This window comes from Heteronotia binoei, chromosome 6 (genome assembly GCF_032191835.1).
Source record: "Heteronotia binoei isolate CCM8104 ecotype False Entrance Well chromosome 6, APGP_CSIRO_Hbin_v1, whole genome shotgun sequence".
NCBI lineage: Eukaryota > Metazoa > Chordata > Lepidosauria > Squamata > Gekkonidae > Heteronotia > Heteronotia binoei.
The window spans coordinates 40,899,692-40,971,780 of record NC_083228.1 but is presented as its reverse complement, the minus strand read 5'-3'; the positions used below and the strand labels follow the sequence as shown (position 1 = coordinate 40,971,780).

The window sequence follows — 72,089 nt, the reverse complement described above, 5'->3', positions numbered from 1 at the left end:
ATATGGAACTGTTTTATTTACTTAATGTACTTAAGTCTGTTCAGTAGTGACATTCAGAAACAATACAGACTACACAGTCAAAACTATTCAGTAACCATAAAATGGTAAAAAGAAAAAGGGCTTTCTTACTTTTTCAGATAGCAAATGAGTAACATTTTGCTGCTGTCTTTTCTGAAAGCACTCGTGAAGTGCAAGTAACCTGGCAGCCAACACATGCTCACGAGTAAACAGATAATGATGGCTGAAAATAATATTTGATATGTTGAGATTTAGTTGATAAATGTTGCTCAGGTCGCCAGAGTTAGTTATGATACAGCTTTCTACTTCAGGTTGCATTGCCTGTATTAGAAAGCGGGGAAAGGAAATACCCTGTCTTTAAAATACATAATCTTTATCCAAAGCAATAGAAAGACATCTTTATCTCTGTTGAACAGGCTCTGGGGCTTCTGCATGGTTTAAAAACCTTTGTTTGACTAGAGGCATCAGTGGAACAAAAGAATGAGAGAGTATGTATGTACATATATGTAAGACGCCCTGAGCCTGCTTCGGCGGGGAGGGCGGGATATAAATTAAAAATTATTATTATTATTATTACATATGTGAGTGAATATCATAGGAAATGATGTCACTCTCAAACTCCTTTCAGTTATTTTAAAAACCATTTAACATCAATATATGCAAAAAAACTGTAGCTGTTTTAAATCAAAGGTGGCCATTCCATTACCATTCTGACAGATATTACAGTACATAGCCCCTAAACACTGCTTCCTTTGACTCCATGTATGTGAAAGTCTTAACAAGTACATAAACTGTGGAATTCACTGTCAATGGATATAGTAATGGCCACTGAGCGTAGAGGGCTTCAAAAGAGGGTTAAATAGATGCATTGAGGAGAGGTCCATCATCAATTGCTACTAGCCATAGTGAAAAAAAGGAAGCTCTGTATGTAGAGGCATCAAACTAGCAACAGAAGGCAGGATCAGGCAAAGTTTCAGCCTCTGTGCCTTGTTTGTTTGGCGTTCTAGAGCACCAGATTGGCCATTGTGTGAAATAGGTCACTGAACTACGTGGTCTGATCCAACAGGCTCCTCTTATGTTCTTGTGAATTCCATACCAATTAAATTCTCAGAAATGTCCCAGACTTGGGAAAGAGTGGACTAGAATTCAGCAAAAATAAAAAATAAATATTAAATACATTTCTGCTGAAACACAACGAAAGGGCAAGAGTATTGGGTATGCTTTGGTGGTAGATTTAGAATGAAGCTTTAAAACAATGCATATGTTGCAATTTTTATGTACACAGAAAGAACACAAACAAAATAAAAAATACATTTTAAACATAAGCTATAATTCCTTACAAATTTACTTTGGGGTAACTTCAGCTGAAATAAGTGAGTCTCACAGCATTTATTTTAGATATTTATACCCCTGTATCCTCTCCAAAGTGGCTTATAGCATTCCACACCTTTCCTGCATTTTATCCTCTCAATAACCCTGTGAGATATACAATTTTCTACCTAACTTGATAAGCTGAAATATGTTGATTCTATTTTACTAGTACAGAGCACAGCTCCTAATGCAGCAGAGGCCTTTTTTCCCTCAACTTTCTTCATTAAGTCATTTTAAGAAGGAATAATGATTCCATTCAGAAATACTATGATTCATATTCCCCAGCACTGTGAGTACTCATTATTCAGCAGACTTCAAAGGGAGACCCCAGCATGAAATTATTGAATTAGAATTCTCAGGGAGTTTGATGCCATCTATTCAGGCCTCAAATGTAATGATGGTTTCCCCTCACACTTCTAGCTTAGCAACTGCACTTCTGAATCGTCACTGTGCTTATCATCTGAGGTCTCCACAGAAATGCATTCTATCTCCTTTTGACTACTGCCCCCCCCCCCGCCCATGCCCATCTATGAGTGCTGGCTGAGGATAAAACTTTATAGACATGTTAATGTTGGCTTTAGTTTATGAGAGCTCGTGCTGAAATAAATCTGTTCATTTCTCACAAACTTGTGTAGAATTTTGGAGGGGCAGGAATCTCAAGCAAAGATATAACCTAAGCCTAATTATCCTAATCTGCAGAGGAAAACCCTAAATAATTTGTTGATATGAGTAAAATTCAAGCAACCAACCATCCAACCACCCTGCATGTTCTCTTTAACTGTGATAATGGTAATGATGGTTTCTGCTCACAGTTCTTCTAGCTTAGCAACTGCAATTTTGAATTGTCACTGTGCTTATTATCCAAGCTGTCCACAGAAATGCATTTTATTTCCTTTCGACCACTTTTTAACAGGTCCATCATCAATGATGGATTCAAGAAAATCAAAACAAGACAGAGTCAAGCAAACCAAAACCAACCTTCCTGTATGTTGTCTTTAACTGTGCGTCAGTCTTAGCCGACAAAAACACTCTGCAACTATTCGATTGCTTGATTGGAGAAGGTAATGAAATTATTTCGCCGCTTTCTTCAAACCAGCTTTTCCCCTTGACAAAGTCATTCAGAAGCACAACAATGTTAAGAACATGGGAAGAACACTGCTGAATCGGACTAGCATTCTGTCCAATATTCTGTCTTACATAGTGGCCACAGTTCCTCTGGAGGACCAAAAACAGTGCTTAGAAGCTGAGACCTTCCCTTGATATCACCTCCTGCCTCTGGGATTCAGTGTTTTAGTGGATCCCAAACATAGAGGTTCTCCTCAGTCACCATGATTAGTAGCCACTGATAGACTATCTTCCATGAATCTACCTAATCCCCTTTTAAAGCTGTTTATATAGAGTTCCAAAAAGAATTTATTATAGGACACATCCACCAATTGTGGAAATATGTGGCACAGGAACCACAATTTTTAGAGCACAGCGGAGAAACTGTAGAAAAGATATGCGATAAGCATGCTGGTGGGATATGCCAGCATGCTAATGATTTAAATTCCTTTGGCAGCAAATCCTACATTTTAAAGTGCAATCCTCGGGGAGAGGGGCTGAAAACATTCAGGGAGCCAACTGACACATATGCCAGTATATCTCCAAGATAGGCTGGTGTAAGGGCCTGTTATGATGGTGCAGGCCCCCAGAGCCTCTCCATGGTTCTTGGGCACAAGCAGATGCCCTTGGAAGTTGCCTGTTGGCACCATGAAGTGAAAGTCCATGCACCAGTGTGGCTGTGGGCTGTTTCACGGTTGTGGTCAGAGATAGTTGGCTCCCTGAGTCCTTTCAACCTGGGAACACCCTCTGTCAGAGGCAGAAAGTTACACCAACAAAAAACACAGCATGGCCCATAGGCACCAACTGAACTGAAAAATCATATGCTCCATTGATGCAGACATGCCCATTGGGCCTAGAGAAGCTTAGGATGCCTACTACAGGCTCAACCAATCACCCCGCTCACCAGGGGTGGCTAAGCTCCCTCTTTAGCACCCAATCACAGCCCCCTCCACCCACAAAAACCTCAACCAGGACATCTTACAACTCAGGCCTCCATATCAGAGCTAGGCTTCCCAACCCTCCCACCCTGGCGGGGGACCCCAGGATTTCCAGCCTCTTCCCCCGCTCCCCAAAAAAACGGAAGCGGGGGGAGGGGAAAACGGCGCCAAGGAGTGTGGCGAGCCGCCCCATCTCGGAGGAGCAGCTAAGCTGAACCGGAGAAGAGGCGGTGGCAGCGCAGCGGCATCGCCCGCTCCGCTCCGCCTCTGAGGTAAAATCAGAGAAGGAGAGGGTGGAGGCAGGCCAGGAGCGTGGCGAGCCGTGAATCTGGGTCCTTCTAGGACGCAGACTCGTGGCTCGCCACGCTCCTGGCCTGCCTCCACCCTCCCCTTCTCTGATTTCACCTCAGAGGTGGAGCGGAGCGGGCGATGCTGCTGCGCTGCTGCCGTCTTTTCTCCGCTTCATCTTAGCTGCTCCTCCGAGATGGGCTCAGCCTGAGCCCATCTCAGAGGAGCAGCTATAGTGTAGTGGAGAAGAGCCCCCCCCCCACATGCACTTGGCAGGCACATCCACTCCCTCCCTGGGCTGCAGAAAGGCTGTTGTGCCAGACTTTGAATTCTGAGCTCCCTTTCCATTCTGCACGAGCCCAGGCATCTCCGCTGCCCTCCCCCCAACTCCTTAGCCTCCCTCTCCTTCCTCAAAAGGCACCCTTGGTCCTTCCTCTCTCTCTGCCCCATTCCACAGGTCTGCCCCTCCTTGCTGAATTCAGCAGCAGTAAAGAAACACAAGGCTTCCCCCTCCCACACCAGGTCCCACTCAAGAAATATCTGGGAACTTTGAGGGTGGAGCCAGGAGACTTTGGGGGTGAAGCCAGGAGCAAGGGTGTGGCAAGCACAAGAGTTCTGGCCATCACATTTAAAGGGGATCACACAGTAAAGCTGCAGTACTGCAGCTGGAGCCCTCTGCTCACAACCTGAGTTCGATCCCAGCAGAAGCTGGTTCAGGTAGCCGGTTCCAGGTTGACTCAGCCTTCCATCCTTCTGAGGTCCGTAAAATGTGTCCCCAGCTTGCTGGGCGGAAAGAAATCAGAGAAGAGGAGGGTGGAGGGAAGGGAGGCATTTAAAAAGTTGTGAGGTCCCTTTAATTGTGATGGACAGAACTCCCTTTGGAGTTCAATTGTGCTTGTCACACCCTTGCTCCTAGCTCCACCCCAGTGTCTCCTGGCTCCAACCCCAAAGTCTCCTGGCTCCACCCCCAAAGTCCCCAGATATTTCTGGAATTGGACTTGGCAACCCTAATCAGAGCTTTCTGTTGTGTGGACTTAGAGCAAGCAGCGAGGCACTTTGGTGGTGGGAAAAGCACAGAAAGGACACTTTGCACTACAATGTGAGCACCTTGTGCTAACACACAATGAAGAGAGTAAAATCCATACTCTACAACTAACCTCTCCTAATAGGTACCCCACCTTTGAAGGCTCATCCCAAAGGGGTAACCATGCACTGACAGGTAAGCAAGGGCAAGGGTCAAAAACCTGCTTTCCCATTTCCCTCACATGAAGCTGGGTGCTATGATGGTACCTCCCACACTTAAAACCAGCACTGCGTTCTTACGGGGGTGGCACAAGCCATGGTCTCCAACATGCCATGGGGGGGACCCCAGGAAAGTTTTCTGGGAGAACTATGGGGAGGGAATGTTTTCAGCCCAACTCCTAACTGTCAGCTCTGTCATTTGCCTGTTTTCCACCCATTTTTTTTCAAGTTCAAGCAAATTTTATTGAGAATATCACAAGAATACAAGTTTCAAAAATACAATGAATAAATGTTTCAAAAATAAAAAGGGGGAAAACAAAAATACAATGCCACTAACCTTATATAAGGTAAAGAAGTTGCACATTAATTATAGGGAATGAGATGGTGATAAAATTTAAATACAGTTGGGGTTGAGTAAGAACAATTTACAGAGAAAGAGTAAGGAAAGGAAGGAAGGAAGGGATACAAGTAAAAAATAAGAAGAGAGGAAAAGAGGGAGGGGGAAAGAGAGGAAAGAAGTAGGGGGAAGGGGAGAGAAAAGAAAGAGAAGGTTAATGAAGGGTGAGTAGAGAGAGACATTCTTTGACTGAGATTGAGGAGGGGTTGATAGAATTGTTGAACTTCCAGGCTAAGAAGGGTGACCAAGTGCGTGTAAACAAAGAGGGTGAGAAGTCAGGATTTGATTGCTTTCGTTTTGAGAAAGTGATCTTTTCCAAAAGGAAATATTCCCGAAGTTTGTGGGACCACATTTTGATAGAAGGAGGATCAGAGGATCTCCACTTGGAGGCGATTGCATACTTTGCTGCCATGAAAATAAAAGAAATGAGCATTCTATGGGGCTTGGCCAACATGCAGGCGACCGGTGTTGAAGCGCTAAGCATGGAATCCACTGTGTTTCGCTAACACCACTCGTAGCCATCTTCCCGCCAGGCTGGACTTCATTCCTTCATAGTGGGAATATCACGTACACACCCTGAGTCACTCCTAGCCCGCAAGCAACCCATTCGTCTCATGAATGGATTAACAGCTCAACTGTTAGTCCTAATGGCAGAGCAATACCCTCAACAATAACTCTTGCCCAGAAGATGATGAGAAAAGAGGAAGGACATCTCCTGTCACATCCAAGTCTTTTGTATACACCGGGGATACCTAGGTCAATATTTGATTCCCTATTGTCACCTTCACAGATAATCCCATCTCATCCCAAGCACCCAGCCATTTCCATACTGATACCATTGGAGCCGCCTCAGGCCCTGTCGCAACCTGGAAGTTTCCAGGATGCCCAGGACGAAGGTGAAGTTCATTGGTCAAAGCAAACACCCAATCAGGTGTCACCAAAGAACTCACCATTGGTTCTGATGATGTCCAGCCTTTGTGGTCATCACAGAACCTCCCCTCTCTCCTCCCCGTCGCCTCCCATCCCCTCGGGACTCAGGTGACTCTTTATAACCTGTGAACTAGCTACCCACAGGTGTGCTTCTATTCAGCAACCCACTCCCCGCTGTATAGATCCATCCCCGATTCCTGATCAGTTTCGGGTCCTCCCCCATTCCCTCAACTGTCGCCATCGGAGCCTTCCTTGGAGTCTGCGAGAGGTAATTATCGCCCTGTATGTCTACCCTTATATGTTCCCCTATCAATCTATCTATGTTTCTTAGACCTGTGTGAATGTGTGATTGTTTTGTATTTTTATCTTGTATGAAAGAACTATTATTCTGAATAAATTACAATTGGTTTTATTAAATTAGAGTCCATTTTATTGAGCATTTACTCTCTGGATGGTTGAGCCTGGTATACATTTGGTAAAAAGATTCCTAATAAGCCAGGTGCCACCCTAACTAATTCCCCAACCTCGTTTTGAGGGCATTTCAGCTTACAACCTCCAAAGCTGACAGAGCGGTGGGTTCCCTCCCTCATCTCGCAGACTGCTGTGTGAAAAGGGGAGGGGACAGAGAGCAGTCTGAGTGAATGGGCCAGCTTGGTGCAGTGGTTAAGAGTGTGTGACTAGATCTGGGACACCCAGATTCTGATCCCTACTTGCACTATGGAAGCTCAGTGGGTAGCCTTGGTCCAGCTGCACACTCTTAGGCTGATTCCGCACTCACCTTGGCCCGGGGCAGGCTTCTGTTTCTGCGCGAAATAAGCTGGCAATTTTGCACCAGTTGTGCCGTGCTGCCATTTTGCGTGGGGCAAACCTGTGATTTGCCCCACCACAGTGTAAACCTGAAAAAACAGGTTTACACTGTGGCGGGGCAAATTGTGGGTTTGCCCCGTGCAAAATGGAGGTGCAGAGCAACTGGTGCAAAATTGCCAGCTTGCTCTGCGCAGAAACGGAAGCCTGCCCTCGGCCAAGGTGAGTGCGGAATCAATCTCAGCCTAACCAACCTCAGAGTTGTTGCAAGCATGAACAGGAGGAGAGGAGAATGATGGAAGCCACCTGTGGTCCCCATGGGGGAGGAAGTTGGGAAATGAATAGTGTGAATGAATTAAGTTCTTAACTGTGTGTCCACTCTAGGAAGGGAAGGGCTTCTGTCACTCAGGGGAAGATAAAAGAATAAATGCACCTGTGCTTGCTGAAGAAGACGATTTTCCATTTTGTGGTACGTTTTCCTAGAAACAGAAGGCTTTCTTGGAACATAAAATCCTTCATCTTCTAAGAGTCGTGGCAACATGTTGATAGGTAGCTGCTGGCTCTGCACAACTGAGAATAATCATCATGTCACTAAAATTCATTTTAGTTTTATTTATGGTAATATTTAACACTTCATATAAAGAATTATGGATATGGCTGTTTCTATTATGTACATAGAATGATCTTGTGCAATTTTTAAAAGCATATCGTTGTGTGTATCGCTGTGCCTCCCTCCTTCTCCCTTTGGGAAAAAGGAGGGGGGAGAGGGCTGCTTTGCTGCTCTGGCTTATCCGGGAAGAAACACAAAATGGCCACCAAGAAAAGCAGGCAAGGGAGAATTAAGCAGACAACAGCCAGTTGCTGGAGGGCCTGATTGGAGCCATTTGAGGGCCTGATCTGGCCCGCGGGCCAGATGTTTAACACCCCTGTTCTAGGACCTTCTAAACAATACATGTGAATAAGGAAGATGCAGGTGTGAAAGTACTTTCATATATTAATGTGAGCAGCTGCAGGAAATGAACTGAATTGCCTCACATGCACATTCTCATGGAATTGTACTTAACAAATGGCTGCCTCTAAAAAAAAAAGCTTTGGATAAATGCACAAGGCCAAGAGAAGAAATTACAACATATAATACAAAATAAACATATCAATTGTGATTTTAACAAGAAAACTCTACCATGTCAAAACAATCTTTTAAGATCAACGTAAAAATCATCAATGTATTTCAAAACATTGTACCTGGGGAACTGCTTGGTACAAAAAGTGGCTCAGATTGCTTTTTCTTGCCTGAGTTATTTGATTCATATTCAGGAGGCTTTATTTCAAGCAATTCTGGCAGCAGTATTTCTTTCATTTGGTCAAGCAGCAGGGTTTGTTCATTCAAATCACAGAGGCTTTGAGGACTGTCTTCTGATGAATTCTATTGTTTGTTCATCAAGAAGAAAATCAGTGGGATATATATATAAAGTGTTTAAGAGAAGTCTGCAGAATAACTAAAAACATAATATGGTCTAGATTAAAAAAATACAGAACAGATATAAGCACTTCTTAGAGAAAAATATTTCACACAGATTTGCTAGTCTCACAGAATGTCATCATTTCTGGGCAGCCAACAAAACAAGGCCTAAAGTCGTACCAGTAGGCATTTTTACATGATAAGCACTTTTTAGGTTTGCTTTAACAATGTTATTTATTATTCATGTTTATGCTCTATTTGTTTCTATGTGGCTGACTGCAATGCCCTTTGGCCACATCCAGAAAATGCTACTATACTGTACTGTGATCATGATGCTTAGGAAATTTGTTTTCCTACCTTTCAAGTTTAGTGGCCATGCACCAGAGCAGAATCCTCCTATGAGACATTAAATGGGTCCTGGATACACCTTCCCTCTTCCTCTTTGAGAACAAATATCAACACTCACAGGATAATTTCCTTTGCAGGTTAGTTGACATTGATCTGATTTGCCTAAATTTACAATCCTATGTCCTTGTATGGGTGGGGCGGGAAGGGGGTAAGCCCACAAAAATCAGTGGCGCACATTTTCATAGGACTGTACATTTCAGCATGCAACTGCTGCTTCATAACTGCCAAAAAATGAACCACATAAGGAAAATTCTAATGCAGATGAAATATCACAAACATGATTGCTGTTCTCTGGACTGTGCATACATTTTGATGCACTATCCACTGCACACATGGGAAGAGGCCTAAGGTCTTGCTGCTTGTGGTCTCTCCCCTGCCCCACCATGACAACCATCTCTAACTTAGTTGCCGCCCTTTGGCAGCCTGTTTGTAAGAGTCTAGACCAAGACCAAGACTTCATAAAGCAAAAAAGAGCCATTTCAGGGAAGTTACGTACCCACCCCCCCACCCACCCAAAAATAGAACAGCTTTTACCAGGTGTTGCAACTAATTGCCTAAAAAACAAAATACTTTCCGGAAATAGTAAGTTTCAGCGAAATGTCTCCCTGAGCCCGTTTGGGGAGGGTGGGATATAAGTGCAATAAATAAATAAATAAACTGATAAGACCAAGGTTGTGGTAAGAAATGAAACAGAGTTTGTGAAATATACCCAAAAGTAAGAAAACGATAAGCCCTTTCTTCTGGAGTTGGTTAATTGCTATTGCAGTAGGAACAGAAAACAAGTCAAGGACACAGAGACTCTTTTCACCCAACCTAAGATACAGAAGTAAGCTGCCAAAACTTTGTAGTCGCAGTTAAAGACATCATGAGTCATGAATACCTCCAGCATCACCCCCCACCCCTACATTCTCCTTGAAAAGCAAAGGAGACTCCCAAGAATTCATAAATTATGTTGGCTTGAATGTTTCTAAACTTTCTGAACATATTAGATTGTCTAATCTTGTCTCATTTAAATGCCCCAATGAAAATGAATTATTGCTCTCTTATACCCTACCCTCCCACCAGCAACACTGTGCTTCCTCCTCTGGTGAAAAGAAATTCACAGCTTTGATCCTGCTGCTTTCCACAATGACTCCAAGTTGGATGCAAAATACTTTGGAAGAGATGGATTCCATCTCTGTAACTTCTCACATGTTCTCTATGAAAGCCAAGGCCAAATTAGAAGAGATGAAAGAGACACATGAACAATCTCTTAACATTTTTTTCCTGAACTGAAATGCAGGTGTGGAAAGCAATTTTGATCAAAACAGTGAAAACAAGACAACTGTTTGATATTACTATCAGAGTTAGGGTTGCCAACCTATGAGTGGGGACTCAAGATCCTACAGAATTACAATGGATCTCCAGACTACAGAGATCAGTTCCCCCAAAGAAAATGGCTGCTTTGGAGAATGGAATCTATGGCAGTTTAGCCTGATGTGCTCTCACCTTCCCCCACCTCCACAATCTCCAGGAATTTCTTAGTCTGGAGCTGGCGAACATAATTTGGTGTATACTTTCTCCTGATATAAAAGCTATGATTCAAAAAAGTATTTTAGATGCACTCACAAAAGCATAGTACACACCGCTAGAGTTTCTGTTAAATTTTTCACAGCAGCAGTTCCCCTCTCTCAGAGATGCCCATGCAATGTGTGTAGGGCTTTCCTACAGGATCATCACACTGCTCATTTTTATTTGTTCAAAATAGCATAGTAGTCATTTCTCTGAAGCAGAAAAGCCTTACATAGCACCATGGAAGGTCTTGCATCAAGGAGGATATAAATGTGTGGCAAATGACAGCCATAAACTAGATTAAAAATAATTATTTAATTTGGAAATATACAAGTGAGAAACCTGTTAAAATATGAAGAGGAGAGGCATTTACTTCCACCACCACTCCACTCTGTTTTCACTTTCCCTTGTTCCTCCTCCACCATTATCTTGCTGCTTGGCATCCATTTTGTCTCCAGCTCCTAAATTTCCCTACCACCTTTTCTGGCTTCTGCTTTCCTCTACCCACACCCCAGAGGGTCCCCATTCCTGTTACTGCAGCCTTGCCCTTCACCACCTCTACTCTCCCCATCACTTGTTTGGCTGCATTTTGGTTGCTTCAGCACACACACACACGCTGCTGTTGCTATTATACTTGAAAGTGGAGGCTGTCTCCTAATTTTATTTTTATTTGTGTGCTTTTCTGAAAACCTGGGTTTCCCCCCATGTTTATAGAAATATCTGCCATAACCCTGCCTGAACACCCCTTTAGGATTTGTAAAATGTGGGGAAAGGCATCCATGGCTATTATAATGTATGTGATAGTAATCATCGCAAATGGTTAATGCAAAAGCTGCCAAAAAAAGAAGTAAAGAACTTCCTAAAAAGTTCCAGTTGCACAAACAGTGCCTTTACACTTGTGTAAAATACTTATTTTGATTATAATAGAAGACACCATTAATCCAAGAACCTTATGAAAGGACTATGTTATTCTTATCCTTGGGTTCTTTTCTATTTTATAAATAAATTATGAGCCTCAGACAATAAGTTTTCAATATATATCATTTCATAGTTTTCTCTTAAATATAGCAGAAAGAGTGAATTAAATGTGCAGAACTGTTTGAACACCAGGACATCTAAGAACAGTTTTTATGAAGAGAAGAATAGTGATACCTTTTCACCCTCCTGACCTGTTTCTTTCAGCTTTGGACAGTCTTCAAACGATGCAGTGAAAAATTTAAAGCATTCATCTAAGGCAATTTCATTCTGAGGCTGAAAAAAGCCAAGAAATTATCAGCATTGCTAACATCCATCCTTCTCGACTTTCTTTTTCTTCATTCCTCATTTTTACTGACAGTGTCACCATCCATCTTGGCACTGAGGCTTGATTTGGTCTTCAATTTCTCCCTCTTCCCTGTCTCCTGTATTTAATGTTATACTGTGATAACACCGCCCCTTCTATGCTATAAAAATCCATGTCTTCCTCCCAAATAAAACTCAGCTTCGAGCTTGAGCCATATCCTACTGTAACTGTGGCAACCTATTCCTCTCAGACCTTTCCTTGTCATACTGAAGTTATTGCATCTCTATTGCAAACTCCATTGCCAAAGTCATATATCATTCAGGTCATGTAATGCATTTTCTCAGATCTCTGTATTCACTCTGCTTGCTTCTGCATTCACCACAAATTCCTCATACTGACCTTTGAAGCTGGTCATGGCCTTGCCCTCGCTACATCTTTTAACCCTAATAATATATTACTGTCTCATGACCTTCCATTTCCAACTCCAGCATCCACTGTAACAAGTTTCCTACTACCCATTTTGTTAAGTACAGGTGAGCACACACAATTGCATTTGCTTGTCTTTTTTTGCTGGCTTCTTTTACTCCACCCGTTTCTCTGTTGTTGTTTAAGTCTTTCCATTATCAAAATTTAGATTACCGTACTTACAAGTTCTGCAGAAGGAGGGGGATATGACTTATATATAACGTTATTCATACATTAGTAATAAAGGTCCAGACAATATTACATTTGCATGGTTAATTAAAATATATTTAAAACAACAGTCACATTTCAACCAATGTAGTATAGGGCATTTGAAATGTTTACATCTGTCAGAGTAAAGAGTTGGATCAGATGATGCACAAATGGAGTGAAGTTCACATAAAAGAACTTTTCCATTTCCTTCTTCCCATTGCAGTTCCCCAAGAAGGAGTTTATCTAACTCCCTCTTACCTTCAATAGAAGAGCTTACACAAGAATGTGTGTTTGAGAGAGAGAGACTTTTGCTGATTCCCACAGCAATCCACCCCCCGTGTGCTCACAACATTCCATACTGTCCACCACATATCTTCTAGGTAAGGTTGCTAGGTCCAAGTCAGGAAATATCTGGGGATTTTGGGGATGGAACTGGGAGACTTTCCCATTCCCTAAAAATAAATAAATAAAAATACAGCAGTGCAGTTCCCCTGAATACAGTCTTCATTTCTTCACCCCCTTTTTTGCATTCAAATGGTTCCGCAGCAATTGCACTTCCACTAAAATGAAAGTGAACACACACACACACAAAGCAGCCAAAATAAACAGTCTGCATGCCCACACTTTTGTGATCTCCCTGGAGCAATGGTATAGATAGCTTTACTCACTGGAGTTGCTGAATGTAACAACCTGCTGTATTTCAACCAACTTATGGAGAGAGTGGTCTGGGGGGTGGAGTTTTCATCTATCCCATAGCCAGGTTCTAGTTAATGCTTTACTATCCCTTTTACTATGCAAAGGGAATCTGAAAGTGTAGCAGGAAAAGTCCTGTGTTGTCCAGAGGGATTGGGTTCTCTAGCTTCCTCTCCCTCACACACACGTGGCTGTTCCTGTTTGCCTCCCACTTCAGTCTTGCTAGATTAAAGGCACACACACACACACACCTTCCAAAACAGAAGCCATTGCAAGCTTCTGAGCCTGCCTGAGATCTAAAGGTACATGGGAGGGACGGTGGCTCAGTGGTAGAGCATCTGCTTGGGAAGCAGAAGGTCCCAGGTTCAATCCCTAGCATCTCCAAAAAAGGGTCCAGGCAAATAGGTGTGAAAAACCGCAGCTTGAGACCCTGGAGAGCCGCTGCCAGTCTGAGAAGACAATACCGACTTTGATGGACCAAGGGTCTGATTCAGTATAAGGCAGCTTCATATGTTCATATGTACATCGTGGCTGTTGGGGAGGGAGATGCCTGCAAAACCAGGGGATCTCCTGCCCAGAACTGGGGACTGGCAAGCCTACTTCCAGAGCTGCAATGGGAAGCAGATCTTGCCACAGTTCCATTCTGTGATGTTTATCCCATTTGTGGTTCTTTGGATCCAAGCCTATGTAATCATAATTAAACATGCTCAAATTAAGCCTCAAAGTGAACACGGAGAAAAGCAATTTACTCACTCACTCTCAGCAGCCATTTTATAATTATTTATTTACCTCCTTTATAACTTCAAAGTTCTCGTCTTTAGTATCAAAGTGATGTTCCTCAGATGATATTTCTTCTTGTACAGTCTAAAACAAAACATATCTTAGGCCCTGTTCACACAGCATGTTGAGTCCATGTTAAACTGACCTGGTTCTGTTCATATCTTTGTTCCGGATATTATCGATCAGACTGCCATACTGCAATTCAAATCACTCCGCGGTGAAACCGTCTTCTGCCATCCACACAACGACACCGTGCAGTTCTTGTTTCCTCAATTATTATGTGCATGTGCACATTATGCGCATATGTGCAAGCACGCATGCACATAGGTAAAACATTATGTGGTTATGCGGTTATGCACATATCATTAAGTAGTAAAAAAAATGGCGACCATAAACCAGATGTCTGAGGCTCCTTTTACTCTGGGACAGCCTTCAGACATCCGGAAGTTGGTTAATATAGCAGAACTATCCAGACAGAGAAAACTACGAGGTGAAACTGGACAACTCAAAAAACACCGCATAGGAGCAGGTAACAAAATAATCCAGTTTTGAGAAGGATTGTGGGGGGCTACCACGAGTTAATACCGGGAGGCAGATGTTACTGTCTGATCAGCCACTTTAAATCCAGATGGAAACAGCAGCGACATCTGATTATATTGTGCGTCTGAACAGGGCCTTAGTGTACTTTTTCTCATCAAGAATAAAAAAGGAAGAAGCACAAAGTGCACTTACAGGCTTTCCATATTTTGCAGAGGATTTCTTTCTGAGTTGCTTCAGGCGTTGTGGGAAAGAAGATGAGCCTTCCAAATGGACTGAACTTTCCACCTTTCATGCACATAAATACAACATGTGTTACCTGAGCAGTAAAAGCTTTATCTTATTAATTACCAAATACCAGTGTTGATTATTATCAAAGATTTAAAAGTTAAAAATAATAGAGCTAGTACAAGCCTTAAAGACATCCAAACATCATATAAATGCCACATCAGGAAAAAATACAGATGTTTAAAAAGGCTCAAAAGCCAAGGAAAAGGTCAATAGAATCTCCATTTCCAAAAGCCATCTGAAAAAAAGTATATTGTAATCAGCAGAGTTTGGATTAAACAAATGGCCCCGGGAAGATTGTTCCATTATTCATAGCTGGAAAAGTTCTCTCAGGGCTTTTTTTGTAGCAGGAACTCCTTTGCATATTAGGCCACACACCCCTGATGTAGCCAATCCTCCAAAAGCTTAAAGGGCTCTTCTTACAGGGCCTACCATAAGCTCTTGGAGGATTGGCTACATCAGGGGTGTGTGACCTAATATGCAAAGAAGTTCCTGCTACAAAAAAAGCCCTGCCTCTCCTAATCTTGCTGCTAAATAAGTTGGCAACCAGATCAGGACCTCACCTACACATCTATACTGCTGGGAAAGTTCAAATGTCGGGGGAGGAGGAGCCTGCAAAACAAGGGGATCTCTTGCCCAGAACTGGGGACTGGCACGTCTACTTCCAGGGCTGCAATGGGAAGCGGCTCTTGCCACAGATTCATTCTACGATGTTTATCGCATTTGTGGTTCTTTGGCCCTCTTTCAGATACGCTGGACCCAGAGTGTTTAGGTCATTATAGTTCAAAACATGTATGGTAAAATACAGCTGAAAAAATACTGCCAGCCAGTACATTTACCACAATACATTTACATATCAAGATTTTGGATACATCTCCCTGATATCAATCTGACTGCAGCACTTTGCATCAGCTGCAGTTTCTGAAATATCTTTTTGAGAAGCCCCACTTAAAGCAAATAACAGTAACATCACATTCTATAATTACAAAAATAAATACTATTTTTTACCTTTAAACTCTTCAACTTTACTCTTACTCTGTCTCGCAGTGCTTCAGTTAAACGGCTTTGATTTTCTACATCGCCCACAGCTAGTATTTTTAAGAAACAGCAAAAATTTTTAGAACATGTTTTGCAACATACATATTTTCTTCTGTGTTCTGCAATCCATAGTTCATTTAGGTATTCATACATTTCAGTTAGACAGCCATTTTTTTTGCAATGCGTTCCAGACCAATTTTATTTTTGCACCAAGCCTCAAATAATAATTCACTGCCTAGCAAAAAGTGCTTAACTGTTGTTGGATTGTGCCCTTACTAAATAAATCTAACACAAAACTTCTATATTTACAATAGTTAATAAACCTTCATTCCAAATTAAATACAATTTTCAATATTTGGGAAGTATTTAGCTTGCATTAATTTATTAGTGTTCTTTATCTGAATTACATATTCCCATTTTAACTAGGATCTGGGAAACCCATCTTCAAATCTCTCCTCTGCCATGGAAGATTGCTGGGTGACCTTGGGCCAACGAGCTTCACATCTAAAATAATTTTAGGCCTTCTTGTGTTATTTTGTGCCACTAGTGAATTCCCACTAAAATAGAATGAAAAAAGAGGGAATGAATGGAGATCGGGCACTGTGGCCAGATTTAAGCACATGTAGGTAATTTCTACACTGATGATACTGGCTGCTCATTTTTCATAACTCTGCAACCGAAAGAACAGCTGTGTACTTTTAAAAAAATGAAGGCTGGGAATCTATATAATGTTAAATTAATATATCTATTATCTTTTGTGCCAGAAAAAAGCCCTCCAGTGGCAGGGTTAAAATGAAAGCCACAGAGGGTGGAGCTAAGGAAAGTTCTGTTTGGATGCTCCATTTCTACAGCCACAGATTAGGTCCACAGTAGCGAAGAAGAAGAACAGATTGAATGACTGAATTTATACCCCACTCTTTACTACCTGAAGGAGACTCAAAGAGGCTTACAATCTCCTTTCCCTTCCCCTCCCACAACAGACACCCTGTGAGGCAGGTGGAGCTGCAAAAGTTCTCCAAGAACTGCTCTTGAGCAGAACAGCTTTGAGAGAACTATGGCCAACCCAAAGTCACTCCAGCAGGTGTATGTGGAGGAGTGGGGAATCAAACCCAGTTCTCTCAGATAAGAATCCACGCACTTAATCCACTGTTATAGCATTGGAAAAAGTCCAGAAAAGGGCAACTAGAATGATTAAAAGGTTGGAACACTTTCCCTATGAAGAAAGGTTAAAATGCTTGGGGCTCTTTAGCTTGGAGAAACGTCGACTGCGGAGTGACATGATAGAGGTTTACAAGATTATGCATGGGATAGAGAAGGTAGAGAAGAAGTACTTTTCTCCCTTTCTCACAATACAAGAACTCCTGGGCATTCAATTAAATTGCTGAGCAGTCGGGTTAGAATGGATAAAAGGAAGTACTTCTTCACCCAAAGGGTGATTAACATGTGGAATTCACTGCCACAGGAGGTAGAGGTGGCTACAAGCATAGACAGCTTCAAGAGGAGAATGGATAAGCAGAGCTCCATCAGTGGCTATTAACCACAGCTTATTGTTGGAACTCTGTCTGGGGCAGTGATGCTGTATATTCTTGTGCTTGTGGGGAGCAGTGGAAGGGCTTCTAGCCCCACTTGTGGACCTCTTGATGGCACTTGGTTTTTTTGGCCACTGTGTGACTGTTGGACTGGATGGGCCATTAGCCTGATCCAACATGGCTTCTCTTAAGTTCTTATGTAATGACTAACTATTCATTTATGAGTGCTGTGAGAACAAGTAGTATTTAATTTTGCTATAAAAACAACATTGAAAGGACAAATGCAAAGGCATCAGGACCTTTACTGAACAAGACTGACTTCCCAATATACATATAATAGGATCTTATTGTGGGGAGAAGGTATTGCAATGTTTTAGAGGAAATACAGTGCTACAGCTTGGGGGAGGGACAGTGGCTCAGTGGTAGAGCATCTGCTTGGTAGAGCATCTGCCAGGTTCATTCCCCTGCATCTTCAATTAAAAAGAGTCCAGGCAAATAGGCATGAAAAACCTCAGCTTCAGCTGCTGCTAGTCTGAGTAGACAATACTGAGTTTGATGGACCAAGGGTCTGATTCAGTATAAGGCAGCTTGATATGTTCATATGTGAAACTTTATTTTTATTCCACTTTCAACTTGCAGCAGTGTAACAGGTTCATCATGTGGAACCATTGTTAAGTCTGATGTATGAAAATATCCTTTATCTTCAGCTTGGTAAGGAAGGAAAATACTGAATTACCTCCATGTGGATTTGGGTCTAAGACTTCACCTGTCTGTATTCTTTCACCATACATGTCATCTTGCACTTGCTATGCAAAGGGAAACAAATTGCAAGTTATTGGAATCAAAATAATTTTTCACATTTATAAATATAATGCTTAAACAACACAATTCCTCAACCTCTCAATCCCCTACTTTTGCTCCTGAAATTTCTAACATCTCAATAGGAAAGTGGAACCTTGGCTGTTTAGATAATGGGATTATGAATGTGGTCGCATTTTAATCTCAACTACATTATGAAAGTCACCTGATTTTCTTTTTTTAAAAAACCCCTTTAAACAAAAAGTGTGTTAAAAATGCATATGCTTCCCTTTAAAAATATACCTTCTAGGAGAAAGAGCATGGGAGAACAAAGGAGTCTTTGGGGAAAGAAAACTTGTTTCAAATTCTGTTTCAATAAATGTTATAAAATTCTCTAGAGTAATATGTATTAATGTACCTTTATTTTCGAGTTTCCTTTCCGTGCAGAGATTTTTTTCCCTGATATATGTTTGCGAACTTCTTTCTGGAAGTAAGGAAGAAAATGTTTCAAATTATCATACATAGAATACATAACTTTATAATATAAGGAAATCAACTTGTGAAACCACATATTTTTACGGACTACATATAGATATGTTATTTGAGATCTGAAGGCCACTAATTCATTTATCAGAACAAATGTACAAATTTGGAGAGGGACCATGGCACAGTGGTAGAGTATCCGCTTGGCATGCAGAAGGTCCCAGATTCAATCCCTGGCATCTCCACCTAACAAAAAAGGGGACCAGGCAGTAGGCAATGTGAAAGACTTCAGCCTGAGGTCCAGCAGAGATGCTGCCAGTCTGTGTAGACAATACTGACTCTGATGGACCAAGGGTCTGATTCAGTATAAGACAGCTTCATGTGTTAATGTAACCAATTTTTTATACTGCATTACATTAAACTTCCAAATCAATTCCAGCAGTTTAACAATCTTCAATAGCACATTCTATCATTAAATTTAGGCTCCCTATATTTATTTATGTAATTTACTTAATTCATTTATACCCCACCTTTCTCCCCAATAGGGATCCAAAGTGGCTTACATCTTTCTCTTGTCCTCCATTTTATCCTCATAAAAACTTGGTGAGTCAGGATAGACTGAGAGAGTATGACTGGCCCAAGGTCACCCAGCAAGCTTCCATGGCACAATTGGGGTTCAAAATTGGGTCTTCCTGATACCAGTTTGACACTCCTAAAAGTAGTCAACTATATATATATATATATATATATATATATATATATATATATATATATATATATATTACACCATTAGTTTAGCTTTTTTAAAAAAAACTCATGCTGCCAAATATCACATGAATTAATTTGATGCTACAGAAGAAGAGTATTGATACTCGGGCAGCCCAATCCAGACGTAAGTGGCGGCCGGCTGTGGCGTAGCTGCCACGCCGCTAGTAGACTTCCTGGGGACTTCGGCAAGCTGGAGTGTGGGGAGGGGAGAGGCGTAGCTTGCCGTGAGGGAGACGGTCGCCAAGGCAACACTGCTGGCATAGACACGCAAGGGAGGCAGAGGCAGCCGGAGGGGAGGGCCAGCCCACCCCCCCATTGACAGTCAGAGATGGGGAGAGACGGCCCCAGAGAGGCTAATAGCCATCCCCAATCCACCTCCAAACAGAGAACAGAGCCAATGATGGACAGACCATCAAAGGCAAAGGAGAGATGTCCCACCAACACAGGGAGGGAACAGGAGTGAGGCTGGACATGCATGTACGAGAAGCCTGGCTTGGTGGCGAGGCGGGGGTGGGGGCGAGACAGGCCCGCACGGGACCACGGAGAAGCTGTCAATCCCCTCACACCCTCCCACTGCCAGAGACTCTGCCATTGGCAGGCAGACAAGCAGGAAGTACCAAGTGCAGGAGTTCGTTGTCATAGACAGCGGCTGGAATGTGTGTCTGGGAGTGAGCAGCCCAGCAGCAGACACACCCCACCCAGAGACCCCCTGTGTTGCCCTGACGCCCCCTGCCATGTGCATGGAACACCTCCCCTGGGGGCCACAGAACTCAGAGTGCAAGTTCATCAGCCACAGAACTCTGAGTCCACTTCATCATCCACCCTCCTTAGTGCCCTGCGCACAACAGCCCTGTGGGGTCGGGTAGGCTGTCAGCCCACGCAGGCTGAGGGGCAGCACTCTCCTCCCCTGTCCAGCCTCATGGGGGGCAGCATGGAGGCTCATAGACCGTTCCCCCCTCAAAACCAAGTCTGCCCACGCTCCCAGGCATTCCCTCAGAGAGGCCACTGACAGAGGGGGGGGGGGGTTGCCCAGGGAACGTGCAGCAGATGCCAAGCAGGAGAGACAACAGGAGTAAGGGCACAGCTCAGACTTTATTTTTCCGGAACAGAGTGCAACAGTCTCCTTGGCGCGCATTGGGCAGTCTCACCGTGGGCGGGACTCCATTCAGAGCAGCGGGCAGAAACAGCTGAGGGAGTGGAGCGGCGGTGGAGCGACACACACGGAAGCCTCTTTTTTGGAGTCCCACATGCAAAACGGAGACAGAGAACAAGAGCACTGCAGGGGCGGTGGCTGGAAGAGCAGGCTGCGTTTCATCTGGGCGCTCTCTTAAAGGGACAGTCTCTGACTCACCTCCCCGCAACGGGCCAACTGCCCCCACACACACACACACTCCGTGCCCTGCCAGGGGGTTGGGAACGCAGCAGAGGGCAGACCAAGGGAAGGGAGCAGGTGGCAGTACAGGGGAGTGGGGTCAGCAAATGCCCCCTGCCGTAGGCCACTGCCTGGTTCAAGTGCCAGAGATGCTCGCACACCAAGTGGTCGAGAGCAAGGGGAGGCTGGGGGGGGGGGGGCGACAGTGGAACTTACCCAGCCATGGGCGACAGCCCTTGCATGCAGAGCCTCCGGGAGCCTGGAACCTGTGGAGACCTGGAACCAAGAGTTAGTCCCAGGGGAGAGACCTCTCTCTCCCCCTCGCAAGTCAAAGATACTGTCAAAGCAACCGTGCAGTGTAAAACCCGTCACCAACGTGCCTGCCTGTCCCTCACTCTAAGTCTGTATGGCTGGGAGTTCGGCGGCAGAACTTCCCGCCATGCGCTCCTCTTCCTAACAACTGAGTTGTGCGACGCCAGAGCGGAAGTATTTCTAGGAGGGGGGGAGACCGCGATTGGGTGCTGGGGAGGGGGCTCGTCGGCGCGAGGGGATTGGTGAGGCAATCACGCCGCTCCCTAAGGGGTTTGTGAGCTTCTGCAGCGGCAGAGGCGACCTTTGTTTTTGGTTTCAACGAGTGGCTATGGGACGTGCCGCTGTTTTTGCAGGCGTAACGTTGAGCCTCTCGGAGGGGGCGTGTCATGGGCCAAACTTCTCAGGAAGCTGCCTTAGCCTGGTTGCACCCCCTCCTCCGCCTGAATGCCACGCTGTGCCTCACTTCCACCCACGCTTGGGTGCAGCCCTCAGGCGCTGCTGCTCTTGGGCGGAGCAGCACTGGGGCGGCCCCTCGCCCACACAACTCCCCTCCACTGTGGTGGCGCCGGTCACACATCGGCGCAAATGCTTCTGGCACCCACGTAGCAGCAAGTCTGCTCCCAGAGCGCTTTCAGCCCCACCCCCCTCTGACTTGTGCTGTAATTCTAATGTGTTAGAACATTTGTTGTCTGGCAGAATTCCGATGCTTTAAAGAGCCATACAATATAGGTATCTGTATAGAGATATGGTGATATCCCAGGTCATGTAGCTACTAAAAGTTCAGGACCTCTGGTAGAAAAAATAATAAAGGAATTCTATACATCCTTGATTATTCTAAAGTTTCAACCATCTGCTAAAATTATTAAGTAATGCTGAAGATTCGGTACTGTGATTTCTCAGCCATTTCTTCAACATATTCTGAAAACATTAGTTTTAAATGGATATGAGATTCATGGAACCTGCTGGGTATCAAAATATTAATACATCCATTTTTCAATCCATTAACTTATTTTCAATCCATTAACAACTGGACCGAGGTGGCTCGGCAGTATTGCTGCTGTTAGACCTATCGGCTGCATTCGATATGGTCGATCATCGGCTGCTGACCCGCCGCCTCTCCGACGCAGGAATTCGGGGGCTAGCCTTGCAGTGGCTCTCCTCCTTCCTTGAAGGTCAGGGACAAAGGGTGGCAATTGGGGGGGAGCTGTCTCAGAGACACCCACTTCATTGCGGGGTGCCTCAGGGGGCAGTTCTCTCCCCGATGTTGTTTAACATCTACATGCGCCCTCTTGCCCAGATTGCACGGAGGTATGGGCTTGGTTGTCATCAGTATACTGATGATACCCAGCTCTATTTATTGATGGACGGCCAGACTGGCGATGTCCCTACAAATCTGGACCAGGCGTTACAAGCCGTGGCTGGCTGGCTCAGGCTGAGTGGGCTGAAGTTGAATCCGGCGAAGACTGAGGTCCTTTGCGTGGGCCGCGGCGGACCAGGAGGGGAGATCACCCTACTGGCTTTTGACGGTGCGCCACTGATACCAGTGCGCAGGGTCAAGAGCCTGGGGGTGCTACTGGAATCCTCCTTATCAATGGAGGCCCAGATAGCTGCCACTGCTAGATCCGCCTTCTTCCATCTCAGGAGGGCGAGGCAGTTGGCTCCCTTCTTGGAACTCACCGAACTAGCAACTGTGATCCACGCAATGGTCACCTCGAGACTAGACTACTGCAATGCCCTCTACATGGGGCTGCCCTCATGCCGAACACGGAAGCTTCAGGTAGTGCAGAACGCGGCGGCCAGGCTGTTGGTGGGACTACCCCGGTGGGAACACGTGCAGCCTGGGCTGCGGGACCTGCACTGGCTGCCGGTTGTGTACCGTGTTCGCTATAAGGTGCTGGTTATTACCTTTAAAGCCCTATATGGCCGAGGACCTGCCTACCTTAGGGACCGCCTCTCCCCATATGTTCCCCAGAGAGCACTGAGATCTAGCTCTCAAAATCTTTTAAAAATCCCTGGGCCAAGAGAGGCTAGACTGAAGACAACCAGGGAGCAAGCCTTTTCAGCAATGGCCCCTCGATGGTGGAATCAACTTCCAAAGACGGCACGAGCCCTGCGGGACCTGAATCAGTTCCGCAGGGCTTGCAAAACCATTCTCTTTCAGCTTGCTTTTAAGACAGAACCCGGCTAAACTGACCTGTAGCCACCTAGCCATCTTATGTATGATTGTGAACTATAGCACCTTAACCTAATTTTAATCCATAACAACTGTTTTATTTATCTTAATTAACCTATGTAATTGAATTGTATTTAAATTTGTTTTGTCTAGATTGTATTTTTAAATCATGGTATTCCATGTCTGTGAGCCGCCCTGAGTCCGCCTCTGGCAGGGGATGGCGGGATGTAAAAATAAATTTACTTTACTTACTTACTTACTTAATTGTCTGGAGCACATTCTTGGCCTTTTCAAACATAAACATGTCTGACTTCTGTAATGAGTGTTAAGTCTAATAATTAGTGAATTTTAAGTGGAAAAATATAATTTTAAAAAAATCATAGCTTGCCTTAGTTGGTGTATCTGTATCGGATGTCATTTCCTGCAGGAGTCAGAATTAAATCAGTCAACATGGAAACTAGGGAAGAATATAGAACAGGACAAAATATTTACATCTATAACTTGTTTCATTTCACTCGTTCAGTCAAAGAAACACCAAGAAATGGTGCCTTTTTTGTACCTCCGCTACTTGGCTGCAATCACACATACTAAATAATATGCATAATATAAATAATATGCATACTAAATAATGCACTTTCAATCCACTTTCAATGCACTTTCCAACTGGATTTTATTGTGTGAACTGGCAAAATCTAGTTAGAAAGTGCATTGAAAGTGGATTGAATGTGCATTATTTAGTATGTGTGATCGCAGCCTATGTGTGCGCAATCTAATTAGCATAAAATTTGTATGCTAGGTCTGCCCATTCATTGATAGCAGCTTGTGTTAATCTGGAAACTCTCTGTGTAGTGTGCACTACAGCAAGTCTGCACAATTATGACATCCCAAGTGAATCACAATCACTAGTTCACCTACCGAGCTAGTACTGTTAGAGCTACTTATTTTAAATGATGCTATTTATATCTTATTGTAGTTGATTGTAATGACCTTGGCTACATGCAATAAATCTCCTGGGCTTCCTGCCTTGGACTGTGGAAACAAGGGGACAATTATAAAGTCCCTGGCAGCCTTCATTATGTGGTTAGTGAACAACCCAACAGCCACCACATGTAGAAGGCAGCATAAGAGGAAGTCAAGCAGAGCAGTTTGAAGTATAAGCACCCAAGTCCTGCTGTATCATAAGTTGGTGCACTGCTACAAAGAAAACAGTCCTAATAATTTAACTGACCATTTTACTTTGGAACTAGCTAGGGCTGCCACAGTTTTGTTCTGAAAAGTCTCCTACATATTAAAAAGCATACTAATAAGATTACATTCCATTGGTTCAAGCTTTTCTTGACATAGAGATGCAATACTGGGGAAAGACATACCTTTTTAATGCAGCTATCTAGTGCACAAGAAAATTGTGCTAGGGAAAAAAATGTGATATAATGGGCCAGCTCCAGGTTGGGAAATTCCTGGAGATTTGGGAGTGAAGGATGGAGAGGGCAAGGGCCTCAGTGGGGTAAGGTCATTGAGTCCACCTTACAAAGCACCCATTTTCCTCAGGGGAACATATCCCTGTTGTTTGGAGAACAGCTGCACTTCTGGGGGACCTCCAGGCCCCACCTGGAGACTGGCAATCCTAGGCTGCTAACAACCTTGAGGATAACATGCCTTGGTCCCTTAATAAAAGCTAAAAGGGATGTCATTTACGAAGTTATGTTAGTTGCCTTCAGGCCATAAAAAGCTTCGCCTGCTCATTTCCACTCTTTCAGCCTGTGCTAAAGAGCAAGACACTTTTTATTTAGGTTGTTGGCACACAGTGTTGCCTCTACTGAACAAGTTCATGACAAAGTGGCCAAAACAAGAACACTTCGTTATGTTTGAATTCAGTAGCACCTTTAAAGACCAACAAAGTTTTATTCAAGAACCAACCTTCACAACAAAATTCTGCCACAAGCATCGCACACCGCCCCCTTTCCTTCACTTGAATTCTGCCCTCCTCTCCTGCGAAGCCCCGCTTGAGGTCCGTCTTTGCAAAGCCTGATTTCTTTTCCTCAAAATTCAATTCAGGCACTGGAGGAGAGCTCCTGAGTGCCAGAGATTAATCTCATGCTTTTGTCATGGGCATTGAAGCGGCGGGGGTTACAAACTGTATCGGTTGGGCTGCAGTGCTTATTGTGTCTGCGTCAAGGGAACTTGGAAGGTGGGCTAGCACTGGAGTGGTAGTAGGGTTGCCAAGTCCAATTTAAGAAATATCTGGGGACTTTGGGGGTGGAACCAGGAGACTTTGGGGGTAGAGCCAAGATTAAGGCTGTGACAAGCATAATTGAACTCCAAAGGGAGTTGTGGCCATCACATTTAAAGGGAAGGCACAGCTTTTCAATGCCTTCCTTCCATAGGAAATCATGAAGGATAGGGGCACCTTCTTTCAGGGTTCATAGAAATGGACCCCCTGGTCCAATCGTTTTGAAACTTGGGGGATATTTTGGGGAGAGGCACTAGATGCTGTACTGAAAATTTGGTGCCGCTACCTCAAAAAACAGCCCCCCCAGAGCCCCAGATACCCGTGGATCAATTCTCCATTATTTTCTATGGGAATAAATCTCCATAGGGAATAACAGAGTTCCCAGCAGACATTTCCCTCCCTTCCCCCCGCTTTCTGACGACCCTGAAGCGGGGGAAGAGCCTCCAAACCGGGGGATCCCCTGCCCCCAGCTGGGGATTGGCAACCCTAAGTGGTAGCGCGGAGGTTCTTTACCTTGTCATTGGTTCGCTTGAGGGTGGGGACATCTTTTGTAGTACTAAACGGAGGGCGTAATGAGCTCAACCTAGTGAATTCTTGCTAGTTGCATTTTTTTCTTCTGTATCACAAGTCCTTTATTTGTAGGTTGTTGCCAGGGTTGCCAGGTCTGTGCTGGAAAATACCTGGAGACTTTGGGGGTGGCCAGGAGAGGGGGGACCTCAGCATGGTACAATGCCATCGAGTCCATCCTTCAAAGCAGCCATTCTTTCCAGGGGATGTGATCGCCGCTAGCTGAAGATCAGCTATAAAAGTGGGAGATCTCCAGGCCTCACCTGGATGCTGGGAGCCTGAGTTGTGGTGGCCTTCATGGAGGGTTTTTTTCCCCCTCCAGAGATCAAAGCGAAGACTTTGTGTCCTAGACCAGTGAAACACATGAAAGCACCAGGACAGTCATATTGTATGAGCTCCTTCTCTCTTTATTACATTAGTTTTACTAAGAAAAGAGAGAACAGGTGGCCTCTGAAGCAGCAGCCCACCAGGATTTTGCCTGGTAAAGAAAATGGGCAACCCACCCCTGACTCTGCTGGCAGTCAGCACTGGCAAAAGTTTTAAGAACATAAGAGCCCTGCTGGATCAGACCAATTGTTCATCTAGTCCACCATCCTGTCCCACATAGTGGCCAGCTGTGGTGAGAGTTTTAAGAACATAAGAAGAGCCCTTCTGGATAAGACCAATAGTACATCTACAGTGCAATCCTAAGGAGAGTTATTCCAGTCTAAGCCTATTAATTTCAATGTACTTAGAATGCAGTAACTCTCCTTAGGATTGCACTGCTAGTCCACCATCCTGTCCCACATAGACTGCCAACAACAGGGCATAGAGGGTCAAGGCCTTTGATGTTGCCTCCTGCCTCTGGGATTCAGAGTAGTACCTATGAATGTGGAGGTTCCCCTCAGTCACCATGGCTAGTAGCCATAGATAGACTTATCCTCCATGAAAACTCCTGCTTTATCCTCCATGAATCTACCTAATCCCCAACAGCAGATTCCACATTTTAATCATTCTGTATAAAGTAGCATTACCTTTTGTCCATCCTGAACCTACTGCCCGTCAGCTTAATTCAACACCCTCTGGTTCTAATATTTTAGAAGTGCAAAAATTATCTGTCAACTCTCTCCACTCCAGGCATAATTTTATAAACTTCTATTATGCCCCCCCTCATATTTCCTCATAAGGAAGGCACTCCAACTCCTTAATCCTTTGGTTGCCTTCCTCTGCACTTTTTCCAGCTCTGCAATGTGCTTATTGAGATATAGGACCAGAATTGTACACAGAATTCCACTCTTCACTGAGCTGTTGCCATTTCCATTATGATTGCAAGTAGTAGTGGAAGTGTGTCACATTGTAGGAAGATAAAAGGACACTAGTATATTAGTATATTCCAACACTAAAATATTCCAAACCTTACTATTCCCTGGAAGGTCAGATGCTGAAGCTGAAGCTCAAATACTTTGGCCACCAAATGAGAAGGGAGCACTCACTGGAGAAGATCCTGATGCTGGGAAAGACAGAAGGCAAAAGAAGAAGAGGATGGCCAAAGATGAGATGGCTGGACAGTGTTACTGGTGTAACTAACATGAATCTGATCAGACTTCGAAAGATGGTGGAAGACTGAAGATCCTGGCGTAACATGGTCCATGGGGTCGCAAAGAGTCGGACTCGACTGTATGACTGAACAAAAACTAAAGTATATATTTTTGTTGTTCAGTCACACAGTTGAGTCCGACTCTTTGCGACCCCATGGACCAAGTCACGCCAGGCCCTCCTGTCTTCCACCATCCTCCGAAGTCTGCTCAAATTCGTGTTTGCTACATCAGTAACACTGCCCAGCCATCTTATCTTTTGCCGTCCCCTTCTTCTTTTGCCTTCTGTCTTTTCCTAGCATCACGATCTTCTCCAGGGAGTGCTCCCTTCTCATTTGGTGGCCAAAGTATTTGAGCTTCAGCAACTGACCTTCCAGTGAACAGTCTGGGTTGATTTCCCTTAGGACTGACTGATTTGATCTTCTTGCAGTCCAAGGGACTCTCAAGATTTTTCTCCAGCACCACATCTCAAAAGCATCTATTCTTCTGCACTCGGCCTTCCTTATGGTCCAGCTCACAGCCATACATTACTACTGGGAATACCATTGCTTTGACCATACGGACTTTTGTTGGCAGGGTGATGTCTCTACTTTTTATTATACTGCCCAGGGTTGCCATAGCTGTCCTCCCAAGGAACAAACGTCTTTTAATTTCATGGTTACAGTCACCATCTGCAGTGATCTTGGATCCCAGAAATGTGAAGTCTGGGATCCAAGATCACTGCAGATGGTGACTGTAGTATATTACAGTATATTAAAGTATATTATAGACATTTATTTCCAATCGTCAGCTTTCTTGAGTCACAGTTCAAGTAACACCTGGAAGATCATTTCCCCCCGAGTAAACCAGAGAGGCATAAACAGATACTATCTATTACTTTATAGTACACATTTAGGACCTTTCCGTGTTCTTGAAAAGAGCTCGAGGTACGAAAATGTAGGAAAGCACTACAGGAAGAAGCCACTTAACCCCCTTCCTCTTGCCTACAATTCCCAGTTGCCCAGCTCAGTTTGCCTTTGGGGGAAATGAGCATGCGCGCTGGTTTACGCCATGCTGCCGACAGCGCCGACGCTTGTCCAGCACGTCAAATTCTTTCTAGGGGGCCTGCGCAGAAACAGCGCCGTTATGTCCCTAGCGCACTCGTGCATTAGCCAAAACAACCTCTTGAGCATGCGCGTTAGCGGTGCCGCTTAACATCTCACGGACCGGTTGCAGAGCATGCGTAGTACAAGGGCTTTCGGGGAACCTGTGTGTTGTTGCGTCTTTTCGCTTTCCTCTCGGAAGAAGATTTTATTAGAGGGTACGAGCGGCCTACGGTCTTCACGCAAAGGGTGATCCTACCGAGGCTGGCTTTAGTACTTCCTCAAGATATCGCTTAGTAGTTTACTAGGTTGAGTTAAGAGGGGAGGGGGGGAATAGCCTGTTTCACGCGCCCCTTGCCTGAGGCGGATGGCCGCCATCATCCGCGGTTGTCAGGTCCCTTACAGCGCAGTGTCTTCCGTAGGAGAGTTTCATCAAGTCCATTGCGTCCTTTTTTTTCTTCTTGCTTCTAACATTAAGGGTTGTTGGCCTTCATGGGATCAATGCCTCAGGTGAACGGGTTGGAGGGGCAACTCCAGGCTGCCGTTGTCCCCCTCCACCTCCATTCATTTCGTCACTAAGGTGAAAAACGGGGCAGTTCCTTTTCCTTGCTCCTCTTTTAGCTGCACTTCGCAATAGCTAATGAAAGGTCACTGGCAACAGTTAAGTCTGTTGTAATTTACCTGCGATGTATGCCGGCGCGTTTCCCCTTTCTCCCGGCTCTTTGAACGTAAGGCCAAGCTAGAGAGGAATCTGACAGACTTCTTTGTTGGGTTATTTAAACCTGAATATGCTTCAGTCTATTAGTTTCTGAGTTGTATAGAAAAAGTCTTGTTGAGGTGCTGAATCCCTGCCGTGTATTCCCCAGGTGCTTTTCTCCTCAGCTGGATCCTGGTATTAGGAATGAGCTTGATTTGGAGCCAGGCTATGGGGACATTCAGCTCGCCTCATGCCATTCTGCTTCAAAAATTGCTTCCCAGCCTGCAGTTTATACTTAGTTGGTCATACTTGTCCAAAAAGAGACACTGACTGTAACAGCTAGTTTGGCCCTTAGGGTGGCCCTGTGATAACTGGAGGAAGAGATTGACACCAGTTAATTGCACGGTTCTCTCTCATTTGCTGCAGCGCTGCCAATTTTTGCTGCTGCCTCCTGCTCTTGTCTGCTCCTGCTTTCAGCATGGTAAGGAAGAATACTATCCCTGATGGGTAAGTATCCTGTTGAGAGAGACAGGGAGGGGGCTGACAGCCCCACCTATTATCTCATACTTCTGCAACTTAGCTGCCTACAGTAAGGCAAGGTAAGTATTTGCAACAGCACAGAGAAGATGTGACATGCTGTCCCCCAGGTGAGTATTTTATCCCCTTCTGTTTACAAATTATCAGATGGATATGGTCCCTCTTCCTCTTTTCATTTATGTGCAAAATAGGAAGAGTTTGAGAAGACCAGTCAATTCAGTGACCAGATAGTTGACATAGTGGTTATCTCAGAAACTCGGTTGCAAAGATTGCCTTAAGAAGTTATGCAGTAGGTAAACACGTTTGCTGCTTGATTAAACATGGGATAATTTTTTCATAATTTTGTAGATCTAATCAGGTGAGTAATGTTAGTCTGAAGCAGTAAAACAGTCAAATAGTACCTTATGTCAAATATGAGTCAAATAGTACCTTAAAAGACAACAGAATTTTCTAGGGTATAAGCTTTTGTGAGATTTCTGAAGTGAGTTTATACTCACAAACTTCTGTAGGTCTTTTAAGGTTCTACTAGACTGAAATTTTGTAGGTATGAGTTCAGGGTTGTAGCCTAAACTTTAGGATTCCTTCACATAGTAGGGAATACAATCTTACGGGCTTCTCCCTGGGAATAAGCTCTGTTGACTAACATAGGACTTACTGTGTTAGTCTTGATGTTTGGGAAGCTTAATCAGGACATAATATTACGTAAAAGAATATAGAAATACTGTTGTAAGTAGTAATTTAATTTCTGCTGGTAGTGAAACAATTCCAGGAATTAAATGAGGAACTATTTTTGAAAACGTTTCTAAAGGGAATAATTCTGCTAGAGTAATTACAAAGCAAAGTTTGGTTGTGCGGACAAGCAGCATTTGGATTTTTTCCACTTTTCTATCTCATCTGTAGCCTGGTATTAAATTAACTCGAAATCTTTGCTTTCATATCTTTTTTTTTTAAGTGATGGTTTAGTTAATAGTAATAAATTCAGGGAATCTTTCAAATATTTGTGTTGTCTGGATGACTTGCCTTATGTATAAGGTATCAAAAGTTTTATTTAACATTGATAGCTGAAATTCATGAATTTTAAGAAATAAACTAAGTGGTATAATGGAAACGCTGAACTGGAATTTTAGAGTTGACAGCAATAACATGGAAAGGAATTTAGGTCCCAGTGAATGTGTAGAGGCATTTTAAATAAAGTTAAATAGGGTGATCAGCAGACTGGAAGAGACACCACTGGGAGTCTCATGTAAAAACTTGATGTTTGCATAGGGAATAAAGAAACGGGGGACTTCCTGTCCATTAATTTTTTAAAAGACAGAGATTGAGATTATTTAGAAGATTAGTATGAAATGAAGTTTACCTTTATTTGTACTATTTTAAATGCAAGATGGGTGTTGAGGTGAAGTACATACAGTGGATGAAGATCTGTAATTTACGTACACAAGTTCTGTAGCAGTTCATAACTGTTGTATATAAATCTAGTGTATTAAAACTTAGCTGCTTTTCACTCCCTTGTTGACAACTGCACACTGAGATCAAGCAACACAGCTTGTTTAATTTATTTTTCTCATAGTCTTGACTTTTTGCTATGAGCTGTGTTGCATGATCTCAGTGTGCAGTTGTCAAGCAAAAGCTTGTGTTGAATTTCAGTTTGGCAGGGAGGAATGCGTGTATGTCCACCACTGTACATTGAACTCAGCATGAGTAAATGTTTTGTGTGGAAATAACTGAACATATGTTTTGTGCTAAAAGCCTTTCCATAATGAGCTCAGTGTGTTCTTGTGGCAATTACATGTGTTCCCTTGGTGCATACTACTAATCAGGAACTTCAGACGGGCTATATTTCTGGCAACAGCTGTGCATTAAGGATGTCCTGTGACTTGGCCTCTTCTTGGCCTTAGAGGAAAAATAAAAACAAATACCAATTTGTTGGTATTCGTTCATTTGTTTTCCATTCCTTCCCACTACACATGCAAATAGAAAGTAAATAAGTCATAAACTCTTCATGGCAGCCCAGAAAGTTTCTTTGCCCACATACAAAATCAGAAGTTGATGTAAATATTTTGGTTTGGAATTTGAAGAAACAGGCTTGCATGGATGGTGTTGTTAATAATCTCCAAACAAAATTGAGAGGAATACAGAGTAAACCTATTTATAATGTATTCTGTTTCCCATAATAAAACATGCAAGTGAGGTCTGATCACCAGTTGAACCAAAACAGCTGAAGTAAATATATCTGAACTAGATAATATGGGGCTGTGTCTTTTGGCATTGTATTAAAACAAAACAAATAGAGAAAAAATAAATTGGTTGTGATGCTTTTTAAAAAGAAGCAAATGTTAAAGAATGGTGAGATATTCATGTTAGTGTAAATTACAAACAAGAGGAAAGATTAGGCATAAAATCACATTCTGTTCAGACTAGGAGATGCAGCAGTTCTGGCATTTCATAGAAGAACAACTTTCACAATAAGCTATAGTAGGGGTGTCGAACTCATGAGGGCCAGATCTGACATAAATGGGACTTTGATGGGCCGGGCCATATGTATACCTATTTAAGATTAGGTAGCAGAGATATAAACTTTATAAAGGACACAGACAAACAAATGCTTAAAATAGGACTTTGTCTTAAAGGTGTTTTCTTTGTATTTCTCCCATGAGATCCAGGGAACTGGGCAAAGGAAGCTTTAGCTCTTTTCTTCCTTTCTCAGGGGACCAAGAGAAGGAGGAACCTCAACCAATAGAAGGAAGAGAGGCTTGACTCGGTAGATCTGCTGTGCAATTGAAAGAGCCTGGTAAAGCAAGCTCTGCCTCCCCCCCTTCCTACCCAAGGGAGGAGCCTCAGCCAGTGGAGAAAATAGAGGCTGTGCTCTGTAGCTCCTGTGTAATTTAACGAGCCTAGCAAGTCAAGCTGTGATGTAGAAGGAAGCAAGAGAGAGGGAGAAGGAAGCAGACAACAGCCAGTTGTTTGGGGGCCTGATTCGGCCACCAGGCCACCTGGGCTAGAGATTCAGTGTTTTTTAGGACCTCTCTTGACTTGAATTTTTGTTGCTTCAGGTTTATAAAATAGCTAATAACTGATAGTGTTCTATCAGTTTCTGTTGATTGTTTTGTGGAGAAATTATGACAAATACTATAAGAGCTCACAATAGTGATTTGCTGCAATTACATTCTTTACATTCAGTTCTAATGGAAGGATAGTTAGAATAATTCCTTACTTTTGTAAGGTTGCCACACAATTTGAAGTGTAATTTAAATAGGAATTCAAAGGAGAGAGATCAGCAAATGTCATATTGAGGTTCCATCGACTCCATGGGGGGGCACTTTATTCCTGCAGCCTTAGAATTATATAAAGTCAAAACCCTGGCACAATTGCTCTATGGAACTTTTCTAGGTCCTACTACTACTTGTTTTGTACTACAGGAGTACAGATCTAAGTACAAGAGTACAATCTATGTTTCTAAGAGCAGTTTTACAAGTTTCTAGATGTGTGTCCAACACATGGATAAGTCTGGAGACAGGTGTAATTAAGGTTGAAGCAAGAGCATGTGTTCTCTCCATCTGCATGTGGCTAAAAGGTCACTACAACCCCCAAGGTCTGCTCCCTCTGATGTTTAAAGACAATTTTCAGTCTAGCGCCTGAGATACTTTTATCCTGTGGAATTGACCATGCAAAACAACTAGTTAAACAGAAAGTGGAGGATATTGAACGCCAATCTGACATCTCCCAAGTATCCAAATCTGGCTTGTTTTAAATGACAAATATACTATTGAGCCAGCAACGTACTTGGCTGCTTTGGAAGTAAATTACTTTAGAAGGGCGTTCTCTTTGGCAAGAAGTCTTACACTTCCTTCTGCAATTCTTGAAGGCAGGTATGGGAAAAACCCCTACTTGGAAAGGCTGTGCTCATGTTCTTTAAAGGAGGTGGAGTCTCAAGCACATGTTTTTCACTTGCACATTTTATAACGTGCCATGGTCAGAGATTATTACTCCCTTGTTGGACAAGATCCCTGACTTCACAAGTAAGGCCAGGCTAGGCTACCTCCTATCTGACTTAAACCCTAAAATTGCCTATCAAGTTGCCAGGTTTTGTGTGTTGATCATGAGGCTGCAAAAGATGTACATTAACCAGGTTTGAATAGTGGACTTGAATAATTGGTATATTTCATATCTCTCGTCTCTGCTTGTAGATAAGAATGCATACTTTTCAACTTTTAATTTTTAACTTTTGTTTTATTTTTTCTTCTGTACCTGGATGGTCTCATGACTGTAATAAATATGATTGACTGACTAATTTTGTTTCTGTTACTATAACTAAACCTGAATTGTCTTGCTAATTCTTTTTCCTGTTGTGATAAAATATATTTTCCATATCTGGATTCAGCACAGCATTCCAGGGTGCCTTACAATTTCTAGGGGAATGTTAACTTGAATCCAAAGAAGGCACACCTGACGTTGAAGGCTGTATGTGTCTCTCTCTCATATGCGCACACACAAATATGTCCATGCATACACACACCATAGCCCTGAAACCTGGCTTTGGAAGTTTTTTTAGTAGACTTAGGTTGGGGTAGGGATGAAATTATGATGGAATAACTATGCGTGTACTGCGCAAGCAGAAATATTTCTATCCAGTTCACTGAAAAGTTGCAGTGATTTCTAAAGAGCATAATGTTAATTCACAAGCAACATGTATGTTATCATCATTACCATAGATTTGCACAAATCCAAATACACCTGTGCAGATTAATATAGATTAGGGATGGACACAAACTGGGGAAATGGTGGTTCATGGTTTGTATGATTGTCAGAACTGGTTTGTTTGGTTCAGGAGGTATAAAAGTCATTGGAAGTCTTCAGTAGGCCCTCGTCCACCCACCCGAAGATTGGATTTGGATTGTCTGAGTTATTGCCCCCCTAAGCAGGTGCTCCCAGGAAAGCTCAGCTTCAGCTCTCACAACTAACTTGTCTCTCTTCCTGCTGCAAAGTGGAAACAGCTTATTCAGGGTGTTTGCTCCCATAGAGCAGAATGGGAGCTCCATGATTGGCTCCCAGAGCTGCCAATCAAGTTATGGACTGCTGCTATAGGTGTCTCTAGGGCTCACAGAAATCCACCCCCAGCATTACCTATGAATTGATTGAATCAGCACCAGGCTGTCAGGAAAAACAAACTGCAAAAATGAACCAAACGAATTACCAAGGCCTGAACCAGTTCAAAACAAACCACGAATTGGCCTGATTCATGTACAAATCACAATTCGTGGATTAGTTTGTGCCCATCCCTAATATAGACTTCTGCTCCTTAATATAATTTCCATAAAACAAATGGGGTCAGTTCTCCCGATCTACAAAAGGAGATCCATGCATGCAATAAATACAGAACTAAAGAAGTAATTGTGTCATAATTTTTATGTGGGCTCTACTGATCCCGCAGGATGCATCTCTTGATAAACGTGGGACTGCGTACATCTGTCCTGGGCCAGCAGTTCATTTAGTAATTTTATGGATAAACTGATACAAACCTGAATGCAAGTTTTATCATTTTAAATGTGGCTGGGAACAAAAGGTCCATTCAGAATGCATTCATGTTTGGTGCGTTCACACTACACTAAATAATGTGTTTTACATGTGGATTTTTACCTTGTAAGAATAGCAAGTATGAATGCACCAGTTGACTTCACCTTTCTGATGGCCTTGCATTTTTTCAGTAGGATTTCTGAGACATTGTCTGAACTATTCAACTACATGAGTGAACATCAGTTGTAGACAGATAGTAACCAAGATTGGAAAGTTCAAGAAATTTCATGTTGATCTTTTAATACAGGTTTTAGCTTTCCTCATGCAAGCAGAAGAAAAGCAAGAGAACTACTAAATCCCAGAGCCTTTTCCTCCTTCCACATTTTCAACTTTGGTTGCTTTTTCTCCACTCCCCTGGTTTGGATCAGAGAGGCAGTTACTATTCATGGCAGAGCCACTTTAATGCTTGATTACTGACCTATTTAATGCTCAAGGTAACCAGAGATCTCAAGTTCAGTTCTAGCTGAAGAGTAGGCGTTGGGCTACTTTTCTCAAAACATTTTTCTAGTAGTTTGGCTCACTGTAACATAGGTATAAACCAAAGTAAAAATCTTGTGATAAGGAAGGGAATTCTATGGAAGGAGAATAAAAGGGGAGAGTTGATTAACTTATTCTCTGTGGGATAGTGTGAAAGGTGTAGAACTTATTAAAGAGGCAGTGGCATTATTTTAGGTTGCATATCAAAACAACAAAAGAGAAATTTGAAACTCCTGCATGGCTCAGTTAAGGTCACTCTGATTCCACTTGACTTGGTCCACTAAGGAAGACAGATGCATGACATGAAGAGTGGGATAAACATCTGCGTTGCAAAGCTAATATAAACGCAGTGGAACCATCAGGATGCATCCTTTGACATGCTTGGGGATTTGAAGGCCAACAATTGTTACATGTGACTACCGTATTTTTTGCACCATAAGGCGCTCCGGAGGATAGGACGCACCTTCCTCCTGGGGGGCGATCCGCTGCCTCTGCCTCCGATCCGGCGCTTCCCCCGCGCCTGCCTGCCTGGCTCCATCTTCTTCAGGCAAGTGCTGGGATCGCTCCACGTGGCCCCACCGCAAACCCAGCGCTTCGCAAGCACCGGCTGCGGAGGGAGCAGCGTGCTTCCTCCTTGCCTGTGTGCCTAGCTTCAGCTGTGATGTTTAAAGCAAGCGCTGGGATCGCTCCCTCTGCCCTCCGATCCCAGCGCTTGCTTTAAACATCACAGCTCAAGCCAGGCACACAGGCAAGGAGGAAGCACCCGCCCCCTCCGCAAACCCAGCGCTTTGCGAGCGCCGGCTGTGGAGAGGGCAGCGTGCTTCCTCCTTGCCTGTGTGCCTGGCTTCAGCTGTGATGTTTAAAGCAAGCGCTGGGATTGGAGGGCGGAGGGAGCGATCCCAGCGCTTGCTTTAAACATCACAGCTGAAGCTAGGCACACAGGCAAGGAGGAAGCACGCTGCCCCCTCCGCAGCCGGCGCTTGCGAAGCGCTGGGTTTGCGGTGGGGCCACGTGGAGCAATCCTAGCGCTTGCCTGAAGAAGATGGAGCCAGGCAGGCGTGGGAGAAGCGCCGGATCGGAGCAAGAGGCAGCAGATCCCCCCCCCCCCCCCGAAGGTACGTACCTTGGAGCGGAAACAGAGCTTTTGACCTCTGAATACAAGCCAGAGTTTACTTTCTCATCACTGGAATTATTTGCACTGTTGTTCCCCCCCCCCCTAGAAAACATTATTTGATATGCTAAGTAGGTTCCATCTTTGGCAAGGTGTTACATTGTCACACTTCTATTTTGACAACTTCAGTTATTTATGCATCTGTTTTGTGAAGTTGGAATTTTAAAAAATGAAGACCAACTATACTGTGTTATTGTCTCCATTTAATGTAGAAGGGTGTTGACTTAGTGTACCTCCATTATATGGGCAAGAATTACTGGCGTATACAAAAATGGGCTTAGTTCTAAGCAGGCTTCATGCTAAACCATGGTTAAGGAATTTTAAGTGTGACTTTGCGTATCGTTTAAATTGGCAAACTAGAATCAAAATGATAGTTCTGAAGTAGTTCCAAATGGTAGTTTGCCATAAAGTCTTAATTTGGAAACATTAATTGTGGCCATAGCTCTGTCTCCAGAGGCTGATGTATTATGAACATGAGAATAAGCTTAAGCACAGTGCTGAGAAGAAAGCTGCCAAGCAATTCTGAACTACGAGTTTCCTGTTGTATATCAGGAGGCTTAGATGATAGTTTAGGCAAGTATTATGGTTTAGTTCAAGCTATGATGTTTCAATTTAAAACCTTATTATGAATTTTAGTTTTTAGAATGATTTCCTCTTTATTATTTAGCCCAGTCTATCTTTAATAGATTAAGAGCCCCGTGGTGCAGAGAGGTAGAGCTGCAGTACTGTAGTTGGAACCCTCTGCACTTGACCTGAGTTTGATCCCTCAAGAAGCTGGCTTCAGGTAGCCAACTCCAGGTTGACTCAGCCTACCATCCTTCTGAGGTCAGTAAAATGAGTACCCAGCTTGCTTGGGGGGAAAGTGTAGATGATTGGGGAAGGCAATGGCAAACCACCCGATAAAAAGTCTGCCGTGAAAACGTCGTGAAAGTAAAGTCACCCCAGAGTCGAAAACGACTGGTGCTTGCACAGGGGACTACCTTTACCTTTTTATCTTTAATAGATAATTCCTAGTCCAGTTTTAATAGATAATCCAACATGCTTTATCAGAATGAGAGTCTCAATGCTTTTTGCTTTTAAAAATACCTTTAAAAGTATGAGCTGTTAGCTCCAATATTATAACATGAAAAAATCTTTACAATATAATATTTAAATAGTATCACATTACATTGTGGAGATCGGCTAGTTCTTGCATAGTTTTTGTTTTTTAAAAAAGAAACTTTGCATTAAAATGCCTTTTACACTTTGAAAAAAATCAAACGGTTGCAGTGTTACTTCACATATTATAAAAGTATGTTACTTAGCATCAGTGATGCCATGGACTCATTAGCTGCCAGCTGTAGCCATACATAATCTGTTAAATCTGCCTTTATCTCCCTTCTGAGAAGAGGAATTTGATTTCTCCTCCATTCAGCTTGAAGAGTGCCAAAAACCTGTGAAACCAATTTCTATTGCAAGAAATGTGGCAGACTGCCCCCAGTACTCTGAAAATATTTGTCGTATTTAGATTTGATATAAATAGTATGATTCCAAAAGGCACATAAATTTGAATCCATTTTTTAAAAGTAAGCCTTTATGTTCAACTTTCTAATGTAGTGGACAAAACTTGATTTTTCACACCCACATTCAGAAATGTAGTAAGACTGAAGAATCTTGTGGATCATTACATTACTAGTATAATTTTGGATTATCTGCTCCATATATTGCTACTGTTATGTTTTTTTTTAACTTCCAGGGGTGGGGGGCATGGAGGTGATCTTCATTTCTGCTTAGTATTATAGATTTCTCCAGTTTTCCAGTTCTGGCCTTCAGCTTTTTTTGTGCTTATTACAATTTGTTCTGTAATGTAAGTGTTGACAACTTCCTGATATACTACTTCATTTTTAGTCTTTATTTCACTGAGAATGTTGGTATCTTGCTGATCCCACAATTTGCAGTGAATTTCTAATTACAGTGTGACTACAAACAAAACTTGTATTTGTATCTTGAAATAAGATTCAACAAACCCTTTGTATAGCATGAAGAATTTACCTACTAATTGCTTAATTTGTATTCTCACAAATTCACCCAATAAAATATGATTTATGACTCTTTTCTGTGTCTCATTTCACAATGCAATTATACCAATCTCCTGTTTCTTTATTACTTTTTTTGCAAGTTGATGTTGAAGATGAAGGCTTAAAGCTCACCTACTTGAAAGAGATTTATATCCAAATGGCATCCTGGACCCAAATGACCAAAACATGGAATGGCCAACAGCTAATACTCCATTCTTGGCCAAGGCACTTGAGTGGGTCGTAGCAACACAGCTTCGGGCAGTCTTGGAGGAGACAGATTATAGCCACATTTCAATCTGGATTCAGGCTTGGTTTTGGAATGGAAATGGCCTTAGTTGCCCTGAGCGACGTCCTTCACAGGAGAGTGATGGGAAGTGCATCCCTATTAATTCTCCTGGACTTCTTAGTGGCTTTCAGTGCCATTTACTATGGCATCCTTCTAGAGAGACTGAATGGGAGTATGGGGCACTCTAGTTTGGTGGTTCAGCTCTTACTCGACCGTCCGATTCCAGAAGGTGTTGGAAGACTACTGCTTGGCCCTGTGGCATTTATCCTTACAGGGTCCAGCAGATTTCCATCTTATCCCACACACTATTTAACATGTACATGAAACAGCTGGGAGAGATCATTTGGGGTGGGATGCCACCACTGTGTAAATGCAATCCAGCTCTGTTTCTGCTAAGCCAGGAGCTTTCGTCGTGAACAAGTGCCTGGAGTAGGTAATGTGATGGATGAGGGCCGATGGACTGAAACTTAGTCCAGACAAGACTGAGGTGCTGTTGGTCAATGTAGAAACTGCTTGGTGATTGCAGAGCCAGCCTTTCCTAAAGGAACAGGTTTGTAACTTGAAGGTTCTACTGGATCCTGGCCTATAGTTGGAGGCTCAGGTGTCTTCTGTGGCAGTCCCAGCTGGCTTAGCAGCCATTCCTCCAAAAATGTGATTGACTACAGTAGTCCATTCTCTGATCACATCCAAATTAAATTATTGTAATGTTCTGTACGTGGGGCTGCCTTTGACAATGGTGCAGAAAATTCAATTGGTCCCAGATGCAGAGGTCAGCTTGGCTGCAGTCTAACACACTTTCAGTGCACTTTCCAGCTGGATTTTGCCATTTCACACAGTAAAATCCCAAGTGCATTATTTAGTGTGATAGATTGTAGCCTCTGTCTGGGGTTGGTTACAGGGATCATATCACACCCATGCTAAAAGGTCTGCACTGATTACCTATCTGGTTTCAGGATTAATTCAAGGTGTCTTTAAGGCCCTAACTGGATTGGGGCCATGGTACCTGAAGGACTATCTGCTCCCATATTCTTCAGCCCACCAGTTAAGATCTGCCTCTCAAGCCCTACTTTTTGTGCCCCCACTTTCAGAGGTAAGGTGGGACCAGAGGCAGGGTATTTTCTGTGGTGGCACTTTGCATTTGGAATGCCCTCCCTCTTGAGACTCACTTGGAACCTACTTTACTTTAAGGCACCAGGCTAAAACACATCCTTTTACCCAGGCTCTTAATTGGGGGTTTCAAAAATTTATTAGTGTTGGTTTTTCTCAAATATTGGAATTCTTTAGTTATTAATGTTGAGATTCACATCTCAGCATCAAAGGCAAAACTTGCTACTGTTTGATACCGTTGTATTTTGTTTTTTGTTTCTGACTACAATAAAGATTGGTTTGATGTAATGCACTTGTCTTCTCTTTAAATTACCAGCATCTGTTTCCAAGTAACTGAGTTCTGTGTAGTGAGGGCCACTAGCAAGCATCTTTCAGGTCACAGAAACATTTTGCTAAAGAAAACGGCAGAGAGAAATGGGATGTGTTTTATATGTCAGGTATTTGTAAGGGTGATATTTGTCAGGATGTTGAATTCTGTGACCTGTATAGAAGCCAGTGCATGGTGCTGTTATACAATAATGGTCTTCATTTCTTTTTAGAAAATGGAATAGAATGAAGCTCTGTCAGATAACACTGGTGTTTCCCTGTTCTATATAGTGAACCCCATCAACGCAACAAGCAATTAGTGTGACATGGCCAAAGTGAATGTTTTTGTATTTTTGCCATTTACCAATTGTCCCTCTTTTCTTGCCCTGATGGTTTCTCTCAGTGATAAGCACCACTGTTATATAAACATACAAATATGCTGAGAGGCAACATTTTCAGACAGTTTGAAGTCCCAGTAGAAAAAAAATAAGGGCAAGTTAAAATGTAAGCATTACTTCATTTCCTGTTGAACCTTTAAAAAGTACTACTGATTTAACTACATAAATTGCATCATATATAATTTAGCATATAAAATTACACTATTCATCATATTTATGGAATATAAAGTTGTGTATTATTTCAACAAACAACTCAAGTAATTTCTATAGGGGCAAAAGTTTGTGTAGTTTCCCCATTGCTGGTGTGCTGCTGATACAGTGCAACAGGAGTGAGGTTTCCACATAGAAGGTTTCCCTGCTTTGGTCCTGGTAGCAGTCGTCCTGTACATTTCTACAGCATACATAGGAATTGCTATTGTCTAATACTGTAGGCTTTCTTACATTAAAAGTTTCATAATACATGTTTGAAGTAAAACACTTCACGCCATAGCTACAGTGGGGCCCCAGGGGGATAGGCCATTCCATTTAAACCCCCCTTCCATCAGAGGGCCTTCGGTCTGCCCTTGGCTCACTGCCACTCTGAACAAGTGCAGCATTGCTACAGTAGCAATGCTGCCAGACTCCTTTCTGCCGCGTCACAAAAAAAGCAGCAGCCGCTGCCACCATTGCTCTGACTGAGCAGCATTTTCTTTCTGGCTTGTGTACCAGGCATGCCCCAACTGGGACCCTGCAGCTGCTGCAGTAGCTGGACCTCTCCAGTGCTCATGCATGCCCCAGGGACAGGACTCACTCCTGGGATCACCTCACCATGCTGGCATAGAAGAGCACTGGGCAAGAGAGAGACCCTCCAAGTACTGGGGTGCAGAGGGAGGAAGCCTTCCTTGGAACAGAAACAAGCTCCTGCTAACAGGATCCTTGGTAGTCAGACTGGGTGGCCCTGGGCCCCCTAAACAAAAAATGCTGGTGTGCCCCCCCCCCCCCCAACATGAAATCCTGGCTACGGCCCTGAAACAGTTTTCATTTCACTCAGTTCTAAAAGGGGTAAAAAGCATCAGCATTTTTCAGTTCTCCTCCAAACATTACTACTGGAAAAACTGAAGATGTTGTTACATTATTTTATGTTGCACATTTTGAATGAGAAAAAAACTTGCCTGAAGAAGCATTTCACTTATTCTAAAAGCAAAAATTTAGGAGGTTTTTCAGCACTCGCCAATCAATCAGGCGATGTTTATTCCCTGAAATAATAGAATGCAAGGTGTGGTAGTATAGAGTGTAGTTCCTTAAATACTCATCTGTTCATTCAGATTTGAAGCCAATAGACTGGCTATTCTGTGATAGTGCAGTGATACAGAAAGATGGTGTAGCAATACAGAAGTGTGGATGTGGATTTTTCCTTTAGCTTCACATGCACTTAACGTGGCCTGCTGCCTTCTCTAGGCTTTCTGAATCCACACCAGCACTCTGAGGCTATGGCCTGAATAGCCATAGCTTGGTCTCTGGCCTTTTCAAGGTTCTGCAAAGTTCTCACTCCTTTGAACTCTCTCAGTAAACATGACTCTATAATAGTTACATGTAAATCATTTCTGAGAGTAATAAGACCATAGAGAAAATTAACTCAATAACATTTCATATGCTTCTACTTATTTTGATATTTCTTCAGTTGCTTATCCTCTATACAACCCTTCATATATAGTTACTTAATTGTGCTGCCTACCGCATTAATTAGAAGGGGATAACTGTAAAAGGATATTTTTAAAACATGTAGTCAAAGTTGTAATCTAGTAATAGAACATACTGCAATTTGCTAGCACCCATTTAGGCACAGTAATCTGTAATATAATTTTGTGAGTATAATCTTGAAAAACATGGCTCATTAAAATCCAAATGTATGTCCTGAAGACCAGACAAGTATGAAGCATGTACTGGACGTAATCCAGGTGGTATAGTGTTAAACTATCAACTCAGTATTCCTGTTAAAATATAGTTGATATTTGCAAAATGTCAGCGTTCTTTCTAGTGGTAGAGGTAATCTAGAGATAGAGGTAATCCAGGTGGTATAGTGTTGCAACTATTAACGCAGTATTCCTGTTAAAATATGTCAATGTTCTTTCTAGTGCCATCGCACTTATCAGTGATAAGATAAATATAGGTCAGAATGAGATTGCATAATTTAATTTTTGGATCTATATCCCACCCTATCCCGCAAGTGGGCTCAGGGTGGTTTACAGCAGCAACTTTCAAAACACATTACAGATTAAAAATTTACAGCATAAAAACAGATAATATAAAATCAAGACAATACTATCAGACACAGGCAGCAGATATGATATGATACAAATTATCTTTTTCAGTTTCTGTCTTGTTTCCAAGACAGTTTTCAGACAGATTGCCAGGTTATGATGGTCTATATGCCACAAAATGGAAGGTGGAAAGCAGTTGTTGATTCTCTGAACTGCTTGGAAGATCTTTGTACTGTTCTATCCTCCTGTACCAGTTGTTTGAGCTGGGAATTGAGTTGTGGAATATTTCCTATACTGAAATCTCCCAATGAAAATAATATAAAATTAGCTACTTGGGAATAACCAAGTTAATTGTTGAAGTGCCTAGACATTTACAACAACAATAATGTATTAAGTATCAAAACTACAATCTCAGTTCCTGCACTTCCTGAAAGCTGGCAGTTTATAAATGTGACAGAATTATGTACAGCAGCCCAAATTAGAACCCATGTTGCATAAATAGTCTTTTTGCCCCTTCCATCCTACAGTCCTGTTCCTGAGCTCTCTAACTGAAAGTATGAAATCAGGGCAGGGGGTCACGAATACATAGATTATGAGTTACTGGTATCTCCATAGGTTGCATAGAGTGGTTAACAGTGTTCCCTCTAAGCTGAGTTAGTGTGAGCTAGCTCACAGATTTTTAGCCTCCAGCTCACACATTGTCGTCTTAGCTCAGGAAGGATGAACCCAGAGCACAATAATTTATGCAGTAGCCCACAACTTTAATGCCAGTAGCTCACAAAGTAGAATTTTTGCTCACAGGACTCTGCAGCTTAGAGGGAACATTGGTTAATGCAGCTCGTGAAGCATAATGTAACAAGAGAATGCTGTTCTGAATCTTGAAGACTTGGGAAAGCATAATCGACTCACCTGCCCTGACTCATGTATGTTTTAGGAGCTCAGGATAGTTTTCATTATTCAGAAATACCTGTCATTAAAGCAAATATTGGAGACAACTCAGTTTGGGATGTTGGAGTGACATCTTTTGGGAGGGTATTAATTTTGTTTATTTAGTTCCCAAGTTTCAGTCACATCCCTAAAACTCTTGTCCCATGAAAACCTTGGCTTTGAAGAAGTACTTCTGCTATTTTTTAAATGGATGATATATTCCATTTACCCTTGACTGGCACATATAAAATTAATATTTTGGATCAGCTTGTTGTGGCCACTCCTTCAATTTGACATGACCATTTTGGTATTATGTATCAACTTCAGTATCCTAAGGAAAAATCTCATTGTAGTAAGTCAGCATCTGAATTTACCAAAATGCACCCTCTAGTTTTATGTTAAAGAAAATTAGGAAAGAGCATTGGGAAATATTCTTAGTATAGAGAAAAGGCGTTGGACCTGGAGTCTTCCACAGCACTGGGGCTTTCCCAGATTGTATTAGGTCCAACCAATCAAGTAGGCCATACACTGGATTGGGTCTTTGGTATGGAGATAGATATATATCTGATTTCTACCGATGCAGTGCCATGGTCAGATTATTTTCCCCTGAAAGTCCACTTGGGTACCCCAGCCCTCTCCTGTCTAGGCAATGAACAGATTTATGCTCACACAGAGAGACTAATGGATCCAGTTGGGTTCCAGAAATCTCTGCAGGATCCAGTGCCACCCACCAGTTCATTAGATAAGCTGATAGAGGACTGGAATACCCATTTCTCTGATGCCGTCAATGAAATTGCTCCCTGACATCTTTGCTCCCATCCCAAACTAACTCCATGGTACACCATGGAATTTAGAGGGATGAAGCAGGAGCCTGCTATGGCAGGGAGGGCGGGATATAAATAAAATATTATTATTATTATTAACTTAGATGACTAGACCGAGTTTGGCAACAGTCTCATGAAGCTGCAAGAACATCCTATGAGATGGTGGTAAAAACAGCAAAAAGAATTTTATGTTGCCTCCATCATATCCGCTAGCTCTCACCCGGCATAATTGTTTAGGATAATTAGGTCTCTTACCTCTCTTGAAAACACTAAAAGCCGTGAGGCTTTTGTAGGTTTTTTTGCTTATAAAGTTTTATCGCTCTGCCGTGACCTGCCTGTCAATATTGCTACAATATGTGATCTAGAGGCCGCTTGGCAGTCTGGATTTGGTATTTGACACCTTCAGGCAGCTTTCTTGGACCATTGTTGACAGGATACTGGGTGCTGCTATGCCTTCTACCTGCCTCTTAAATCCGTGTCCATTGTGTCTGGTAAAAGTCAGTGGTGATGGAATATAATATCTCCTGGTAGACATAATCAATCTGTCCCTTACTTTGGGGGTCTTCCCAGGGGAATTCTCCTTCCAATTACAGTATAATTTTGAACGTGGATATGCTTATGACCATGGTTCTCCAAGAGTGTATGTACCCCTACCTGTGCAGTAGATAATTTTATAAATTGTGTATGTGGTACCATGGTTTTCTGCATCAGGGGCAATTTCATTTCATTTATTGGATTTGTATCCCACCCTCCCCGCAAGCAGGCTTGGTGTTGTAAAACTACAAACACTGTTTTGATATTTTAATATCTTTCTTTGTATATTTTACTGAGAGCCATTTTTGTAGTTTGCCTTACAAATAACTTGACATTTTGACTCCTGTGACCTGGTGTGGCAAAGGAGCATGTTGGAAACCATGTACACAAGCATATTTTCACATATGGGCTTCTGAAGTTCAGTAATGTTGGGTTGAAAACTTCCTGCACAGAGCCCAACCAATTATTTCCAATTCCAAAAACCTTTAATGGCATAGCTCAATTATTTCACTATGAGGTTTTGACAGTCCACCATCTGTTGGTAGGACAGAATCCCCCCCTGCAAGAACCTGGATTCAGTCTCCATCCACAGGTGATTGATGTTGACATCTACAGGAGTCTTGTTGCTGTATTTATATTTCTTTGGAATAGGACCTTATGGTTTTCTGCAAAATAATATAATCATAAGGCTCTGATAATTTTAACACATACAGAATTAAATGCAACTTTAAAATGTTTTTATAACAGATGGCGGAATGTATCTGCAGTTGGACAGCCTATACCTGGAACTCGATTCATTGCTTTCAAAGTACCTTTGAAAGGGGTATGTATAAAAATTTATTCACCTTCATTTCTCTTAATCACAAAACATAGACTTCATTTGATAGATTCACTATTAACTTGTCCTATATTGGGCAAAACCATTCGAACCAGTTTACACCTACACCACAACACTAAATAGGCAAAGAAGACAGGAAAAGACAGGATGTGTCTCTTTTCTCTGTACTAAAGCTAATTCAAGTCTGAGGAACAGGGGTGATCAAGAAAATTGCACAGGAGAAGGAGTTAACCCCAGCCCTGGGGTGGCTGTATGTTAGGATCACAATCATATAGGAGATCCCTTAAAGGATTTCCATAATGTGTAGTTTGAACCTGAGCAGAACAGACTGAAGACAGTTACTATTCAAAAGATGTTAAAGGCAAGAAGTAGGTTTACTTGTCCTACAGGTATACTTTGCTGTACTGTACTCTCAGTGAACAGTTTTCCAGTTTAAATAGCAATTCAGGAGGTTTATTCAGGTTTATTTAGACCAGGGATGTCAAACATGCGGCCCGGAGGCCAGATCAGGCTCCTGGAGGGCTCCAATCATGCCTCCAAGCAACTGGCTGTTGTCTGCTTCCTTCTCCATCTCTCTTGCTACCTTCTGCTTTGCCAGGCTTACTCAATTGCACAGGAGTTAGAGAGGAAAGCCTCTGTTTTCTCCATTGGCTGAGGCTCCTCCCTTGGGAAGGAAGGGGGGAGGGAGAGCTTGCTTTGCCAGGCTCTCTCAATCACACAGCAGAGCTACTGGGCCAGGCCTCTCTTCCTTCTGTTGGCTGAGGCCCCTCCCCCTCCTGGTCCCCTGGGGAAGGAAAGAAAGAGCCAGAATGTCCTTTGCCCAATTCCCTGGACCCCATGGAAAAGATACAAAGAAAGCACCTTTAAGATAAACGAGTGCTAATGTTTTAAACATTTTTTTTAAAAAAAAAACACCTTTAATTGTGTTTGTCTGTGTCCTTTATGAAGTCTATATCTCTGCTACCTGGCATTGCATTTTATGACACATATGGCCCACCCAACAAAGTCTCGTTTATGCCAGATCCGGACCTTATAACAAATGAGTTTGACACCCCTGATTTAGACTGCAATTTTTGTCTTTTTTATGTGTTCCTTAGAGCTGAGAAGGAAGGGGATAATGTGCATGCTAAATCTAAGGTGGCAAAAGAAGATAAATTTGTTCCAGTGCTGCATCTTAACGTGCCTGCTCTAGGTGGAGTCATTCACAAGTTCAAGAACAGGCAGTTCAGCTTGTTGTTTACTATCTGATAAAGGGTAGTCTTGCTCAAAAATATGCTAAGTTGTATGCTATGAGATTCTCTAAGGGGTGAAATGGTATAGATAAGAGATGTTTACTCCATGAATATCTACTCCACCTGTGCTCTATAATCAGTTTCTCTTTACTGAAACAGGTCCTAGTAACTTCAGTTATTCAAACTTGTAGTAAAAGTTTGGCTTTGGGCAAAATTGCCTTTTTCATTTCATTTATTCATTTTGGGATGAATTAATTTGACATTTAATTTGCAACTGTACAATTACTCCTACAGCTGCTAAATTGAAAAAAACCTTCCTTAAATGTTCATGGGTTAGTATTTATGTATTCTATATATTTTTGCGAAACAGGGAAAGAATTAAGTCATACCATAAGTCTTCTGTAGAATAAAATGGTTGTTCATGTTCATTCTTCTGCGCAGGCTCACACTAGGAACTGCATGAGCAGGCTAAGAACAGAGAGGTTTCTTTCCAGCTTAAAAACTCACCAAGGGGGCACTCCTCCACCTTGGAGCTGCTGCAAGGCCGTTTCCTGCTTAAGGTCCTGTGCTCCAAGGGAGCAGTGCCCTCATCCCATCAGTTCTGTCTTCACCATTGTCTTCACCACTGATGGAGTTGTGTTCTTTCTTCACTGTTCTTTCTTCATTTTTGTGTTCTTTCTTCACTGTTCTTATTTGCCTTTTCTGGATAGTTCTTCATTTTATAACCTTTCTGAGGTATTCTTCTTGTACCCTTATTGATCTTTGTTTTTTAAAAAAGAGACGGAAAGTATTGAAAGGCCTTTCAAGTCAGGGTACTGAGGGAATTGGATCTTCAATCCACTATATACCCCTTTCTTCTTGCCTTTTGTTTCAAGCTTTCACCCTATAATGTGGATCAGATAACGCTGTTTAAAAAGTGTATGACAAACACAACCTCTGCCTGTTGTGTTTAGGCAAGGACCACAGTGTCAGTGCCTGTAGAGCATAACAACAGTTCACACCAAAGATGAGGAGTGACAGAGCCTCAAGCCTCAAGGCCATGTTATGGAAGGAAGCTCTTTCTTCAGCAGACAAGTGAAGACAAACCAACTGTCTCAGTCAAGCATCTATGAAGGCCGCTGTTTCTGACTTTTGGTTCCATCTAGATGAGTAGCCATGTTAGTCTGTCTGTGGCAGTAGAAAATAGCAAGAATCTAGTAGCACCTTAAAGGCTAACAACATTTGTGGCAAGGTATGGGCTTTTGTGAGTCACTGCTCATTTCTTCACATCTGCATTCCATTCTGCACCTCAGTGATGACATTCTTGTTCTCCCTCTCCATCAGTTCCAAGGAGTACCTCAGAACTGCCAGCAAAGAAGGTGAATGCCAATACTTAACATAGGGACAAAACTAAATCAGACCCCAGACATCATTGGGTTCAGACCCTGCACTGAGCACCCAAGGTTGAGGAAGTGTTAGTAGAACCACCAAAGACTTTTCCTACTCGTTCAGCTTCTCCAGTACAATCAGTGTCCAAAGTGAAAATCCACTAGGATCTGATGCCTTCTAACAGTCCAAGACCTCCTCGTCCTGATCTGACCATGCCAGTTTCGTGGCCCCCTGCCTTCCCTCCCATTCTGTGGCAAGCATAGCCATGTTATATGTCTCTAGCCTACCTACTGGATTAGGGTGAGTGTGGTGAACCCTTTCCTCGACTGGATCCTGCCTTTCAGAAATTACCATGTTTTCAACTGACCCTTCCATTGACTTTACTATCTGTCCTGAGACAGCAAATCATTGAAAGAGCTGTTGAATCTGAAGAGGAAAAGGACATAGTAATCAGTTTTGAGCACAGTACAACTCTTTGCTGGATGAATGAGTAGGGGATACAATACCTATTTCTCCAAATGAAGACTTGTATGCTGAACAAATGATTAGAATAGCTCAAGCCTTGGACATTGAAATCACTACCTCTGACCAAAGGCCCAAGGATAAAATGGTGAGCCATTTTTATTCTGATTCTTCAGGCACAGTGGCATTTCAGTCCTAGAGGGTTTTATGGATATTTCTAGAGAGATCTGGGGCAGACCATTGTCTATGCTTGCTACTTCCAAATGCATAGAAAATTTGTATAAAATAAAACAAGAAGGTCCTGCAAAAATGAATATCTACTCCATCTGTGCTCTGTAATCAGATGGACTGAGGGATTTAACCTATTATTTAGAACACTTTTACTTCTTACTTCTTCCAAGGAGTTCAGGTCCTCCTCCATCTTCATTGATAACTGATGAGATGCAACCCAGAGGGTGACAGTCTTTTCATGCAGCACCTACTGATCAGGAGGGAAGATTCCTTGGGCCAAAAGTTTATCCCTCAGCTGCACTTTGTTTCAGAATTTCTAATTGTCAAACCATTATAGTTGCTTGCCATCTCTAAGCTAGAAGAGTGAGCGAGTTAGCTGCTCTTTAGGTGGAATAGTTTATTCACAGTCCTTATATAGCTGGATTGTCTCTTCAATAAAGCTTTTCCACAATCAAGCTAGTTTGCTTGAATGCTCATGGCTATTCAACCAGAGCACAAACTTCTTCCACAGTCATCCTTAGAGGGGTTCTGCTTCTTGATATTCGGTCTTCAGGTATTTTGTAAGACACTATGCGCTGTAACTGCAACCAGGGAATGAGATAGAGGTTGACAAAGCAGTGTTTCATTCTTTGTTCCAATAAGATCATCTGAGAGAACCTCAGTCCACCTCCTTTAGTGAGTAGCTTGGCAAAATCCCAGTGTGGGACTGCACAGAAGACCAAATATGAAAACAGGATTGCACTTACCTGTAACTTGTTCATAGAGTTTTCTTCTGTGCAGCCACGTATTCCTTCCCTCCCACCCCACTGTGAATTCTCTGTTTTTATTATTGTCATGCATACAGTGGCTCGAGCAGAACTGAGGGGATGGGGTGCTGCTCCCTTGGATCATTTAACTGTTTAATCAGAAAGATAGCTGCTCTGAGGGTGGGGTGCCCCCCTTGGAGAATTTTTAATCTAGAAACAAACTTCTCAGCAACAGACCTGCTCATGCAAAGTTTCCAGTAGGTGACTGCACAGAAGACAGCTCACTGAATAACAGTAAGTGTAACCCTGTTTTCTGAAACAGGACTGCCCAACATGGCATACATGTGCGCTCTAGTGCCCGCTGACATCATTCCTGCTATCCACCAATTTTTTTAGAAAGTGGGCAATTCCAGGTGGGGCATTTGCCCAGCAAGGCCACTGAAGATCTGATTGGCTGTGCAGGTTTTTTTTAAGTTTTTTTTTTTTAATTTTGATTTATATCCTGCCCCTTCTGCAGGTGGGCTCAGGGCAGGGCACAACAGTATGTACAATTATTAAAACAATTGAAGAAATAAATATCAAGCCAATAAATTAGTTAAAACAGTTAAAAGGTGACATTGCAATACTCAGCAAACTTAATAGCTGGGAGCAGTTGGGCCACAGACGAGCCATACAGAGCTTATTAACAGCAGCAATAGCTTTAACAGATTGCAGCAGGGAGGCCAACTGGTGGATGCCCACTGTCTCAACCAAAGGCTTGGTAGAACAACTCTGTCTTGCAGGCCCTGAGAAACTGTAGAAGGTCTCACAGAGCTCTGATCTCAATTGGGAGTATATTCTACCAGGCTGGGGTTAGGGTGGAAAAACCCCTGGCCCTGGTTGAGGCTATGCGACCATCCTTCAGGCCCAGGATAACCAGCAGGCAGTTTTAGCAACTACTGCCACTGCAGCACAAGGACTTCACTGTGTTAATGAATGTAGCTTGTGTGTATGCAGTACTTTCATTTTAAAAGGCATCCTGTTAAACAGAGCTTCTGCCTGAAATGTTAAAGAGGACTCTGAGAACTTACTGGAAAGAAGGATAAGAATTATAGGGGTATTTCCAAATGGTTCTCCCTCCTGCAGTACATCACAGGGTCCTGGCTGGTTTAAAATATATTTTAAATATAAAAGAGTTGCTTCTGTACAGATATGTAGCACTTTAAGAAAAGGTTTCCTTTTTTCAGTTTGCCTTTGCATTATGTTACAGTCTGATGCTTTAGTTTGAAATATCCTTAAAAACTACTTGGTAATTTTTATACCCAGGTTTCATTTTTAGGTTGTCAATTTTATAAGATTTATCCATGTATGGAAATTGGATATTGTCCTTTACGTAATCTCTTTTCTCTCCATCATAGTTAATCAACCAAAGATTGACTCCAAACCAGAAATTCACACCAAAAGATTTGATTGCTGCAATGAAAGGTCTGAACGTGGAGCTTGGCTTAATTATTGATTTAACGTATACAACAAGATACTACGATGTTAAGGTAAATGAGTATTTGTAGAAATGTTTGTTCTTTACTGCTTTTTAGTACTAATCTAGAAACAGACATGTCCTCCATGTGGTTGGCAGTCACTGCTAGTAGAGAAGCGTGATGATCTCTATCATATCACTGGTATCTCAGAAACAATGAGCTGACCCATTTTATTTATTTATTTTAGGTCATTTAGAGTCCACACTATCCCAAGGAGAGCTCAGGGCAGATAACAGTATTATAAAAACAATATGAATAACAGTTAAAACCTGTGAATAAAATAAAAGACAATTCATTCATAGACAGTTTTAGATGGCGACTCAGTTGGCACATGCTGAACAGCCTATGAATCAGTTGGCACATGTTGTATGGACTATGAATCAGTCCTACATTCTAAGAATCAGACACAGCAAAGGTAATTTAAAATTATGACAGAGGTGGTACTACAGCATAGGGCCGGCCAACAGAGTAGAATGCCTGATAGTTTAAGACACCCGCTGCCTCAACTAAAAGCCTGGTGAAATAGCTCTGTTTTACAGACCCTGCGAAAAGGTAACAGTTCAGTAAGGGCCCAGATCTCAAGGGGGAGCTGATTCCACCAGGCTGGGGCCAAGGCTGAAAAAGCCGTGGCCCTAGTTGAGGCGAGACGGATGTCCTTCAGGCCAGGAACGATCAGCAGGTGTTGTGCACCAGACCGTAATGGTCTCTGGGGCATATATGGGGAGATGCAGTCCCGTAGGTATGTCGGTCCCAGGCCGTGTAAAGCTTTAAAAGTCAACACTAAAACCTTGAAACAGATCCGGTACTCAATTGGCAACCAATGGAGTTGCTGCAGCACTGGCTGGATGCGGGCCCAGCTAGGCGCTGTTATCAACAGTCACGCTGCTGCATTTTGCACCAGTTGAAGTTTCCGGATCAGTCTCAAGGGTAAGCCTAGACAGAGCGGGTTACAGTAATCCAACCTGGAAGTGACTGCTGCATGGATCACTATGACTAGGTCCTGGGGAGACAGGTACGGCACTAGTCATCTGACCTGCCGAAGATGGTAAAAGGCAGATTGAGCACTGCCTTCTCACAGACCTTCGAAAACCTTCTATAAGAAGTTCTTGACTCCTTGTCCATAGGAGTGCCACCACATTCACTCTAGTCATCTGAGTTGCTGTTTCATCCCTTGCAGCTCCAGGTTATACCATGGGGCTGCCTTGGAGCGGCAACCAAGAGGATGCCAGGAGATGATATAGTCGATAGCTGTAGACAGTCAAGAATACAATCCTCCACAAAACTGGCTCATCTAACAACTCACCAGGGGGCATCAGATTCTGCAGGGCCTCCTGAAGTCGCACAGGGTCCAGTTGGCTCTATGGGCGAGCATAAATTTGCTTGCCGCCTGAACAGAAGGGCCACAAGTCCAACTGGACTTTCAGGGCATAATGATCTAACCATGAAACCACATCAGTGGCTATCAGATCAGCTGATATCCCGTGGCCAAAAAACAGGTCTAGCATGTGGCTGGCCTGGTGAGTGGGAACCAATACAATTTGGCTGAGTTCTAGTGCCTCCATGGATGACACCAGTCCTGAGCCTGCTAGGATTCTGCATTGTCAACATGGACATTGAAATTCCCCAGGATTAAAAGCCTGGGGAAGTCCAATGCCCAGGCTGATACTCACGTTGTGGCTGGGAAACTTCAGGTATTTTCAGTGGCATGCAGTGAGGGGTTCAAGGTGGTATGAACTGCCTCATTTCATAATGAGATTTTACAATTTACTGTGACCGAATTATTGAAAGCAGAACAAGAGATGCCACTATAAGAATATAACACCCACTCATTTTATCATGTTGATGCCAACTTGATCTACCTAAAGCTAAACGGATACAGGAGACCTTTGGGAAATACCTTGAGTTCCATGAAATAAGAAAGTTAGAATATGAAAGCAAAAAAATACAAGAGGAGATTTGCAAGATTCACCAGGAGTTTCCATCTTTTCCTCTCTTTTCCCTGTAGGCCTGTTGGTCTCCAGGTTCAGGCAGGGGATTCCCTGGTTTTGCAAGCTCCTCCCTGCCACCAGCCAGCTAGCTGATGGGGGGAGCCCCACTCCCAACAGCCACAATATGCCTTTAGATCTCAGGCAGATTCAGAAGCTTGCAACTTCTTCTGTTTTGGAAGGTGTGTGTGTGGCTTTAAATGTCAGCGAGACTGAAGCTGTGGGGGTGGGGAACAGGAAGAGGCACATATGAGAGAGCCCAATCTCTCTGTTTGTTTTGCATTCCTTTCAAATGCTATTAGCATAGTAAAAGGGATAATATAGAATTAACTAGAACCTGAGGATGGAATAGAGAAAAACTCTACTCCCTAGATCTCTCTCTCCTACTCCCTAGCTGTCTCTCCGTAAATTGATTGAAATACAGCAGATTGTTACATTCAGCAACTCCAGTGAGCGAAGCTATCTATACCATTGCCCCAAGAAGATTACAAAAGTGTAGACATGCAAACTGTTGATTTTGGCTGGGGTGTGGGTGTTTGTGTATGTGTAAATTCATTTTCATTTTAGTGGAATTGCAGCTGCTGTGGAACCATTTGAATGCAAAAAAGAGCGTGAAATTAATGCTGTATTCAGGAAACTGCACTGCTGTATATATATATATATATATATATATATATATATATATATATATATATATATATATATATATATTTTAAGGAATGGGAAAGTCTCCTGGTTCTGCCCCCAGAGTCCCCAGATATTTCCTGAGTTTGACCTGCCAACCCTGTTCCCCTGCCTCCCACCAGTGACCTTAAGTCATTCACAATTCTTGAAAGAGCTGGTCTCTCAAGAGCAGTTCTCAAAAGAGCTCTTTCAGCCCCATCTACCTCACAGGGTATCTTTTGTGGGGAGAGGAAGGAAAAGGAGATTGTAAACTGCTCTGAAACTCTGAGTGAAGAGAGGTTGTATAAATCCAAACTCTTTTTCTACAATTTCCTTCCTTTTTGTCCCACCCCACTTTCTCTCATTTCTGCTGCCCCCTGCCAAACTTTTTTGAAGATGGCCCAATTGTTTGGATATTTGATTTACATCCTGGCATCTTTGTTCAGAATTAGATATATGATTATAATATGCCCGTTGCTAATTAAATTCTTAAAATATTGAATACAAAAGGAAGCATTAATTACCTTTTCAGCTTATATAACAGTGGGTTGTCATAATGATGCTAGCATGCCCCCAACTTTGAAACTGTATACTTAGCTGTTCTAATGCCAAATGTCCCACACCATAATTAATATTTTTAAAAAGATTAAAAGAAAAGCAGAACTAGCTTTTCCACTCTGAAGAGCAGGTTTCAGATTTTAATCAGTCAGACTATGTATATGCTGTGACTCTTAAGGAGCTCATTATAATGTAAAAATGATAATTGCTGCAGAATGCAACATTAGATTGTATTTATTTTGGGAAAGGAAGTTTCCAGTCCTTATGACTAGATATGAAAGTATTTACTGTAGTTTAACTCTTCTAAGATCTCAGATGCCAACAAGGTGAGAGCTTATAAGATGCTCACTAGTGGGGCTTGTTCCTCGTCTTGCTAGAAAAGCAGAATAAATTTTGCTCTGTTTGCATAGTTTATAACAGTCTTAGAACTCAGAAAAAGACATAAAATTTATATCGCCTAGCCACAAAATGCTAATTTTTAGCAGAACGCACAATCAGCCTTGCTCACTAGTCATAGAGGCTAATTGTAGTATTGTCGTATGACCTAGTTCTATTGAGTTCAGTATAGGCATGCCCTAATTTTCTCAGACAGAAAAAAGGAAAAGGAAAATGGGATGGTTGTTTACTGTGAGTTGTGCTGGTCATCATTTATACAAATTGGTACATTCCTAATGCTTGATCCTAGTCAATGTAGTTGCTTTTATTTTCACAATAACCAGAACACTCATTAGATATATGTGCTATGAAGCTGTGTTTCATGAGTAATAAACATGAGTTGTCTCTGCAAGTCACATGTGCCCCCTCCCCTTTCACTGATCGATCTCAAACGCAGACACTTTGAATAACATTGCTATCGTTGGAATCCAAAGAACTAGGCAACTAGTTTTGCATACCTAAGTGCAATGTAAACATGGAAATTCTTGAATAGCTGCCTCCTGTACTCCGAGGAAAACCACTCTAGTTAATTTTCATAAGCCGCTTGCGATACTGCACAAGGATCTGCTGTTCAATGAAAGCATTTGGAATTTGGAACAATTCAGTAGTTCTTTGGATCTTGACCGCTAATATAGGGTTGCTAAGTCCAATTAAAGAAAAATCTGGGGACTTTGGGGGCGGAGCCAGGAGACTTTGGGGGTGGAGCCAGGAGACATTGGGGGTGGAGCCAGGAACAAGGATGTGACAAGCATAATTGAACTCCAAGGGAGTTCTGGCCATCACATTTAAAGGGACAGCACGCCTTTTTAAATGCCTTTCTTCCATAGGAAATAATTAAGGATAGGGGCACCATCTTTTGGGGCTCATAGAATTGGTCCAATAGTTTTGAAACTTGGGGGGGTATTTTGGGGAGAGGCGCTAGATGCTATACTAAAAATCTGGTGCCTCTACCTCAAAAAATAGCCCCCCCAGAGCCCCCAATACCCACGGATCAATTCCCTATTATTCCCTATGGGAATCGTTTTCCATAGGGAATAATAGAGTGCCTAGTAGACATTTCCCTCCCCCCCATGCTTTCTAAAGGGGGGGGAGGGCCTCCATACCAGGGAATCCCCCCTCCCTGCCCCCTCCCTCTCTCACACACACAAATACTTACTTGGTCTTCTTCCAGCAGAACTTTGCTTGCTGTGAAAACGAAAGCAAGGCTGCACAGGAAAAGAAAGGGAGGAGCTGTTCTCCATGAAAACTGTTACTGACCCTTTCCCATGAAGCCCTTCCTGTTTCCTGTGCAGCCTTAAAGGGGCACACATTTTAAAAACGGATCAGAAGCTCTACAACAACATGATGCCTACAGGTATGTTCTCTCTCCCCCCCGCTTCCAGATTTTTTGAGAGCGGGAGAGGAGGCTGCAAATTCAGGGGTCCCCCGCCAGGGAGGGGGGGATGGGAAGCCTACGCTAATAATACAATATAGCTAACAAGAAGGAAATGTCATAATAAGGATTATAAAAATGAAAGTCCTTGGTGAATCTTGTGATGCAGCAGACAGAGTTCTGAGGTGATAAAATGGACTCACTCTCTCTTCAGACTACAAGTACAGGATCTAATTTTTCAAGGTTCCCTGATACTAAAAATTCCCAAAAGTGGAAAACTTAGCATTGTATGTAAAGAACCTTTCTCTCTGATGTGGCAACTTTTCATTTGTAGGAAATTTTGTAGAAGTGTTAAAAATATGAGATACCAGTCTGCAGGTTGCACTTCAGAATTCTATTTTCCCATTCTGTTTCATGTGGCTTTATGCTGATTGGGAGACAATAACAACAGCTTAGATCTTTAACACCCAGTTTCTGAGTCTAAGGATTAATTTGTCCCAACCAATTGAATAAGAATAGGATTCACTTGGCATAGATTCGTACTTTATCACTGTAATATGTCTTTATAACTGTATCTAAAAAAGTTGCTGGTCAATCACAAAAGCAGGCAAGTACGGCTATCCAGAGATAAGAAAGGAGGGCTCCCCAAGTATGGAGAAAAATATGACTTTGTAAATTAAGAAAAAGGACAGCTAACCAAACAAAACAGACAGATGAGAATGCTTCAGGACTGCAGAATACTGAGAACAGCCAAGAGTCAAAGGGAAAAAGGCAGATAAAATTAGCCCACTTAAGCCCCTGAGAGAGTATAAATGTTTGAGTTGCTCCTCCTACCACAGACCCTTTAGCTTGTTTTTGCCTTATGTTTTAAATATGGAATTAACCTTTCAGCTGTATATATAAATGTTAATATAATTAACATTTGTTGCAATTTTGTTATCCATTTTATTGCCAGGATTTGCCTAAAACTGTAGAATACAAGAAATTATATACTGTTGGACTTGAAGTCCCAAATGATCCTACTATTCTACAATTCAAAAAATGGGTCAGAAAGTTCCTATGGGAAAATGCAGAAAATGGTAATGAACAGCATCTTTAATTTTATTTAAGGTTAATAATGGTATTTACCTAAAATGTATACTTTATGAATTACAGTGTATCTATTAATATGGATCTAGGGTTCTCAGATCTTATCAAGAATAATATGGAATTTTACAATTTTTCCTTACTGATATCAAATATAGCAGTATAATGCTATATGAACTCCGAAATGCTCTTTGCAGTTAGGGAAGTGGACGCATGTAGGAGTATTGAGAGAGGATCTGTTATTTGAAGTAAGAAGGAAACTACTATTAAAGAAATTCCAAATGGGTTGAGTTCAGGTCATACCAAGTTAGGGTTGCCAATCCCCAGGTGGGGGCAGGGGATCCCCCGGCTTGGAGGCCCTTTCCCTGCTTCAGGGTCATCAGAAAGCGGGGGGGAGGGGAGGGGAATGTCTGCTGGGAACTCTATTATTCTGTATGGAGACTTATTCCCATAGAAAATAATGGAGAATTGATCCGAAGGTATCTGAGGCTCTGGGGAGACTGTTTTTTGAGATAGATGCACCATATTTTCAGTATAGTGTCCAGTGCTTCTCTCCCAAATACCCCCCAAGCTTCAAAAAGATTGGACCAGGGGGTCCAATTCTATGAGCCCCAAAAGAAGATGCCCTTTATCGGTCCCTTTAAAAGTGATAGCCAGATCTCCCTTTGGAGTTCAGTAGTGCTTGTCACACCCTTGCTCCTGGCTCCACCCCCAAAGTCCCCAGATATTTCTTGAATTGGGCTTGGCAACCCTATACCAAGTTGTATAAAAAGGCTTACTGGTTGTGGCCATTGTCTAGAGGCCAAAGATCTGCTTTAGACATGCCCAGGGGATTTTGACTGTTTTCTTTGGATGTCAGAATCACTATGCCATTTCAAAAACTATGCTTTTAAGTCCTCTTGAAAACAACAACAACTAGCTTGCCATTCTTCAGTGCAGGAGGGCACAGTGAACGGCACAGTTCAAAAAATGCAACTCTAGATTTCCTGTTCCTGTACTTGAAACCAAAGGGGAGATCTCAAATTTATTTTTAACTTAGTGTTCCATTGCTTTTGAATCTTCCCCTGGTATAAACCAAGTTGTAGCCACATGGTAATAAATCCTAAAATCTGGTAATCCTAAACAGCTTCTACTTTAGGGTTTGTAGAATCTTTCGGGCTCAAGTGCCGTGTTCTATTGGAGAAAGTTTTTCTTCCAGACGTTTCGTTCTCAGCTGTGGAGAACATCCTCAGTTCTCCGCAGCTGAGAACGAAACGTCTGGAAGAAAAACTTTCTCCAGTAGAACACGGCACTTGAGCCTGAAAGATTCTACAAACCCTAATGATGTTACCAGCCATAAAAACCTGAAATCTTTGATAGCTTCTACTTTCTTTTTCAAAAAGTGTCTTTGCTGCAGGTCTCAGAGGATTCTAGCCCAGATAAATTTTAAAATTAAACTTTGCCATTCATTCATAAGCCTGGCTTAACCAGAAGAATACCATAAACAATAACAGAATCCTTGGCAGAATATTTTCACTGAGTCAGTATTGCACATTGATAGGGGAAACACAGTCACTGATCTTCCACAGTTCTGGACATCAATTAGACATGATTAAGTTCTGATAGTGAACTCAAATGCCTTATGGGACCCCAATTTCCATTTAATAGTGTTCGCTAATTCTGTGTGTGCATGTAACTTACATGTTAAGACAGAACCGTGATCTATTCTGTATCCTAAAATGTCTGCAAAGTAGCCCATCAGTTCCTGAAAAGAACTCTGTGGTTATGAGAAAATATAGCTTTTGCCATCAACATATTTTGAAAATATAATTACCTGATCAGACTCCAAAAATTCTGTTGTTCTCTCTGACCGAATTTGCTATGGGATCAGTAGCTAATGTAAACATTGAGGATGACAGCTATCCTTATTGTATTATCCTGGTTATTAAAACCTGTCTACCTTAGAGACTGTCTCTCCCCATATATTCCCCAGAGGGTACTTCAATCTGGCAATCCCTAGGCCAAAGAAGGCCAAACTGATAGTCACCAGGGAAAGGGCCTTTTCGATCACTGTCCCCCACTGGTGGAACCAGCTGCCAGAAGAAGTGGGGGCCTTGCGGAATCTTGGCCAGTTCCGCGGGGTCTGAAAAACCATCCTCTTCAAGCTGGCCTTTAACTAACATGGTGCCTACAGCGCAGATAGAACGCCGTCACACTGGAAAAATGGAATAACACTTAGATCTTAGCACCAAATGACATGTAATGCTGATTTTAATTACTGAATGTATAATTTTATTGAATGTATTTTTATAGCTTGTATATTTTACAATTGTGGAGTTTTATGTTGTGAGCTGCCCTGAGCCTGGTCCGGCAGGGAGGGTGGGATATAAATCAAATCAAATAAAAAAATAAAATTTTAAAAAATGAATGCATTCTGACATATAGCCTTTCAGCATGATCTTGGATCAGAAATTATTATTCTAGGGAGATGAATTGACTTACCAGCATGTGTGTCAGGTGCCATTAAGTCACTTCTGATTTATGGTGACCCTATGAATTAATGACCTCCAGAAATCCTATTAAGTTGTGAGCAACAGCCTTGCTCAGAACTTGCAAACTGAGGGCCGGAGTTTCCTTGATTGAGTCCCATCCCATGTTGGGTTTTCCACTTTTTCTGCTGCCTTCAACTTTCCTAGCATCATTGTCTTTTCCAGTGACTCTTGTCTTCTCATATGTGAACGAAGTATAATAGTCTTAGTTTAGTCATTTTAACTTCTAAGGGAGAGTTCAGATTTGATTTGATCTAGAAGCCATTTATTTGTCTTTTTGGCTGTCCACAGTATCCACAAAACTCTCCTCCAACACCCCATTTCAGATTAATCTACTTTCTTCTTGTCTGCTTTCTTCATTGTCAACTTTCACATCCATTTATAGTAATGGTGAATACTATGGTATGAATTACGTGTATCTTGATCTTGGTTGCCAGCAACAGATCCTTACACTTAAGAATCTTTTTTTAGCTTCCCCTGACTTGGATAGCACAGGCAAGCCCAATCTCATCACATCTTGGAAGTTAAGCAGGGTCAACTCTGGCAAGTACTTGGATGGGAGACCTCCTTGAAATACCAGGAGTCGGGAGGGCAGGGACAGACTTTATTCAGCCACCTCTCTGAATATTCTCCAGGTCCCCAGTAGGGGTCAGTCACCAGAAGTCATAATGACTTCCAGGTGTTCACACAAGAAGAAGGAGAAGAATCTTTTCTAACTCCTTCATGACTGCCATTCCCAGTATCAACATTAGCCCGCCTAAACTGAGTGAAGATACCCCTATCCAACCATGTCAGAAGCCTTTTCAGAATAAAAAAAAAATCCAATGCTTTTTTTAATTCAAAAATTGTGACTGAATTTAATATATTATTTTTGTTGCGCTAAGAGCAAGTCCTCTGTTCCCCCAAAATCCTGTCTGATCTTGGTCTGTAAAGAATAATTTTTGGATAATATTTGCTCTGTGTGCATTTATGGATCACTAGATCTTGAACTGATATGACATAGAAATGGCAATTATTTTTGCCTGTACTACTTATTTTTGAGATGAATTGACTAATTTATAGCTGATACAAAAGGAATTTTAATTTTATCAATAAGTACTTTATAAAATTCAGCTCTGATGCCATCCAGACCTCGTACTTTGTCATCTTAAGCTTCTTTATCACCTGTCACTTCATCTATAGAGCAAGTTGCCTTCATTTTAGGCAAACCTACTCTATTGGTTCTGGTGAAATTTATTCTGTTTTAAAATTACTTAATATTCTTGGCTGAAAAATTCTCTGATTTGTGTGCTGATTGTAATACTGTTTTGAACCTTGTACTATTAATTCTAGTTGAAAGGATAAGGAAACCTGAACTTGTGCTTCCCTGGATACTGTTAGGATGTTTCAGAGACTGTATTCAAATTAATTGTGCTTTTGGTAATGAGGATAAGAAATGCAGCATTTCTGTAACTGTATACTTTTTCACTCCATAGTTTAGTAACCACATGCTTGCATTTGAAGGTCAATAGTATTCATGCTATTTTGTGATTAATACCTATTGATTAAATAAACATTTGTTGAATATTGTTTCTCATTGATTTTAATAAACCAAGAGAACACTTAAGGCAGCAATGCTCCATGTTATTCAATCAGGTTTATTCACCTGCTTTTACATATACAGTGTCATGGACTATGGTTTCAGAGATTTCTAACAGTGCTACCCTAAGCAGTGTTATACCTTTCTAATCAATGGACTTAGAAGGGTATTACTCTGCTTAGGATGACACTGTAAATATTCCCGTTCTGTAAACATTAAGTCACTTAAGCCTATGCTTTCAAAAATTCTACTTTTAGTTATTTTTTGTGATGTATTAATACTATTTTTATATTAAAATGTCTCAATCTACATTTTGATTTTTTAAACAGAGAAGCTAATTGGAGTACATTGTACTAATGGAATTAATAGAACTGGTTACCTTATATGTAGGTAAGTATTACAATAAAGATCAAATGATTACTTTCCCTCCAGTGACATGTTCTCTTATGGTGATCCACGCATATATGTATTTCCCTTTAGATATCTGATTGATGTTGAAGGCTGGGATCCAGAAACAGCAATCCAAGGTATATCTGTACTATTCAGCTGAATCTAATGTTCTGCACACACTTCATTTTCATAGCGATTACCATAACTGGGATCCAATTGAACACATATGTACTGTTATTTTTCTAGCATCCCTGCATCCCCTTCCACAACTCAGAAGTCTATTGTGGGATAGTAGGGGAACAGTAGGACACAAAGGAAGTGAAAATTGCCAGCTTGTCCATGCACATATGGAAGTACTTTCCATACAAACAGGGATGTTGGATCCTGACCATGTAATCTGTCAATTGCACATGTGTTTGTTTGTTTTTTTGATAACTCATTGTTTTCAAACATTTTAATACATTTCTTTTTTGTAGCTGTTTGTTTGCATGAGCACATAGCATGCAAGCCTCCCAGACCTAAGATGTATCAATCTCACAGTTGCAAATCTAATAATACAATGATTGACATACAAGCTGGACCACAGTGTTGTGGCTAAGATATGTGATATTAATTCATGTTCATGCAATCATGCAGCTCTCATTAATTAAAATGTATTCTCAATGTAATGCATCAGCCCTTTTGAGTACTATAACATGTAAAAGACATTGACAAAAACTGAGATTTAAAGCATGGTCTTTATAGCAGCACCTGCAAGTAGTGCTAAGTGGACCAGTTCAGACATTAACAGTGCATTCTTGTTCGGTGCACTTTACAAATCAAGCGCTGGCCTCAGGAATGTGCACTTTTACAATGCATACACACACACATACACACCAACCATAGTTTCACATCCTAATTAAATAGGAAAGTTTGGTTAACCTTAACCATAGTGCTGTACTTAATGAAACACTTCACCATAGCTCAGGTAGTAGAGAGAGATTTACTTTAATGAAAGAAGATGCTGTTGGGAGGGAGCTGAATTTCTGTGGCAGCTACTAACTGTTAACCATGGTTGACAGGAAGCCAGTGTTATGTTGTCCCCTATGTAGTTATCATCTACCAGATGATATATCAATTCATTATACAAGGTACTGTAGGAGTTTTAAAAAAAATAATTAAGGGACAGGTTTCAGGTTGCTGGTAGCGTAAGTGGAGACACCATTAGTAGCCCCCTCTCCACATTTTACAAAACTGTATTCCACATATACTCATGTTCTCAAAATCTGTTTAGTTTTTGGGGAGGCTCGTGGTCACCATATGGATGGTGGAAGATATTTGACAGATCTCAAAACCCAACCAATGAGAAGGTAAGTGAAGACCTTTTTAAAAATTATCAAGGCTGTCATGAGTGTTATACGAATCTAGTACTTATTTCTTTAGACCAGGGGTGTCGAACTCATTTGTTATGAGGGCTGGATCTGACATAAAAGAGACCTTGTTGGGTCGGGCCATATCTGGTTGGGCCAAGCCATGTCAGGCTGGGCCATGTGTGTACCTATTTAAGATTAGGTAGCAGAGATATAATTTTTAAAAAGAACACAAACACAAATATATTTTTTAAAAAACTTAAAACATGCTTGAAACATTAGCACTCATTGGTCTTAAAGGTGCTTTCTTTGTATTTTTTCCATGGGATCCAGGGAGCTAGGCAAACCTTTCCTTCCCTCCTCAGGGATGGGGGCAGAGCGCCTCAGTCAATAGAAGGAAGGTAGGCTTGGCTCAGCAGCTGTGCTGTGTGATTGAGAGAGTCTGGCAAAGCAAACTATTCCTCCCCCCCTCCTCCACAAGGGTGGAGCCTCAGCCAATGGAGAAAATAGAGGTTTAGCTCTGTACCTCCTGTGCAATTGAGCAAGCCTTGCAAAGCAAGCTGTTATGCAGAAGGAAGCAAGAGAGAGGAAGAAGGAAGCAAATGACATCCAGTTGCTCAGGGGCCTGATTTGGCCCCCAAACTGCATGTTTGACACCCCTGCTTTAGACCTTGACTATAGTGGCCTGACAGATGGGCAACGGGAGAAAAACAGCAGTCCCTGTTAGTCATGTTTGAGGTGGGGAGAGCTTGCTTTGCCAGGCTCTTTAAGTTGCACAGTAGAGCTAGAGCCAAGCCTCTCTACCTTCTCCTGGCCCCTGAGAAGGAAGGAAAGAGCCAGAGCTTGCTTTGCCCAGTCCCCCAGATTGCACGGGAGAGATACAAAGAAAGTACCTTTAAGACCAATGAGTGCTAATGTTTTAAGCATGTTTTAAGTTTTTTAACACACACACACACATATATATATACACACAGTATATATTTGTGTTTGTCTGTGCCCTTTATAAAGTTTATATCTCTGCTACCTAATCTTAAATAAGTACACACATGGCCTGACCTGACAAGGTCTCATTTATGTCAGATCCGGCTCTCATAACAAACGAGTTCTACGCCCCTGGTCTAGTTTCTGGGGAAAATATGGCTGCTAACTGTTCTCTGCTCTCCTAAATTTTCAACTGTAATCTTATAACTGAGTGGTCCCAGCAAGATTTTGTTACACCTGTAAATAGTTTCTGTCCTCTTTTCTGAACCACTTTATTCCTTTATCCCTGGGGGAAATGAAGGCTCATTGTGTTGTCTTCAGTACAGTCCCATATGGGACTGCACATGTGCATGTCAGCTACAGAGAATTGAATTGCAAGCTTCCAGCATTTTCTAGAACTAGGAATTTTCCCCCTCCCCTCCAACGGAGCCGAGAATGGGAACTCAATGTTAAGGCGACGTAGAGGTGGTATGCCTTAAACTTTTCCTTTGCCTTTTTTCTGGGTGGTTCCAAAAAGTCCCTCAGAGGCAAGGCGCGCTACGCTTGGATCCAAGAATTTCAGCTGAGTAGTGCTGATGCTAACGTGGGAGCATGGGCCTGCTTTGAAGGCTTCTTCAAAGGTTTTTCCACTGTAGCCAGGGATTTCTCCCGTAACGTTTCTGGAATAATTCCACAAGCACACCATGTTAGAACGACTGAGAGTTTTATTGGAACAAAAGCCGCTGCTTGAACAAAAACTAAACAGCCAACAAGCATTAGAAAGGTGAAACTAAACTATAGGACATTCTTTTCAGCCCTAAGGGACCAGGGGAAAATAACTAAACAGTACAATAAAGGAACATCACCAAATTCATAACTTGTACAATATAACATCTTCCTTCAGTGTTGAGGCTCTGTCATGTCTGGCTTTGGGTTAAGTAGCCAGCATGAAGTACAGTTGCATGTATTATGCCCCTCACCCAAGCAAAAAAGACAAGCACCATGTTTATTGTTTTGAGTCATTTTTAAGCCACACTGGCAGCATTTTTAAACACCATATCCCACTTGAAGAGAAAAGATATATGAGGGGAAAAAACTCTGAGTTATGATTTTCTCTCCACAGCAGTGAAGAGAGAGACTGAGAGAAGAGTGCTGGTTCCACCTCCATCATGTGACTATTTTGGGTGGGAAACAGGCCTGTATCTAGGATTTTTTTTTTTCTGGGGGGTTTAGGGAACACTAATTTAATTAGCGAAGCATAAACAATAGGAGAGAGGAGTCATGAAGAGAGTATGTCCGACAGATTTGGAAGGGAGTGTCTCCCCCATAGCCCCCACCTAATTACGGCCCTGATGGGAAGGTTCCTGCTCTTGGCTCTGTCAGAGTCGAGGGGGAGCACTCGTTCTATAAAATACTGGAAGTTTGCAATTTTATTATCAGTGGCTGGCCTGCATGTACACCGTCCCATGTATACCTGCATGGAAGACACTAGATGAATAACAGTTACAGATAAGTGCAGCCATGTTTTACTGTTCTTTTCCTGTTTCCCTCATGAGAACTGAACTTACTACTTTCAGAAGTCACTTGTATTATCTCTCGCAGACAGAAGCTTGGGGGTAGCAACCATACTGGTCAAGCTTTACATCACGCTACCTCTGTTTCAACATAATTTAAATTTTACACCTGGGTATAACAAATCTTGCAGTTTGGTTACTTCAGAATGTATATAGATAGGATTCTCTTACTGATAAGCAATCAGTACAGATATTAGTGAATCCCCATGTGGATTTGAGATGTCAGGCATTCTAATTGAACACATTGAATCTTCATTCATGAATAAGATGCTTGAAATAAGTCTAACGTGTATCATGTATAAGGTATAGAATTAACACAGAAATGTTTCCCCCTTTCTTACTCTCCTCCCCCATCTTTTTCCAGCAGTAATAATTTTTTCTTATATTTGTTTTTTAAAAAATCTAGCAATCTTGGAATGAATATATGGGATGTTGATGTGGAAATACCACTACCAAATGAAATGGATGGACGTATTGGTAGGTTTCCAAGCGAAGAATGTCCAAGGTAATTGGTGAAATTTCTTTTGAATGAAAAGTGGTAAGGAAAAGGATAACTTGCTTAGATTATGAAGTTCAGTTTTTAGTTTATAAATTTAAGCTTTAACTGAAATGAGATCAACATTTTTATGTACTGAAGTATTTTCATCAAAGCCAAAGATTTTTTTCTGATTAAAATTGCCATGTAAGCACTCACTGCATTTAAATGTTAGTGTTGTTCATGATTCTTAAAAAGACTATGAAGTCCTTAAGCTTGCTCACTTCCACTCTCTCCTGCCCTTGCTTTCACAGGCCGCTTCAGTATTGAAAACTTCCTGAATCAGAACAAACATAGTGCGAATGGCATGTTGTTTGTTTCTTACCTATAAACCAGGATTCCAAATTAGGATTAAACTGTGATTTCAAATCCTGGCTTCTAGGCTAGGAACAAACTACAATTTTGTGTTCAGATATAAGGACAAACTGGTGTTTTGTTCCAGATAGGGGAGAGAAAGGAAATTCGTGAGCCATGTACTTCTGAGGGAAACTAGACAAAAGCCCAGCAGCTCCTTAAAAATTAACATTCATTTCAGCAAAAACTTTTGTTGGCCAGCACTCATTTCATCACTGATGCTTCCGCAGCTCATTCTTGTAACCATGAAACCGTTGTTGGTTATGTCTGAAAACGGTGTTATAACAAAAGGATAAATATTCACCTGATGATTCCCATTCAGCTGAATTTAAGCTCTGAAAGACTTTTACAGCATTGCATTTTATGCTTTGCTAATGTTGACATTTTTTTTCCTTAATAAGAAACCTTTCGTTTTCTGAACAGGCCTGAGAAAAGACTAAGAGTTTATGAAGATTGTCCCCACCACAATGACTTGCCAGGACAGATCCAGTTGAGAGAATTTGATTTTATTAACAAGGGTCCTGGGCAACGGCGAAAACCATATCATGACCTCCAGTTTCAAGAAGATTTGCAGCCACTAATGCAAATAAGGGAAAGACATTTTCCTGAACCTCAGTTTTATGATGACTATCAAGAAGAAAGGCATCAGGAAGATTTAGATTTTGCTGTCAGGGACTCAGAGCAGTGGCAAAGATCTTTTCCTGATAATCGGTTTTATGACAACCATCTAGAGAGTACACCATCAGGTGACCCTGTTAATATGGGCCGTGGACAGAGGCAGAGACGTTTTCCTGACAGTGATATACCTAAAGATATGCAGCTTAATAGGGGGCGTGGACAAAGACAAAGGCCATTTTATGACCAGCAATCTAATGACGGATTTCAACCATGTGTGCAGGTAAAAGACCAGCCTTTCCTCAACATGGGACGTGGGCAAAGAATGAGACCTTTTCATGACCGTCCCTCTCACGATGATATGCAGCCACCAGTGGGAGATTTTGAGTTTGTTAGTAGAGGCCGTGGACAAAGAATGAGACCTTTCCTTGACCGCCAGCTTGACAGAGAATTAAGAAGAGAGATGGCATTAAAAGATTTTGAAGACAGAGATTCTGAATCAAGATGCAGATCTTTTTATGATCATCAGTCCTATGAGGATTTCAGTGAGCCAGCACAAGTGACCGATTTTGCAGACAGTGGACAGGAACAAAGGATGAGACCATTTAATGACCGTTCACCTTGTAATGAGGTGCCATATGAAGGATATTTAGAAAGGTGAGAAAAGACTGTAGGCAAAAGGTTCCTGTCTTTGTCAGCAGTTACTATTAATTTTAACTTTGTACCATTTTGTATTCTAAACCACTGCCCATCAGCTATATGTAGCTCTGCTCACTGTACCTCATTTGTCTGAAGAAGTATGCATGCATACGAAAATTAACATTCTGAATAAAACTTTGTTCTTAAAGGTGCCTCTGGACTTCTAATTTGTACTGTTAATTACTGTAACTGAAAAAAAGTATGTAGTAGTTTTGGGGGTTGGATCCAAGATAGCACAAGCAGAACTCTGCTCATGCAACAGAATATTACTTCCTCCCCCTTTCTGCTTTTTAGACTACTGCATCCTGCCACAAAACCGGTTGTAATTCAGGGGGGCCTCATGGGATATTGTATGGGAGATAGTAGCTGGAGGGGTGAGTCTGTGGGTATCTGGGACAGTGTTCTCTTCTACAATTATAAGTAGACATGGATCCAAGGCATTAAGTTTTCATTTGTTTCTATTTACTGCTGGGGTTTGGTAGTTTGAGCAGTCCAATAAACAGCTACAATTTTTTTTATTGTCATGAATCTCTTAACTTATTCCTATTAGCAAATTAAAATTAATACTTTGTCATATTTATGGAATGATGAATGGTAATAATGTGAATACTGTGATGGAATAAAAATTTGGTGATAGTAAACAAATTGTGGATAACATTTTTCTTTTAATGCATTTTGGCAAGCCATTAAAGTTTAGACTGGATAATTTTCATATAGTAAACATTTTTATACAGTGCATTATTTATTAACACCACTTTTTTTTACTTTACACTAATGTGTTTTTAATTTGTTTTGTGGCTTTTTAGACATAAATCTCTGCCTTCTCGTGAGAACTTCCAAGATTTGCCGGTATTGTGCAGAGATAAAGAAGAGTATAATAGAAATTACAGGTAAACTTTTTGTACATTTACGTACATCGTGTCACTGATTTCTACTCAGTAAATGGCAGACCAATAATCGCCTCATGCTCCTGCTGCTTTCTTTTTTGTCAGAAGGCAGTTGTGTGGACAAAATAATCCTTGTAATAAAATTAACTAGTTCAATCTTGGGAAGTCAGCATTAAGAATAAAGATTTTTCTGTAAGGGTAAGTGCAGGTGTAAAGTTGGCTCCTGCGAGAGGTAAACCTGTTCCTGGATTTGATATGGGAGATTTTGAGTGGGAAACCCTCAGTTTGAGTCAGTGAGTGATTCTGGCAACAGTCTCAGAGTTTGAGTTGGAATATAGTCTTGGAAGGTATGGTTAGGGCAAGTTATATATTAAGGGAAAAAGGAGTGTTTTTCCCTACTTTAATTTATGTCTTCTGTTCACCCTTTTTTTAAAAATGCCTGTATATAGTTATATATTGTAAATAAATATTTTATTATAATCCGGAGTCCCTCTGTACCACATAGTTCCCACAACCGGTTGGAATGCTAGAACTGGGTTGGGGAGTCCCTAGGGTGGAGAGAAGTGGCACAGCGGCTGCTGCCAACTCTCTAGGGGAGCCCCAAAATTCCATGGGAAGCCCTGAGCAGGGTTCCTAGTGTTTCAGGAAGGAGGTTAGGCAGCTGTCCCGCCTAACCAGAGCCCAGAGAGGTGGCAGCAAATACCCTGAGGCAGCAGAGTGAAACAGCCCTTTCGGGTCAGCATACCAGGGAGGGCTGGGCACGGCGGGGTCCAACTAGTAGACGCAGGACTGGTCCGTCACAGTTATGAAGAGAAATAATAAAAGGCAGCTTATTTATTTCCTATGTTCCCAGCGTATATTTGTACTTCTTTTTGTAGACTGCAGCCTTTTTAATGTCAGTGTGCCTCCATCATTAATACATCCATGCTCAGTTTATGAAGTTTGCAGTCTGTTTTTTCATATTATAGGGAAGATTGTCCTGAAGATTACAGGAGAAACTGCCTTTCAGATGGAATGAACAAAGGAGGGAAAAGTATATTTGCATCATATCCTTCGCACCCAACACATCACCTTTCATCTGCACACCAGAAAGATAATTCAGTTTCAACAGACTATGAAAGGGAACCTCAACATGAAATTTCAAGAGAAATGGATCGAGGGAAAAGATTACCGGTTGTAACAATTGATTACAATTTTGGTTTGCCTTTAGACTGTGCACCTGAAAAGGAAGATAAAGTATATTATGATTTACCTTCAAGGGAACGTTACATTTGGTATTGAACCAAAGAAGTGTTTGCATGCTTACTTTCACCTGTTTTCGTTTGTGTGTGGACCAAAAATTTTTCACAAACTAGAAATGCCTAATAAGACTAGTTCCTGCAAATGTTAGTGCTCTTTAACATCTAAATAGTGTGTACATTTGTTAAGTATATGTGGATACAAATATTTAACATTTCAAAATAAAATGTGGTTACTTTTAGTAAAATTGGAGGTCTGTAGCATAAGATACAGTAAAAGCTATGTTCCCCGTCTCCCATTTTTAAATGTATATAATGGTTTCAGTTTACAAACTTGTAATAAGCCATTTAACAACTGCTGTCAGTAGGCTTTATCTAAGATAAATAGGATTTACCATAAATATGACAATAAAATAAATAGTTCCGGTAACATGACTGGTTTATTTGATGACAGCAATTTGAATTTCTTACTATTTCCTCCTCAAGTATGAAGGAAATCATTTGTTTCAAAATGGAGTCTATCATATTTGGAAAAGGATAAGTCTGAAGGCTTTGGTATTAATACTCCATGTGAATCAGGAGTTTCCCTTCATTTTTGGGTTTAAAGTCTTTTCTTTATATGTTGCACTTAGATTTTAGTCACTGCTCACCTAAAGGATCTCGCAGCAACTTACATTAAAACCAATAAGGTAAAAACAACATAAAAACAAGTAACAAATATAAAATATTAACATTAAAATATTAAAATATGTAGCTATCTCTACACCACTAATATAAATAGCTTAAACATGTGGTTACTCTCCAAAGACCAACCTAAATAATTTGGCCTTGCTTGCCCTGTGGAAACTAAAGAAGTCTAACAAACCTGGGTGTCATCCAGGAGTGCATTCCACAGTGTAGCGGCCACAGCTGAGAAAGCACTTCCCCTGGTGACTGAGCCATCCTGGGGTCGTGCACTGCAAGAGGCCCCTAGAGGATGAGGTCTTGTTGGTGCTGTACAGTCATTGTCTCAGCGCCACTATGGTGCCTCTGATCAAACCCTTTTTGCAGGATTTTTCAAGT

At 41.9% G+C, this 72,089-nt stretch overlaps 2 protein-coding genes across 5 annotated transcripts in view; one reads left to right on the top strand and one right to left on the bottom strand.

Annotated features, from left to right (window-relative positions):
- CC2D2B (coiled-coil and C2 domain containing 2B) overlaps positions 1–14,762 on the bottom strand; it is a 52,171-nt gene extending 37,409 nt beyond the window's left edge. The window contains exons 1-7 of the mRNA XM_060242659.1: positions 14,673–14,762; positions 13,950–14,024; positions 11,663–11,755; positions 8,335–8,515; positions 7,526–7,662; positions 2,368–2,493; positions 130–339 (exon numbers count right to left, since the gene is read on the bottom strand). Of these exons, the coding sequence (XP_060098642.1) occupies positions 130–339; positions 2,368–2,493; positions 7,526–7,662; positions 8,335–8,449 (588 nt within the window). The 5' untranslated portion in view covers positions 8,450–8,515; positions 11,663–11,755; positions 13,950–14,024; positions 14,673–14,762. The remainder of the gene's footprint in view (positions 1–129; positions 340–2,367; positions 2,494–7,525; positions 7,663–8,334; positions 8,516–11,662; positions 11,756–13,949; positions 14,025–14,672) is intronic.
- Positions 14,763–28,816: 14,054 nt separating this feature from the next.
- On the top strand, positions 28,817–71,457 carry LOC132573699 (uncharacterized). 4 transcript variants are annotated; one of them, XM_060241361.1, is made up of 12 exons: positions 28,817–28,909; positions 29,815–29,895; positions 46,574–46,649; positions 52,101–52,232; positions 58,189–58,312; positions 62,756–62,816; positions 62,907–62,953; positions 64,090–64,165; positions 67,106–67,204; positions 68,012–68,860; positions 69,709–69,792; positions 70,758–71,457. In XM_060241361.1, the coding sequence occupies exons 2-12, from the start codon at positions 29,867–29,869 to the stop codon at positions 71,068–71,070; spliced, it is 1,890 nt and encodes a 629-aa protein (XP_060097344.1). In that variant the 5' UTR covers positions 28,817–28,909; positions 29,815–29,866; the 3' UTR covers positions 71,071–71,457. The 4 variants fall into 4 exon arrangements, with proteins under 4 accessions (XP_060097344.1, XP_060097345.1, XP_060097342.1 ...); XM_060241362.1 differs by lacking the exon at positions 29,815–29,895 and having other exon boundaries at positions 28,835–28,909; XM_060241359.1 differs by lacking the exon at positions 28,817–28,909 and having other exon boundaries at positions 29,643–29,895.
- Positions 71,458–72,089: the final 632 nt, after the last annotated feature.

Bases quoted from the DNA above. Each gene is read 5' to 3' on its own strand.
- LOC132573699 (XM_060241361.1), top strand. From the start codon at position 29,867: ATGGTAAGGAAGAATACTATCCCTGATGG. The intron at 58,313-62,755 runs GTAATGAACAGC...TTTTTTAAACAG, and splicing joins ATGGGAAAATGCAGAAAATG to AGAAGCTAATTGGAGTACAT. The intron at 68,861-69,708 runs GTGAGAAAAGAC...GTGGCTTTTTAG, and splicing joins TATGAAGGATATTTAGAAAG to ACATAAATCTCTGCCTTCTC.